Consider the following 72089-nt stretch of genomic DNA (forward strand, 5'->3'; position numbering starts at 1 on the left):
ATATTGTTTATTAATTAAATTTTCTACAACCATGCATGAACAACGTGGACAACATGGAATAACAATATCTACTTTAACAGAACCGTTTTCAAATATAAAAACTACAAAATGATTATATATTTAAAATATTAAAAAAGCATAATTACTTTTTACTAAATCAGCTAAGGTTGTTGTAGCAAAACTAAATATTTTTGTCGTCCAAACCAGGTGTACTATTCTGCGACTTCATTGGTTAAAACCTTTTTAAGAATGCGTCTTAGAAGTTCACTAAATGAAGATCCTCCAATAAGAGAAAGACTTTTTACCTAAACAAAAAATTAATACTATTATTAGATAAATTTAATAATAAAAGGTAATATTTAAATTAAGTAAATTTAGACATGACTATACCATTAATTATGTCCTAATTAATTAGTGGCCTGATGTAACAATGTGTAATTTAATGTAAGAAATTGTGCTAGTAGAAGAGTTTTAAAAAATATTCATGTCAAGCTCAGGGACAGTAATGAGAGATTTTGATTTCCCATAACCGTAACTTAATTAAAAGTTTGTAAGATACAAATGTATGATATATATTTACTTTTAATTTATATTTTAATCATAAAATTACTAACAACAAAATTCTATAACAATGAAAAAATTATGGAAATGTTAGATGACCAATGGATCTATAATCTATTATCTTTTTAAGAATATTATGATTATAACATCACATATATTTAAAACTCACTAGTGCATCATAAACATCAACTTGAGATAATTTTGGTTGCTTCAATTCATCATCTAATTTATTAAAATTTTCCAAAGAAGTGATTGGAAACTGTCTGTATATTATAATGTCTTCTTCTTTTGTTCTGTCTTTATCGATACCAACAATTTTAATTGATGAAGCATTAGCAGTGTTGACTATGGTTTGAATATTATCCAAGTACTTTAAGTATTCTATTTGGTGAATTCCCATAGTTATTAACAATCATGAAGTGTCTGACTGCCATTTCTTAATAACGAAAATTACATATATAGTTGTATAAACATAAAGAAACTCAAATGAAAAGTAATACTAAATATCCAACGAATGTGCAACGAATTAAATCTACTCGTGAAATAATTAACTCTTTTTTTATATAAAAACTTGATATAAAAAATGTAAAATAATTAATAGTTCTCATTTTTTTAAATTAGTTTTTACTACATTTACTTACTTGTATGCAGTTTAATTTGTTCAGTACGCAATTCTTCAAATTCTGCAAAAACAATATAAAATATTAGTTATTTAATATTTTATTAATAAATTAAAACAAATCAAGTTGTTCGCCCACAACATTTAATTTATTTTATAATTTGATTATACTATATTTTATTATTTTACTAATTAAATAAAAACATTTATATACTTTTGTAGTTCTTCCGGGGGTTCAATTGTACAAGTTGAATTATTAACTAACACTTCAGGAATAACAAGTGCTGGGCTCATAAAAAAATCATTTGGTGTTACATCTTCAGGTACAAGCAACATATCATCATCATTGGCACCATTATTGCTATTTATAAAATCGTCTAAAATAATATTACAAATTGAAAAATATTAATAACTTATATTAACTATTTAATAATAGGTACTTTACAACATAAAAAAAAAATATTAATATTATTGTATATTTATATAATTCTTACCAAATGTTGGTGGGAATGGTATCAACTTTGTTTGTTTATTAGGAGAACTGTATTTTTCATCACACATTGTGTCGTCATATTTTGTATTCCTTTTTTTAATTCGCTTTGTCGAATTATTTGTTGAAGATTCAGCTTCAGAAAGTTCTGATTCATATTGCGCTCTACAAGCTTTCTTCATGGTTGTTAGGTAGTCAAATATTTTTGGTTTTGACAATAATTTGCAGTTATAAAGCTTCCATGACTAAGACCTCATTTAGACGTATTGCTTCAGCTACTACTGTATCTTTATATGGAGGCCAATAGCAATGGTTTAGGTCCTTGGACCAATTGACAGGCACAGCCTCAACGGAATTTTCTTCTTGGAACTTAACTATGTACCAAGCCGTATTTTTCTCAATTTCCAGCTCCATTGTTAATAAAATAACAACTATTGACAAGAATATTTAAATTAGATTTAAACATTGTAAAATTAAAAACCTAATAATTTTTAATGTTTAAATTGCTGTTAATACAGTTTTACTATTCATATAATTTAAATATTTACACATTAAACATAATATAAAATATATGTTGTAATACTATGCTATATTTTAGCATAATATCTATTATAAGAATTCATGATGACTGTAACGAAGGAAATACTACAAATCCATGACCAAACGGTAACCTGACCAACTTGGTTAATATATTATCAATATTCCAATATTCATACTCTCCACACAAATTAGAATCAAAATGAACTCCAATTAAGGAAGAACGATCTGGTTTTTTATAAAAATCAGTTACGTTTAAGTATTTCTTCCCAATAGCAATAGGTTTTTTGGATTAAAATTGATAGGAAAAACTAAAAATGTCTATTATTATGTCAAATTTTAATTTACAACAATGGTTATTTTCTGATAGTGTCAATTTATACAACGGAAAAGTTAGCTCTTCATATTGTGGTCCATCACAATCTTGTGTTGTAATTTCATTTTGTTTAATTTTTTGCTAATTTATATTCTATTGTATCTAAACTTTCTTGGTTGTTATAATTGTATGTTTTATAGGAGAAGTTTTGTAATTCTAATAATCTACGAACAATTTGAGCTAAAATATCAGAGAGCTTTCTCAATCATTTTTTTAATTGACCAGGGTAGTTTTCAAAAGGAAAATTACTAAAATTATCCAATGGTCCAAATTTTCTAACATCATAGCGTAAATGTAAAAGATTATAAATATTATGAACCATAAACTCTTTACTATAAATTACACCACAAATTTCACAAAATGATTTAATCATCTTTCAGCTTATTAAAATAGATATGGCCAAATGTAAGGTTATAAAATGATCATATTTATCTGTATCTAATACACCTTTAATGATCCTAAATAAAGAAGAAATAATCTATATTCAATAGCTTTAAACCTTTAAGATTCTTTGAGAGATCGGGGCTTTCTAGAAAATTCCCTTGGTATAAATTGTCTAAATGATAGTAACTGTTCAGATATTTGGTTTACTAACTCTGAAGGCAATATATTGGGTGGTTTGCCATTGATGCCTATATGTATTTAGTCAAAGTGTACTGTTGATATTAAATCTAAACCAGTTATTTGAGTCGGTATAGTTTCTACTATACGATGGTTTTCATGAGTTTGATTTCTAAAATCTTAGTTTGTTCTTTTAATAAAATATGTTCAGGAAAACACATCCTACCATTGATATGTTCCCTTCAGCTGTATACTTAGATCAAGAGTAGTAACCAGCATGCCCTTTTATCTGCAACACACTTGCTTTAGCTACTGTATCAAATAATAACATACATATTTGAATATGAGTTAACAGCAATTCCAGCAACCATAATTTCTCTATCACATAAAATAACAGCTTCAGAAACAACTTCTTCAAGATAGTTATTAAAACATAGGCTTTCAACCTTTTTAACAATGTAACACACTTCATCTCCTACAAAATTTTCGCGGCACACCAATCCATATAATATGTGAAGCATATATTTGTATATATAATATATATATATATAGGTACACACACACAAATATATATATATGATATATTAATTAGGTATACTGTTTACAATCTACTCTATCAGTGCGTTAATACAATTCAAAATGTAAAATTATAACAAAACTTATTAATTAAATTAACGTTATTAAAACTATGACAAGGAATCGAACAAAGTTATATACCTTTGAACTTGTATTAAAACTTATTGCCGAGTACGCTTAAAAACATACAATACGTAACCTATATTTTTTATTTAAGAAATAATAAACAAAAATTAAGAACATCTAGATATAAATAATTAATTTTTCTTCTAATATTTAAATTTTTTTTTTATATTACTAGGTTAGGTCTTATACTTTAATTTTAATTTTAGTACATTACTACTGTGTGCAAATGTAGTTAGGTTAGGTGTAATGTTACTACCCCAATTATTAATTTTGCTTAGATTATTAAAACTATTACAACAATTAAGAATATATTTTGCATATCTAGTTATATCGTCACAATCATTGATTAACCTAAGATTATTAACTATGACAACAATTCAAGCATATTTATACATGTTTGAACTAGTCTTAAAATAAATACACACCAGACCTTTAATAATACAATTCATTAAATAAGCTATCCTACACATGAAGGAAATAAAAAACAAAAATTAAGAACTACTAAATACTAATAAATAATTGTTTTTTCATATAACTACATGTTTAAATTTTAGTACTTTACTACTGTACCCAAATATAATTTAATGATACCTCCTAAAATAGTTGAATAAAACTATGACAATGATTCAAGCATATTTATATGCGTTTAAACTAGTCTTAAAAGTAATATACACCAGAGCTCTATGAATACTATTCAGTATAATAAAATCTAACCAACACAATTAGAAAATAATACACAACAATTATGGAACATACCAGATGGGTAATAATATTATAATATTTACATTTTTATTTTATAGATTTTTATCTTTAAGATTTTTTTTTTATATAACTACGTTTTTAATTTTTAGTACTTTAGCTTTACTACTGTACGCAAATGTAATTTAACGAAACCTTTTACAGTCATCGATTAAAATAAATTGATATGTTAAAGTAGTTCATTAAATAGAATTGCTCATTGCAATCCCAAAACTACCAAACCTTTTTAGTGTTTTTTTAAATGTACTCTTTATCTTAATAATTTATAAAAATAAAAAATAGTGGTTTAATTTCTAATATTTTAATAAATAATCGTCTTCATCAACTACGTTCAGAGCATTGTATGGAGTTTCTTGATCAGCTTCTTCCCGTTAAAGTACGGTTGTATCTACTTCATCCTCTTATTTTTGTGTAGGCTCAGGTTTTATTTTCCATTTGGCATCAGTTTCTCTTTCCTAAAAATAAATTAAAATAATAAGGACATGAAGAGTTGTTCAAATATTTAATTTTTCATTTACTCTATTTGAGGTTGATGAATTATGGGTTTTATGAATGTGTTCACGGAGATTAATTCGATAATAGAATGATTTATCACATACTAGACATCTATAAAGCGGTATCTTCTTTTGCCGCACCTAAATAAAATTAAATATTGTTTAATTAATTTTATATAAATTAAGGGATCAAATCAAAATTGTGTATCATACTATTAACTGCATTCATAATAATAGTAAATAAGTTACATAATATTATATTATTGTAGAAAATTCTTTTAAATTAAGTCAATAAATTTTAATTTACTTCTCTTAAAGTTGATGGAGTTGACTGATTATGGTCTTTCCGAATGTGATCAAGCAATTTTATTTTAAAATGAAAGGATTTAGTACAAACTTGACATCTATAAAGGTGTTCCCTCGTTTTCAGCATCTAAATAAAATTAAATATTCTATATAATTGAATGTATATAAATTAAGGAATCAAATCAAAATTGTGTATCATACTATAAACTGCATTCATAATAATAGTAAATAAGTTACATAATATTATATTATTGTAGAAAATTCTTTTAAATTAAGTTAAAAAATTTTAATTTACTTCTCTTGAAGTTGATGGAGTTGACTGATTATGGTCTTTCCGAATGTGATCAAGCAATTTTATTTTAGAATGAAAGGATTTAGTACAAGCTTGACATCTATAAATGTGTTCTCTCGTTTGCAGCATCTAAATAAAATTAAATATTCTATATAATTGATGTATATAAATTAAGGGATCAAATCAAAATTGTGATTCTATTATCAACTGCGTTCATAATAATAGTAAATGAGTTGGGTACATTATATTATATTATTGTAAGAAATTCTTTTAAATGAAAATACAATATATAAAAACATCATTCCTATAATATATTTTTTTAAATTATGATATTATGGAACAAAATGATAAACAAATAAAATTAGTTGAGTGTAGTTAACTGAACATTACCATATATTATATTATTATTGAAAGTTATGAAGTGTAAAAGTAGTAATGAAAGTGTTTACTACTAAATTAGAATTTGAACTGAAAAAATATTGATTGGTCTTATACTAAATTAATAAAGTAAAAGATCATATTTTTTCTTATTCTTACCTGAGTTAATGCTTTAGTCGCTGGTTGTATAAGAATAGGTTTTTCAGGCTCCTTTTTGTTCACATGAGTGCGCATGTGAATACTAAAATTAAAATATTAATAATAACTTTAAAATAATATTAAATAATGTATATACCGAGTATGACCAAGCTCTTTCGATTGGAATGTACAATAGCCACACTTGTATATTTTTGTTTTGTTAGCGCTTTCTTGTTGTGTAACTGGTTGTTGTTGTTGATGATAGTGTTGTTTTTGTGGTTGGTGTTGTTGTTGTTGCTGCTGCTGCAGTTGTAATTTTAACAATTTTAATGGAGTTTGGACTGGAGTTATTACAACAGCAATAGTCAGTACACTGGGTACTATATGCTGATCTTTTTCTAGTTGTTTCTCTGCCTTTAAGTTTCCATTGACAATCTAAGTAAAAGTCAAAAGTAATTTTTTTTATATGACAACTTAACATCATGTACATTGCCTCTAATTAAGTTGTATCCTTACCTCAATACCCTTTACAATCTGATCAGAAGGCCATTTTCCATATTTCTTTTGTATATATGACAACAATGCATTTTTTATATGTTTCAGATCATTTTCCAACTTGTCCGTATGAATCAAAATTGAGGTACAGTTCTTGCACATTTGATCAGCAGGAGTTACATTAAGCACAACTTCATTTCCCACAAGCTCAGCAATTTTTTCTGGGTATGGTATTTTACTATGTGGTGTAATGGTTGTACACACCCGTGTACGTTTACCAAAAAATGTTGTACCACAAAGAAAACAGACACCCATCGTATCTAGAAAATAAAATAATGATGTTTCCAAAGTGATAAATGATAACTAACTTAACAATTATTAACAGAATATTAAGAATATTGTTAGACACATAATATACATTAAACATTTTACTTTATAAAACTATAATAGTTATTTACCGACAATGTAATACTATCTAACTGCAATTTAATGTGTAAGCACTTTGAGCATTTCTAAGTTACAGACATCTGATCCTATACTGTTGGGAGTTGTATCTTATTTTAGTTTATAACTTATATAGAAGATACTAATTTATCATAGTTAATATTTCAAATTTGTGAAACTTAAGAGGACGTTGTACTCGCACGTGTTGTGTCCGTTTTACACATGCATGACAGCAAATTTTTGTTTACTAATTTCAATAATGTACTGTTAATTTTTATATTAGACTTAATAGACATATTATCAAATGTTTAGGTAGGAACATTATCTGTGTTAGATCACTCTCGTTAGTTTTTACGATAATTTAATTTTTAAGCAAACGTTACACTGACATTGGTTGTCCCCGTGCTATGCTTAACATAACAAATTATACGCTCTGTAGAACACGTTTAGCTCTGTTCGTTTGAAAATTAGAGTGAATTTAATTGACCTATAATGCAATTTAAAGGTAATATTATTATCTAGGCAATCTCTTCAACTAAACCAGTATGTGTGAAAGATGGAGACAACAAATGCGGATACAATGTCTTCTTAATCAAACATAATTTCTAAAAGCCTGGTCTTTTACTAGGGTAAAAATGTAGTTGTGATGAATTATTGAAAATTGTCAAACGCCTTAGAATTTTGAGATATTCCATTTCAAATTTAGATGGACATTAATAACTAGGTACTTGAATCTACTACCGATTCAAACATTTAAAGCAAAATTAACTTTGATACTGTTGAAGTACACAGATATACAGAAGTTAAAGGTAAATAATAATAAGATCGGATATATATAATATAATAATAAGTATAATGATACGATGTACAATAGTGTTACGATGCGTAATATAAATCAACGACTAACTATGTATACCCAGCTACACTACATAAGACATATATGCTGTAGTATTATAAAAATGTATAGTCAGCGTCTGCTGAACTACAGTGTGAATATATTACTTATACACTACATGATATAGGGTGTTTTGTTTATAATTCTAACAGATACTATTTAAAAATAAAATTTAATTTATATTGTCATTTCTTATTAATAGAACATGCATTTTGTATGTACAGAAGAATATCGTAATATGTTTTAGATGCCTAGGTTTAATATGCAATTCGTGAAAAAATGAGGAAAAAATGTATACAACTACCTACATAGTTTATTTTAATAATAATATTAACACGTGAGGGAAGTAATCAAGTAATGAAACCCTTCAGAAGAATTGGTCTATTAAATCAATTAGTTTAGTAGGTCACCGCTTTTTGAGTCAGCATGGCAAGTTGTCAGGAAAAGTATGTGATGTTAGCTGGGAGACTAAAAGGTAAGAGAATAGTGTGGGATTCTGGAGTATAACTTATTATAATTGATTATGTAATTGGTTTAATGTTTTTTTTTTAAGGCTTTGTGTGGATTCATTTATGATGTACCAGGAGACTTGAGGCTAAAATAATTTATAAATATAAAATGTATGACAACATTTAGGGGGCTAGGATATTTGAAAATAAAATTCAAACTTAATTAGGTATTTTAATTATTTTGAATTTTGATTTCAAAAGTTTTAAACGAGGTTTTAAATAGGTAATTGATAATTGGTAATTATTACCTGCTATACCACAAGAAGTACATATATTACACCAATGGTTGTCAGCCCACAGCCCGTGTGTGGCCCTCATTATAAATATATGTAGCCGCCTGTAAATAATTTATAATTTGTATAAAAAAAATGAACTCAGGTAAGACATGGCCTGGATACCGCGGATTAAAATGTTATTTAAATGTAGATACCTTGATAAATTAATTACACAATATACTCTACATAAGTATTATTAAAATAATTTTAAACCATTAACAACATAATCTAATAACTAACCAGTTATAGGTATTCTACAATTATTAATGTTGATAAAAATATAGGTAGTTCAATATAATTTATATCTACATAAATACATAAGATAGTGTATTAACTTCAATGCTAATTTTAAATCAACTTAGTATGTTACATAATATAGGATGAAATAAAGTTGAAATTATTAAAAAAAAAAAACCATTTGCGATTGAAAGTGAAACGCTGTAACGGGTATGTTGTGTGTCATTTATGTGTTATTTTTCTAGTGACCCGTTATAGATCCATCCCTGCCAGCCTAAAAATTGATAAGCTTTCTATGGATTTAACTATATTTTTAAATAAACCACCCGATACTTCCAAGTCGTAATAAACAAAGTTTGAAATTCTCTTTCAAAGATTGTATGTACTACGCATAGATTATAATAATGGACTTAAAGTTATAAACAAACAGTATATTCGACTATGTAACATCCTAAATTATTTTTCATAATCTTGTTATTATATTGATTTCTGTGAAACTGTCAACTGTGTATCAACTGTGTATCAACTGTGTATCAATTATATTCTAATATATTTTAGTGTAGTGGGCCATTACGTTCAACAAAAACATAGGTACAAATAATTTAATTATTTTGTTGGACTTTATCATTGATAAAATTATATAAGTACCTACAGTTATTTATTTTAATACAAACATTTAATTTAAAATTAGAAGACATTTATCAAATTGCTGTGATAAATGTTAGATTTTAAAAAGGTAGGTATAATTTTTAATTTTATATGAAAAAAAAGTACCTAACTAATTTTTGACTAAATTAAGTTAGGTAAGTACTTTTATTTTATAATTAACTTGTAACTTATAGAGGTGAAAGAAAAAAATAAAGGTAATTCTTAACTTTAAACTTAATTTACATTTTTCTATTTTAACTTAGCTTAACAAGTTAAAAAAAATAGTTAACTTGCCCAACCTTGGATATTATACATATTATAGTTATAGAATATTAAACCTTCATAATTATATTATTTAAAGCTAGGTATATAGGTACTTGTATTACTATTTACCCATTTTAATATTATATTATAAAACATAATATAGAATATCCAAAACACATATAAATTTGTCTCGGTAATTAATGTGTAATTTTTATCTACTATTAATAAACTTGTATTTTTACTTAGTAAGTATAAAACAAGACAATATAAAATATGTTGAGTATATAAACGTTGTCCTGCATTTTTGGATTATTTAAATTTTGGGTTATTTCCACCATTGTACACTAATTAGGTACCTACTTACTCTTTATGAGTAGTGATTAGTTATTACAAAATCCATCTTACCTAGTTTCAACATAAGCGTCGAGACCATAAATCACAACTATATATAATAGATTAATTTGTTTTATTTAACATGTAAGTATCTGCTACATAATTTAATTTTAGTTCATATCCACAGTCTCTTAAATCCTAAATAATAAACAGCGTCAGAGCGCAGAGCGAGTGACATATGAAAGTGTATATGAAAAAACCATATAATATACATACTTGTACAAATTGTTTTTCCTTCAGTCTTATAATCGATGATATTTCAGTATTGGTAATGAGTGCAGTCTTGTCGGGTGGCCTATATTATGTGTACCAATTGAACTAGGTATTTCGTTTGGCAGCGGTCGGATACAGTCGTCAGTCGTGTTTACGACGAGTCTAAAAAACGTTCGTCAAAAACTACCCAGAAGTTCTGCGACCGGCTGACATTAATGACCGTGTACGACACGTCATAGATTATGGCGACATTACAATATACCCACTCGAACCTCAAAATATATTAAACGCAACGAAATCACATATGAGGCCAACATACGTCGAAGCGTGCTACCAAGCGAGATGGAAACAGCGTAGAAAAACGTAAAAAATATAGTTATTCAAGAGTATTAACACAGAACAATATAGAAGCGAAACTCGATCAGCTGATTGGGTTCTTGGTTAGGTATCTATGATCTGAAGTTTGAACCTATGAAAAACATGAAAACGGTTCCACGCACCAACATGATGTTAGACCCATGGTTACCAATATTATGAAAACGATTCCAAGACTATGGCGGGATACGTTACGCGGGGTCGGCTTGTTTACCATTCCCTATTTCACGTATGTCACGTCCCCCCGGAAACCATGTTCAAGGCCATAATCGCCCGTTCTGCCAATTCACGGAGTTTCATACCCCTGGTATTAAGTAAGTACTCGGTAATAACTACCTATTACAACAATATCACAATGTTTATCATGACTAAATCATCAGGCATGTCAGCTCGATAACACTGCGTATAAAATTGTGATAAATGTTCCTCAGACTTGGAATAAGCACTAAAATTTTGTACGCTTGAATAATAATCTACAATATAAATTGTAAATTATTCTTTCCATGTCTAGGAAACATGCGTGACGATAGCAAAAAGCACGAATTAAGAAGAATTTTATGTTTATCTTAATTCGTGGCGAAAAGCGGTATAAAAATATATATTATACGATCACAATTTAGGCGCGAACGAACGAAAAGTGACAACAAAATACGACGCTCCGACGCCATGAAAAATCTCTTCTCTTCTCTTCATTACATATATAACCCGTGGGCGCCTCCTATGTCGATTTTTCGTACTTTTTAGGGAACCCACCAACGAAAAAATCGCGTTTCTCGGATTGGCGGTCCCGTTCACACCTTATTCGCGTTCCCCGTACTTTTTTCCCGGCGAGTCCGCCACGGCGGAGAAGACGTACACAACGAGGTCTCGGTGACGCCGTGAGCTACTCATATCGGTTATTCATATATTTAATACACGATATAGTTACAGAAGGTACTGTAGGTACATGCATATTATAATAAATAAATGTCTAAATATTAAGAGTTGATACGGTGGTTAGGTGGTCGGGTTGATTAAATTATATAATAATATCCTAGCTCGAGTCGACGATGGATGTGACAGAAACGTTTGAATACTTAAACTCAGAATGTAATACAATATATTATTATAAATCGATTGGTCGATGACTATACTATTGGTAGGTATATTTTGTATGCTACACTAAATTTATGTTTACCAAATTCGACTCACCTAAAAACTGTAATATATTAAGTACCTAATACATAGTATAGTATATTATATATTTAATATCTAACCCAATAAATGTAGACAATAAAAGCAATAGCTGTGTATACCAATTATTTGTTATTTACCTTTTAATTACCTATTTATTAATTTGATTTTATGCTCATGATTAGATATACAATACCTATACTATGTAGTAGGTACATAATATATTACAGTTTTTAGGTGAGTCAAATTTAGTAATCATAGATTTAAAGTAGCATACAAAATATACTGCAACTGATTCTAAGTAATACAATATTAATACAATAACAAAATAGAACTTTATGTATTCAATTAAAGTCTAGCAAATAAATTGTATAATGATATGGCTATATACTATTTGAAATAACTTATTTAGGTGTGTTTAATTATGAGAATTATATGAAATAAATATTTAATAAATAATACTTATTTTTTTTGCAACGCACCCATATTATTTAACATGGGCTGGACTATATGGGAAAGTTCTTTTATACTTGAATTAGACAATAGTAATATAATTAACCTACATGTATGCTATGTAGGTAGTACTAAATATATTACAGTTGTTTGAGGTAATGTAATTTGGTAATTATAAATTTTATGTATGATACAAAACTGCTGCAGATACTATATTATACAATAATTATAAACTAATAGATCTTCATGTATTTAATTAAATTTTGGCAGTTGAATTGTATAATGATATGGCTATACTATTTGATATTTCTTATGTAGGTAGGTTTAGTTATGAGTATTAACTATTAAGTGATCAATTAAACTATTTAATAAATAATAAGCTACATTTATTGAGCATCGTTTGATAGGTTTAATCATTAGCATAAAATCAAATTAATAAATAACAAATATACACAGCTATTGCTTTTATTATCTACGTTTATAAAGCAACGCACCTACATCGTTTAACATGGGCTCGAATATGTGGTAAGATATTAAATATATAATATACTATGTAGTGGGTACTACAGTTTTTAGGTGAGTCTGAAAAGGTCCTAGATACCAGTAAAAATGTTCGAAAAACGTAATACATTTGGAGGATCTGATATTATCATACAAGTCGATGAATGTTTATTAAGAGGATCCAGAAAAATCATAAAGGTAATTCATATTTTATAATTGAATAAGAACAAAATACAATTTTTTTTTGAATATTAATTATCAAATATTTTAAATCATCATTATGTTGTTACAGGTCGATATCGAATTGCAGATTTGCCGAGTGAAAACATCGAAGACGAAAATGGAAAAAGAAATTATAGTAGATGAATTGACGGTTCTTGGGTGTTTGGATTATGCGACGATAGTGAGGTACGATATTTTGTTATCGAAAAGCGGGACAAGCAAACTTTGCATGACATTATTAAAAGAGAGGTTGTATTGGGTTCTATTATACACTCTGATGGGTGGCCAGCGTATAATGGGATCGCCCAATATGGTTATACGCATAATACAGTTAACCGCAGTGAAAATTTTGTTGATCCACTTACACAAGCGCACACTTAATGGATCGAAAGTTTATGGAGACCATTACGCTTAAAAGTAGTTAAAAATATGTGTGGTACAAGTCCTGATCTCCTTCCAAGGTAAAATTATTATAAATTATGTATAATAAATTTAATGTAATACATATGATATAATGATATATATTATTGCAGGTATCTCATGGAAACATGGTGGCGGGTAATAAATAAATCGGATTTATTTAATGCATTTTTGAGAGATATGGTAGACATTTTTGTATAACATATTATATTATATTTATTTATATTCATTGACAATAATTTTTTTGACAAACAAATTTTTAATTATAAATTTTTTACTAAATATTACTATTACAATACTTATACTATAATAATATTTTTAATTTATTTATTTTTGGCATACTATATTCGTAAATCGCCGATAAACCGCATACTATACTCGAAAATTCACCGGTAAACCGCATACTATATGACAGCCTTTGAAATTTTTTTCACGTAATTTATTACTTAATTTTGTATTTTCGGTGACAGTACTGAACGCTGTCCGCGATCCGACGCAGTTAGAAAATAGTAACCAGAGGGCCAAATACTCAGAATTAATATTTAAATACAGTAATCAAAACGTAGTACGTATTTCTGATTTTCTGAACAACTAATAAAAAAAAGCCTACAGAAGAAATATAATCATAATTATATGAATATGATATGATATATGGTTATTACTTATAACATATATACATAAATAATGCACAGTATCTAAATATTAACGGATGGCGTATAGCAATATATAGAAAATATGATAATGGGATACGATTCTTGGAATAACCAGGCGTGGGAATGTATCGATAATAAATTGAACAACGTCCTGTGAGGTCCATGGATATATCGATAGACTAGGGGGAAGTAGGAGAGCAGGAGGCCCTATAATACCAGACCCGAAACGGCCTGTAGATTAGACGTGATTTACCATCGTACATGCGAGCACCTTCGCGAGAGACAGTATAACGATTTTGTCAATTTGGACTTAGAGTATTTTATGAAGAAGAACTTTAAATATACAACTTAACTTTTCAACAAAGTTTAATTATTTTGTCAACCTACCTAAGAAATCATCTACCAACGGTCTTGCTACCTGCAACTTATAAGCTAAGCAATTAATCCAATTGTTGGTTTATAACACTGACGCAGTAGAGTACGGAGTCTATTGGAGTTCAAGGCGAGTCAAGCAGGCGAGTCAATCAAAATCAAACTAGGAAATTGATTTGGGAGACAGCGGTTTCATTCGACTTTACGAACTCCACGGAGGCAGTTCAATACGAATCATCGTTGGAGGGTAATTCACCTTTCAACAAATCCAAGACGAACATTTCAAGTCAGGCAAGCAGACCAAAGAATGAATCAAGCAGCAAGTACTGGTGTTATGTAAGTTGGATTAATTAAGTAATATTAAGTTGATTTTATTGAGTACGAAAATTGTAAGCTTAGGGAATCACGTCTCTGTTGGATTAAATAAATCCATCGATAAATACATTTTTTTTGTGTAGGTGCGTATATTATCTAACATAAGTTTATATAAGTTAGTTGAAAAATAATATACAATAAAAGAAATAAAATAATAAATTGTTAGAAAAAGAAATAAATAAATAGACAGCGGTGGACTGATCTAAATAAGTCATATATTAAATAAATATTTGAATTAGATAGAAATTAGAAAAAATTAAATAGTAGAAAATATTATATTAATTGTGAAAAATAAATAGAAAAAAATATATATTAATGCACGCGTAGCAATTGAGTAAATGAAATGAATTGATGAATAATTTTTATTAAAGTAATGAAATATTGAAATAAATTAATTGTTGAATAATTGAATAAATTTTTGAAAAATATGGGTATTGAATAGTTGAATTAAATAAAGTATAAAAGATTAGATGTTTTGTGAATAATATATAAAAGTAATTGAATTGAAGTATTGATGAATAAGTTTTTGTAATAATTGAATATTGAGTAATAATATATAAAAGAAAATTGAATTGAAATATTGTTGAATAAAGAAATATGAGGAATTAAAATGTTAAATTAAATAGTTGAATAATTGTTGAATAATAAAGAAAAAATAATTTGAGATATTATAATATGAAGAATAAGTTGAAATATTAGATAAAATTGTTGAATAATAAATAAATTGAGATATTATAGGAAATATAGAAAGATAAACATTTGTTGAATTATAAAGAGAAATAAGTTGAATATTGAATAAATTATAAATATAATTTTGTGTTTAAAAGGCAGTATATGACCTTATATTATATACAGGGTGTATTATATTAAATAAAAAAAATGAGTAATAAGTAAATTTTGGTATAGGCAAAGAATAAGTCTTTAGGTGTTGATTTAATAAATGTTATAAGGGATATATGAAAATAAAATATTTGAAGAAGGTAGAAGTTACACATAAAAGTTCGAGACGAAGACAGTTTGGAGAACGGGTTCTAGGTCTGATCCCGGCGTAGTACATATACAATTAGAAAAAATAATTATACTCTCCGAAGCCAACAAAATTGTTTCACCGAGTGGACATAAATAATAATTTATTTATATACACCTGTGGTGAACGTTTTTAGGGGATTCCAGCCTTGTCCGTTTCCACTAAAACAATATACCTAAACAATAGTGTTATTATGTAAATATAATTTTGTATTTTCGTTGTCCTAAGACCAATTTAGTCATGTACATTTTTCTTGCGCATTCCCAAATAACCACTTATTATTTCTTACTCATATTTAAATTTAAAACTATAAAACACTATTAATTGTTTGTCATTCTGGCTAAACATTGTTGTAAATTCCTTAAACTACTTCTACTGAGATCTAACACTAGTAAGGAGGTACTTAAGGAACCGATACTTAGTAAGTTGTGTTAAGAATTAAAAAGACATTTGGATTTACCTTACTAATTTTTACGCAAGACAACATTATTAATTAAAAGATATACGTAGGTAATAAGTAATAACACATAGGTATCTGGTATACTTGATTTAAGTATCTTGTCATTACTATACCTATATAATTTATGTTATCGTATCGATACATATATACAGTATATTATAGTAGGTATATAAAATAAATTGCCGCAATTTGTATAATGTATATCTCATAGGTTTTGTCACAGATAGTATAATATTAAATTTTTTTTTGCCACACTTTACATGTAGACTTTTAAAAAAATGTCAATTTTTCCGCAGCTTACTTACAACCAATCATGGTCGTTAGTCACCGGTGCATCCATTCTAAAAACTAGTTCAAACATTTAAAATCTAAAATTGCTATTATTAAATTTAAAATAACTTGTAAAATAAAAATAAATAAAAATAAATCGTTCAACGAGAACACGAGTGTTGGAAATCAACTAAAAGATTACTAACGATAGAAAATTGTATATTTACTATTATTTGGATCAGCTTTGGTTTAGATTATATTTTATCAATACGTAAGAGAGTATAATATTATCTTAATGTTTAGTCGTATTATAATCGTATCAAATATCAATGCAGAAAAGTCATAAATTACGATTTCGAAATTACAAACTTATTTTGATACACGATATTTGAAAATGTTTGAAACCACTTATGCGTAATTATTACCTACCCATTATGAGGCAACTAAGTAGCTAGTCGGGAGGCAACTGCAGAATATACACAGGTAGGTAGGCGGTATTGATACAGTGGAGGCGATAATAATATGATTCATAATATTCTAACTAGGTACCTATTTATTGTAAACTCTCTCACACACACACGCACACACGGACACGCACAATAAGCATATTATTATTATCTGTTTTTGAGATTTATTTTAGTTTTTATATCAATTATTAACGTATCTGTGTCCTTGTATAATATTCAAAGCTATTACGTCCATCCGTTATATTCCTAGTTTCATTGAAATAATTAATAAAGACGAGAAAATCGTGTTCGTCCGGGTCCGGCTTGTGGGTAATCGACGACTGTATAATAATACAACACAATAGATACAGTACAATAGATAATAATATATTTAAGTAGGACAATATATGGAAATATAGACAAAAAATAAAAAAAGTGGGTAATGCTCTGCTGTATTTTAGGTATCCAGAAGGGTCATTGTATGTATGTGTTAAATTTGAATTCTCAGTTTTAATATATAATTTCGTCCAGATTTGAACTTAAAATGTATGTAAAAAATAACTGTGTTTATATATTTTTTAGATTTTTTAGTTACTGTATAAAAAATGTAAATAAAATAAAAAAATTTCAAATTTTAAATGTAAATAAATAAATTAAAACGAGTCAAAATATTTTTAAATTATATAGAAAACGATAAAATAAAAATTTGATACAAATTTCAAGTACCTACGATTAATAGTTTTTGAATATCAACAAAATAATTAAATCGTTCCGTGAGAATTTGTTAATTTACGGGTACATATCCAATGTCTAACTTCAATAGAAAATTAATTTTTTTGTTTAATGGGAATTTTGTATTACATTAATTACAAATCTTAGATATACACACAGACAATTATTTTTTAAATTTCTAACTCAGAATAAATTGAACATTTTCGTGATTTTGTCGAATTTTGTCAATCTAACCAGTGTCACTACGCCTCTGTAGGTCTGAGGTGGAAATAATTTGAAAGCCCCCCTAGACAACAATAAATCATAAAACACTTTGTCCGTAACACAAACACAACTGATGAACGATATCTAACAAATATTACGGTATAGCAGTGGTGAACTATTGCCGGGAGAAGTTATGACGGTTGAGCTAAGTTTACAAATACCAATAATTTGGTATTCCCACATGCCGACATCGTCGAACAACTATCAACCAATATTGGTTATATGTTTTATTTGTTTAATTTATATTATAATTTGACTTCAAAAATCAGTCCATTATCTGTATGGACTTACTTATATAACTTCCTTACATAATATTGCTCGTACTCATCACCAGATCTAAGAAGGAATATTCGGGGAAAACTATTTTTCAACCCACTTCTTTATTTTGTACAAAATATTACAAATATTATATTTGATCAAGGGCAATTTATTGTATGATTATGGTATGACACAATAATAATATAATATAGCCTTTTACTTTGCCTTCTATTTTTTGTTCCGATTAAGGCTGAGAGGACGCAAGCGTTCGCTCCACATCGGCCACGCAGTCACACAGTCGGTAGTCATCCGGCCTCTACGACTGCCCCTGGCGGACTTCCGGCCACCTCGAGTGCCACGGATAGCTTTCCCACTGACGCGACTCTCATAGGTAGCCTTTCCACCACGGCGACCGGTGATTGCTAGCTTCTTAGCCCTTCGGCCGCCACGGGCCGTCTTCTGGCCACCGCGACTGCTACCAGCCGCCAGCTCGGCGGAGATCTCATCGTCGGCGATTTGAACATAGAAGTCACCGTCGTCGCTTCTGCTCCGACTACGACGGCTACGACGGCTTCGGCTCCGGCCACGTCGGCTGCGTCGGCCACGGCTTCGAGAGCGACGGGCGCGCCTATCCACATTCTCTTCTTCGACGTCACTAGCCGCCGTAGTCGGATCATCATCCGCTCCCGAACCCAGCCGAATGGCGGTAACTGTTGTGGCAGCCGTACTCACCGCTGGTGGCACTGCGTACTCCATGATCGGCTCCTGCTGCGGTTCCGGTTCTATTTCAACCTGTTCGTTGTTCATGGTTACATGATTCACAGTTTCAGGTTCTTCAAATTCCATCATTAATGGGATCGTCGAAAATTCAGTTGTCGCATCTTCCTCTACTACGATAATATCATTAGTACTTCCACCGTCCATGTCAAGGAAAAAAACAGTAGAAACGATAATAAATTGTTATACAAAAAAAATCGTCGATGCGCACGAAACGAGTAAAGTTAAAATTTGTTTGTAACAATATTAGTATCATATCATACCTGGCCAGATCACCAAGGCGATTACGGCGGTCGGTTTTTTTATTTTGATTTAGGCCAAATGGAAAATGGATAACGGGGGAGTGGTATACCTAAGGGTGAACATAATTTGAGAGCCCCCCCCCCCCCCAGACAACAATAAATCATAAAACACCATGTCCATTACAGAAACACAACTGATGAACGATATCTAACAAATACCACGGTATAGCAGTGGTGAACTATTGCCCGGAGAAGTTATGACGTTATGAGCTAAATTTACAAATGCCAATAATTCAGAATTCCCACATGCCGACATTGTTTTTAACTAATATTGTTTTTATGTTTTATTTGTGTAATTTATATTGTGTTATATTTATCATCAATAATTTCCATGGCGCTAATGCGTTCAATATAGGTACCGCATTCAACAGCGCTCATAAATTAATGCGATTTTATTTAAATGTAATATATTCATTGGTAGACAAAAAATGGCACCAAAAAAAAGCTAGTGGTTATCAAAATCGTAAAAGGAAACTAGAACAGCAATTACAAGTTGAAAAATGTCCAAAAATGTCATCATTTTTGAAATCGAATATGAACGTACAAAACCCTAATGTGACATTTGAGAGTGAATTTATTAGAAGACCGTTCTAATGAAATAAATGATTTTAATAATAGTTCTAGTAATGACGAAGAATGTAGTAGTAATATTCCTAATATACTCCCGAATGATCCAAAAAATATCGATGAATTTTTTGACGTAATAACTAGATCAAAAAATTTCAATGATATAGCATATTGGCCTGAACAATTAACATCTACTGATAAAGATTATTTGATAACAACAGGACCCAAAATGTCTATTGATTATATGAAAAATTTTAATTTTTCTAAAAACAATAATAACCGTAGTTTTTCATATTCGTTATTTTTTCGAACTATAAGGAACAGAGAAAAATATTTAAGAAAATGGATATTTAATCCTACGAGTCGATCTAATTTATCCAAAGATGGGTTAAAAGACTGGAAACATGTAAACGAGTATTTAAAAACGCACGAGAATTCACCTCATCATATCAAATGTGCTAGTATGTGGTTGGAAACTAATATAAGGCTTAAAGAAAACAAATCAATCGACGCAGGCTTACAAAAACAAATAGTTGCTGAAAGAGAACATTGGAAAAAAGTTTTAGAACGATTAATTGAAATAACAATTTTTCTTGGGAAAAATAATTTAGCATTTCGAGATAGCTGTCCATGGGCGCTGGGTTTTCCAATTTTCATGGAGTACCTAAAAGCCGGGTTTTCGTCATAGTCGTTCTTAAAAATGTTTTTAAACGCCGAAGAGCAGAAAAAGAACGCTCAGCTGTACATGATAAAACTGGTACGGTTACCATAATTTTAATTAATTTAGCCACTTCTGGAACTAAATCTTGTAAATAAGACTCTTGTTTAAAAAAAATGAATTGTATCTTGACACTGATGATATTTTAAATTGTTTTGCCTTAACAACATCTAACATTATATTACGATGTAATACTAATTTTGCCCCATCGAAATCGGAGCCATAGTATTCAGTTATAATGTCTGCATTTATTTTTTTTTGATCTACTATAAAGTTTTCTACGTTTTCGAGATGTTCAATGACTTTATTTTGGAATCTGTTTTGTAGAGCAGATAACGTGATATCCACGCATTCAAAAAATAGTGCTTTAAATTGATCTTTAGCCGACATGAAGTAATGTTCTTGATCCCCTTCAATGAAACGTTTTGGAGTTTTTCTCTGCATAGGTGTTTAACTTCGCCTAAACTCTTCGGATTTATAGATTATTTCTTCCTATAATTGGTCAAAACCTGATTTTAGTTTTTCTTCTATAGAAATTATTATAGCATGAATTAACCTTGCATCTTGGAAATGCAAAGATTTTTTTTGTAGTTCTGAATTCAAAACTTCTATTTTCTCAAAAATAAATATCATGATTTACAACACGAAATAAAAATCAAATATATAAAGTAGTTTCGAAAACCCATTAGCCTTAACACCTATTTCATTTTTTTCCGTGGTCAGCTCATCAAGAAATTTACGAAGTAAATTATAATTAGAATCAATTGATTTTAATGAAACAATTCTAACACACCATCTTGTAGGACAAAAAGGCCTTAATGAAACATTATTTGATGAACCAATTATACTTTGTTTAGCTTGTAAAGAATTAAATATTGCCTGACGTTTAGGCGAATCTTTAACGAATGATATCATTGAACGTAAAGGCTAAGAAATCTCGAATCTTCCTTATATTCTGCATTGTATCTTGCACAACAAGATTTAAGGTGTCGGCAGTACAATGAAGAAAAGTTGCTCTAGGTTCAACATCGATTATTCTTTTTTGTAAACCACTGATATGTTCACTGAAATTGGCTGCCCCATCATAGCATTGTCCGCGACATTTAGAAATATCAATGTCAAATTGTGATAAAACATTTATTACTAAATTAAATAATGTCTGTGCGTCAGTAAAAGGAGTTTCAGAAAATCCTAATAAATGTTCTGATATATTTAAATTCTTGTCAAAAAAAAAAAAAAAAGCGAAAGCACGCAGAAACTTGTTCTCTATTGGAAATGTCTCGTGTTTCATCAAATATTATTGAATAACAAAAAGCATCTTATATTTATGAAATAAGATTTAACTGTACTTCTTTAGATAAAATATTATCATGAGATAACCATTTAATAATTATAATTATGATAATTTATATTTTTATTTCTAAACATATGTATAATATTAAGGTATTTAATATTTATTTCATGGAGTGCTCGGGCACCCCAGCACCCCAATACTCGGCGCCCATGTAGCTGTCCATTGGAAATCTTAACATTTATTAATGATAACAAATTACAAGATACCTTACCAAACTTATGGGTCGCTTTAAGAATTATGATGACAATTACTGTAACTACTGCGAGCTGCGAGAGAAGTTTTAGCAAATTGAAGTTAAACGTACTTGAGATCAACAATGACAGAAGAACGTCTCAACAATTTAGCATTAATCAGTATAGAAAATGATATATTTTCTAAATTAGATCTAAACGAAGCAATACAAAATTTTGCTGATTTAAAATCTAGAAAAAAATGTATATTTAAAAAAAAATTATTATTGATAATATTTATTATATTGTATACGATTAAAGAAATAATCTAAATACATATTAACTATAAAAAATATATATATTATATAAATTATACAAAATAAATTGTATCCATATAAGTTTTTCAATCCTTTACCTATCCATTAATGTAAGAATTTTAAACAAAATATGTAGGTAAGTATAAAAAGTATAAAATGTATTATAGAGCATTTGATTAAGGGCGCCTTTCAAAAAATTGCCCGGGGCGTCAAAATACTTTGAGCCGGCCCTGGTTGGAGCTATCGATAATTATAATAAAAGCGTGGCTTGGCTGCTACCAGTCGCGCAATACGACTGAGAGTAAGTTACGTCCGCTGCTACTAGTTCCCGGATGAGTGACCACCCAGATACGTAGTAATAAAAACCTTGCTACACATACACGTGTTTCCATACCTATCGTAAAAACCGTAACAACACATATTACCCTTACCAACCTCAGTTCATAATCCCCTACACTGTTGTGCCACACTAATGGCCATAGTTTCCACTTGCCAGGCTAAAGTTCAATAAAAAAAAAAATAATAATAATAATAGTGTAGCAAAATAATTATCTGTTAATAATTTCATATTGTTGATTGCCATTACCTATTTAGTTTTTGTATTGTTGTATTGACAACATGGTTATTAAGCTTCAGTGATATTTTTGAAAAAAAGTAACTTCTATTGTAATTGAGTTACTTTTTAATCACAAAAGTAATGTAACTTAACCAAATAAAAAAAAGTAACTTAAAAATAATTTAGTTACAATTTTGATAAGGAATTAGTAATGTAATTTAACTACCAAAAATAAGTAACTTCCCCAACACTGGTAATAAGTACGTATACAATTATTGCTGCATTTGGTCAGTGGTTTTATATTTATATATTTTTGTAATCATTAGAACAAAGACTTTTATGCACTAAAAAAAAAAAATAAATACATAGCAAAATTTACATTTTTCTTTAAATATTTTTACTAATATAATATTATTTATTAAATTAGTACATTAGTTAAATATGTGCTAAAAATAAAATTACAGCTATTTTGTTAAATATTTTATTTATTTTAATTATTTTCCATAATTAAATGTTCTATGTACCTGGGTATTATGTATTTATATAACAATAATACAGCCAATAGATACAGATCTCATATTATTCATTCAAATTTAATTTAATTGTTGACCTTGATTCATGAAATATATTTACTAAAGTGCTTGATTTTCGATGAACTATCAAAATATGTACTAAAAACTTTGAGAATTTGATCACAGATGTTGTGAAATGTATTTTGTACTTACTAATGAGCGTACCTACGATAAAGTTAACCAGAAAAAATATGCAGATGCATGAAAGTCCTTGCTCCATTAATCAAGCTTCAGAGACTTACAGTAATATTTATAAATTAAATATTATGATCGTTGAGTTTTTTCTATGTACGACGAACTTTCATACCTACTTAAAAAAGTCGAACAACGTGAATGTAGTGAATGTACCTACCTACAATCAGCCTTAATTAGCGTGGCCCGGCAGGCGGGGATGGTTACGATAGCTTTCCAGATCACATCCGAGTTTACATGTAAACATAGGCGCACATTGGGTGTGAATTTAGGGTGTGCTAGAATAACTTATGTTACTCAGATCCGTGGGGAGCGTTTCCCCCACACTCCCCTAAATCCTAATACTATAATAAACTGCATTACATTAGATTTAATTTGTATACAATAATATGTAAATAGCAATTAATCAAATAGTCTGTATGATTGCAAAGAAGACGGCTAGGTACACCCAAATGTGTTTTCTCCGATTTACAAAAGATGTAAAACATAGTAAAAACTGTTTTGCACGGGTATAAGAACCACTCAGGTCTCAGGCTGTACTCTAAGCTAAGCAACTAAATTTCCCCCCTATAAAAATGAGAACATTAAATGTGCAACATTTTTTTTTTGTGTTTCCGATATCAGAACTAAAAAAAAAGTTATTTAAGTTGGAAAAACTCAAAAATAATTAATTTTTAAGCTAAAGTATCACTTTGCTAACTTACCCGCTAGTTGCACCACTGCTGAGTGGTTCTTATCTGCGCAAAACCGTTTTTACTATGTTTTACATTTGTAAAACGGAGACTACACAATATGCGGGTGTAGCATTCTCGTAGTAATATTTGTCATACCGAATTTATTCAATTCAGCGTAGTCCGCAGATTAAATAAATATATTAGTAAAAACCAAGTAATAACCATAGTTATAAATAGAACATTTCGTAACCAACCGTGAACAGTAAGGTAATATAATTGTCTATAATAATATGATGCTGCATATTGTTTAATGTTTTGACAAAAACTGAAACACTGAAACGTGCGTTCACACAATACTGTTTTAATTGTGAATTCGTGAACAGTAGTCAATAGACAATATTTATAATGGAAAAAAAAATTCTGAACCAATAAACCACAATACTTTATAAATAATTGGTGAAATACTGAATTAAATTGGGGGTGCTAAGCATATTGTGTGCCTATGTAAAGTACAGTTTACTGCAGTTGTTTACAAATCTAGAATAATAATTATAACGGCGTTTCCGAATTTGTGCAAAAATCGTAATATTATTTAGGTTGAATTGCGTGCGTGATTTTCGTCTCGACGAAGCTGAGTTGCGCACACTAAGAGTGACATATTATTATTTAATATTTAATACTAAATAGTCAAAAATAATTTTTAATTATTAAAAAAGGTGAGTAAGTGTATGTCACTCTGCTGTACAGTGGGTTACAAGGGGTTACTATATAATGGATGCTATTCAATTTGAATTCAATAATATAATATCATTGTATACGAAAAACGATTTTGAGCGGTGACGATTTATCAGTGTGGATATTTTATATTACATTTATATTGTAATTACTTATTAATAAACAATTATTATTTTACTGTTCTAAAAGGTGATGACAAGCACGTAAGAAAATTTTAAATTTAAAAGAAAACACACTTACATCATTGTTGAATCCATAAATTCATCGCTCAGTTCAGAATCTAAAAAACTATAAAAAGGGGGTCAAGTGGCTGTCGCTCTGCGTACAGTACGTTACAAGTGGGTCACTGAAATGGATAAATTTAATTGTTTTTAATTGTTTTAATTGTTAAATTTGATTTCAATGATACAATATAACTGATAAAAAAACGATTCTGAGCGATGACAGTCAGTCAGCCTATGATATTTACCTAAGTATATTTGATGATATTTTATAAATAATGTAAATAATATATTATAACCTATATACGTGGAATCTCGTTTTAAATGTTGAATCCTTATTGTTGAAATATACAATTAATATTAGTAGTCAACCTTGAAACGTGTGTATAATTTAGTATCTAGTTATACGAGTATACGACTCACTTTCTTTACGGATGTAACATGACCTCGGCTATGGATATATATAGTGCCTTTGAGTTATGTAATACTCACTTGCACAGGCACCGTCGTACAGTACGTATACGGTGTATGTGTACTGTCACAGTTAAATAGTCCAGTTGTACGTTATTATATATTATACTTATACATAATCATATTGTCGTGTTATTAATCATTTATACTAATACTAAAGTCATTAGTCCGTCAAGCGTCACTTTCAACACTTATAGCTAGAAAAGTAAAATATTTTATAAGTTTTTAACTACAAAATAATTATTAAACTTTAAATTTGATACATTTTGTCAAAGTTTGAACTTTAAATGCTTATAATATTTTATAACTGCTATTCCAACAATATATCAGGTTAGAGCCTTATATTCAATTTTCACGCATTTTCAATCTATGGAAATTCAAACATAGGCAAGAAGAGAGACCTCCGTGGTTTGATGGACTTTTGTGAATGATAAATTCAATAGATATGTTATATAACCAACTAAAACTACAAGCCTTCTTATAAATCGATTAATATCTGACGTTATTGATAATACTTTTCAGTTTTTAGACAAAGAGGAGGATACAATTGGTAAATATTTATATTTTTCAATAAATAATAATTTAGTTTTAATTTTTGTACTATGTAAGCTTTTCTGTTTTGGAAATCTAACAGCTCATGTGTTTCGGACTACATGTCGTATTAATGTTAAAATAAATCTATATTTTTGAACTGTGAAAAAGATGCTGATACTCATTTATTGAACAAAGATAACCGTAATGAAGCAGCCAAACATTATATTGAAGAATTTAATGAAAGTTCAGATAGCTCTTCGTCGGTATCGAGTGTATCATTGTCATTTACACCAATCACCGGATAAAGTGAAATTGGTTATACACCTAGCGTGACACTAGAACAATGTTCAAATACATATTTTTCAGGTTACTTGGGGGAAAAATGTGTAGAAAAATTGAAGTGTAGACTATGTAAAAATTGCATGTTAAAAGAAACCAATGATGAACAATTTAATGAAAAAGAATTTTTAATATTTTGTAAATATTATGATTCCCAAAGTTCAAATTTATTTTTAAGAAGACCCACTGATTTATTTTTAAAGTAATTATCAAATAATTATCAAAAAAATGGTTGAAAAAATGCATCACAAAAAAAAACTTCTAAATGTATTCACCAAAAAATTAAAATTGAGTAAATAGAAACTATAAGCTTTCTTACAAATAGCCTCATGTTAATTTTATTTTTGAACATTTAATTTTGTGTAGACTTTTAAGAGACTACTTGGAACTCTGAAAAAAAAAATGAGGACTGAAAAATCAAAACAGAAATTAAATATTTTAAGAAATGCATAGTTATTGGTCAATAGATAATAACATAACTAATATAAGGTCATATATTAATCATTATTATTTTACATTAGCTATATACATATGTATATAATAATACTATAATACTATGTATATAATAGCTTATCTATATGCTTACTGTTTATTAATTCTTATGTATTATTGTATTAATTTTGGAAATTAGAAAGTGATAACATTTTATTTGTTTGATTAAAAACAATATGACAAATAGACAAAATATGTATTTGTTTAATAAATTCTACTAAATTATATTTATCATTTAGAGAGCAAAAAAATATAAACAAATGTGTGTACCTAACATTATATAAATATGTTTTTATAAAAATGTTTCAACTTTGAATAATAGTATGTCGTACTATTTGTGATATGGCTATGTAACATTTTATTTAACTGTTAATTATTGTTCTTAAAATTAAAATGTATGAAATTTAGGAACTGACAATTATTCAAGACACGGTGTGTTGTTTTACTAAAAAAAAAAATTGAATATTTGAAAATATAAATTATAATATTGAAAAATGAAATAAGATTTTAGATTACCTTATAAAATCAAATAAAAATGTTTATGATAGTCTGGTCGTCCGTCGGTTGGCGCCTTGCGAAAGCGCAGTGTTTTAATCATAGACCTATAAACAAATGGACAGCGTTTAGAGAGAGAGGTCAGGGGTACGATAAGAGTAAAAGAGAAAAAAGAACGTGGGGGAGATATAGTATTAGTTTCATGCGTCAATATAATTACCTCCTTTATGTTCTTTCTCTCTTTTCTCTCTTCGTTCTTTCTTCTTTCTTTCTCTTATATGATTCCCGAGCATTGAAGGCAGGGCGGAGTGGAATGCGCGCAGTCCATTAGTTTATTGGTCTATGGTTTTAATAAACTGTTGCACTATCTATGGCCACGACGCTGTACTATTTCATCGATTTTCATAATATTATTGTGCATTGACATGAGCTATCTAATTTTCTGTATATTTAATCAATAATATTAATATTTTTATAAACATTGTAATATTGTTGTAATAGTTATTACTGGGTAGGTACTTATTCTCGAATAACACTATTTTTTAAACGTTTTTCTACGCTGTTGGCATCTCGCTTGGATTGAATTCGGTCGGTAGCACGGTTTAAGATATACTGGTTACACAACTCCTATATTAAATTGCTTATAACACCGTTCAATATGTTTTACGATAAGACACAGAACAATGTAATAAGGCTCCCCGTAGAACTAGATTGTAGTGAACTCTAGCGACCAACTGTTTTACAGACTATGGTTAATATGGTTAATGTTTCAAAAATATCACACAAGGAGCGCTCATTAGTTCTTCATTATATGATAATGCAATTATGAGAGGGTCCATTTATTTGAGAGAGAGAGAGAGTTGTGCAACCAGTATAATATCTACAACCGTGGTCGGTAGCACGCTTCGGCGCATAGATAATAGAAGAATCTATTATCTTCTATTATCTATGATTTGGCGTGTTCTGGCCTCGTACCTATGTGATTACGTCGCGTTTAATACATTTTGAGGTTTGAGTGGTTCGATTCTAATGTCGCTATAATCTGTGACGTGTAGTACACGGTCAGAAATGTCGGCCGATCGCAGAACTTCTGGGTAGTTTTCCGACGAACATTTCTTAGACTCGTCGTAAACACGACTGACGACTGTGTCCGACAGCTGCCAAACGAAATACCTATAGTCCAATAATTGGTGCACATTATATGTGTCACCCGATAAGACTGCACCCACTACCAATACTGAAACATCATCGATTTTAAGACTGACGGAAAAACAATTTGTACAAGTATGTATAGTTCATAGTTTTTTTATATAGCGTGGTCACTAGCTCTCCGCTCTCTATCAGAAAACATCCTTTGACGACACTTGACGCTGTTTATTATTTAGGATTTAAGCGACTGTGGATATGAACTAAAATTATATAGGCAGGTACCTACATGTTAAATAAAACAAATTAATCAATTGTAAATAGTTGTCGCTTGTGTTGAAACTAGGTACAATGTATTTTGTAATAACTAATCACTACTCATAAAAAGTAGGTAGGTACCTAATTATAAGTGTACAATGGTGGAAATAACCCCATACAAAAAATAATCAATAAATGTAGGACAACGTTTATACACTCAACATATATTATACAGAAGTAAAAATACAAGTTTTTAATATTAGATAAAAATATATGTAAATATATTATAATATAACATTAAAATGAGTAAATGGTAATACAAGTACATACCTAGTTTTAAATAATATAATTATGTAGGTTTAATATTCTATAAATATATGTATAATATCCAAGGCTGGGCAAGTTAACTATTTTTTTTTAACTTATTAAGTTAAGTTAAAGTAGAAAAATGTAAGTTAAGCTTAAAGTTAAAAGTGACCTTTATTTTTTTTTTTCACGTCTAAAAGTTACAAGTTAATTAAACAAAAAAAGTACCTAACTAAATTTAGTTAAAAATTAGTTACTTTTTTTCATATAAAACTAAAAATTATACCTACCTTTTTAAAAGCTAACATTTAACATAGTAATTTGATAAATGTCTTATAATTTTAAATTAAGAGGACGTGATACCCGCATTTGTTGTCTCCGTCTTACAAGTGTGTAACATAGCAAATTCTACGCTCAGCAGAACACGTGTAGCTTAAAAATTAAAGTGAATTGACCTCTTATAAAATCTAAAGGTAAGATTATTATCTAGACAACCTCTTGGGCTTTTTAATATATTTTAATTTTAAAGCGAGTTATGATTATTTTAAAATTATAATTGTTTGTACATCTTAAAGTACTCATAACTCACTTCAAAATTAAAATATACTAAAAAGCCCATGAGGTTGTCTAGATAATAATCTTACCTTTAGGTTTTATAAGAGGTCAATTTACTCTAATATAATTAACTGAGCTACACGTGTTTTGTTAAGCGTAAAATGTCCTATATTATGCACTTATAAGACGGAGACAACACATGCGGGTATCACGTTTAATGTTCGTATTAAAATTAATAACTGTAGGTACTTATATACTTTTATCACTAGTAAAATCCAACAAAATAATTAAATTATTTGTATGTCTTAGTTGACGTAATGGTCCACTATACTAAAATATATTAGAATAATCAAATGAATTATTACAATATAATTAATTGGTTACACAGCTGACAGCTTCACAGACAGCAATATAAAAACAAGATTGTGAAAAATAATTTGGTCGTTACACAGTTGACAAACTATTTGTTCTTAACTATATGTCCATTGTTAAAATCTATATGTAGTACATACAGTCTTTGCAAGCGAATTTCAAACTTTTGTTTATTCTAGGACGGAAGCATCGGGTGGTTTATTTGAAAATATAATTTAACGCATAGAAAGCTTATCAATTTTCAGACCGGCGGGGATGGATCTGTAACAGGCTACTGGAAAAATAACATATAAATGACATATAATATACCCGTTACAGCGTATCACTTTTAATCAGCAATAGTCTTTGTTTTAAGAATTTCAACTGTAATTCAATCTAAATTATGTAAAATACTAAGTTGATTTAACATGAGCATTAAGGTTAATGAACTATCTTAGGAATTTATGTAGTTATAAATTATATTGAACTACCTATATTTTTATCAACATTAATAATTATAGAATACCTATAACTAGTTAGTTATTATATAATGTTGACAATGGTTTAAAATTATTTAAATAATACATATTATGTATAGTTTATTGGGTTAATTAATTTATCAAGGTATCTACATTTAAATAACGTTTTAATCCGCAGTTTCCAGGCTTCATACTACCGGAGTTCATGAATTTTATACAAATTATAAATTTTATACACGCCGGTTACATACATTTAATATTTATAATGAGAACCATGTGCGGGCCGTGGGTTGCCGACCCTTGGTATAATATATGTACTACTTGTGGTATAGCAGGTAATAATTACTAATTATCAATTACCTATTTAAAACCTAGTTTAAAACTTTTGAAATCAAAAATTAAAATAATAAAAATACCTAATTGAATTTGAACTCCAGAATCCCATACCATTCTCTTACATTTTAGTCTCTCAGATATCATCCCATAATTTTCCCTACTAAACTAATTGATTTAATAGACCAATTCTTCTGAAGGGTTTCATCATTTGATTACTTATTATTATTTATTATGTATATTTATATAAACTAATACTTATAAAATAAGCTATGTAGGTAATTGTGTACTTTTTTTCATCATATTATCATGTTTGCATATTAAGGTAGCATCCAAAACATATTGTGATGCACTTCTGTACATACAAATTTGTGCTCTATTAATAAAAAATGACAATAAAAATTAAATTTTATATTAAAAAGTATCAAACTTAATTTTGCTTAAAATGTTTGAATCATTAGTAGATTCAAGCACCTAGTTATTAATTTCCATCTAAATTTGAACTGGAATTTCTCACAATTCTAAGGCAGTGACAATTTTTAATAATTCATCACTTACAAATTTTTACCCTAGAGTGCTAAGACTGGGCTTTTAGAATTTTGTTTGATTAAGAGGACATTGTACCCGCATGTGTTATCTCCATCTTACACAGATCCATCCAGGATTTTTATTATATTTTAATTTTAAAGCGAGTTATGAGTATTTTAAAATTGTAAATTGTTTGTACATATTAAATTACTCATAATTCGCTTTTAAATTTAAATATAATAAAAAGCCGATGAGATTGTCTAGACAATAATATAACCTATCGAGAGTGATCTAACACAGAAAATTTTCTTACCTAAACATTTGATAATAGGTCTATTCACTCTAATATCAAAACTAACAGCACACTATTGAAATGATTGAACGGAAATTTGCATGCTATCTTGGGTTAATATTTTATTCATTTTAGATTTAGATTTTCTATTTGTAATACAACCTTTCATATACTTAAGTAGGTATCTAATTGATTTTTGCCAGGCTATATCATTTTGATTTGTTGTACATTACTATGATGATTGATTTAGAACATGGATGGCCAACCCAAATGATCTTGCGGGCCACTTTGTAAATACATCACAACCTGCGGGCCACATATAGGGTTGCCAAAAAAAAAAAAAAAGGTCATCAGCCCAAAATATTAATATAAGTAATCACATATTTTATTCAAAATAAAATTAGGCCACATATAAAAATATGAAAGTATTTAAAAGCTATAAGCTGGTGTCTACTCGTATATATACTTTTATCAGATTAGATTAGAATTATTACTTTTGTTGCTATTACGTACGTTGTTAATAATACAGATACCGCGTTGCACGGGCATTCCAGAATATTCTATCGGCGCAAAAATATTTTTTTTTGTAAAAATTTGATAAATGTCGCGGGCCGCAAAACTTTCCAAGGCGGGCCACATGCGGCCCGCGGGGTGGCCATCCCTGATTTAGAAAGTATTACATTGTCGGTAATTAACTATTAGAGTATTATAAAGTAAAATGTTTAATGTATATTATATGTCTAATAATATTCTTAATATTCTGTTAATTATTGTTAAGTTAGTTATCATATATAACTTAGAAAATGACATTATTTTTTTTCTAGATAAGATGCTTGTCTGTTTTCTTTGTGATTTGTACATTGAACGTACACGGGTGTGTTTAAACATTACACCACGTCATAGTAACTTACCATACCCGGAAAATTTGTTGAGTTTATGGGAGATGAATTTGTGGTTATTGTGAACTCCGCGGATTACATGTGCAAGAAACGTACCTCACTTTTGACTTATATGGACAAGTTGGAAAATGATCTGAAACTTGTTAAAATGCAATGTTGTCATATATACAAAAGAAATATGGAATATTGCCTCCTGATTGAGCTGTTAACGGTGTTGAGGTAAGGATAGAACCTAATTAGAAACAAGCTACATAATATTAGGTTGTTTTATAAAAAAAATAGTTTAGCGTAAAGTACCTAGTGGTCTGATAGTAGGAGTTTCCCCTACTGTGATTAAGGCTGCTGTAGTTACTCCGGTCCAGACTCCATTAAAATTGTTATAAACACAACAGTAGCAGCAGCAACAACAACCACAACCAACGCAACAAGAAAGCGTTAAAAAAATGAAAATATACAAGTGGGGTTCTTGAACATTCCAATCGAAAGAGCTTGGTCATGTTTGGTATGTACATTATATAATATTATTTAAAGTTATTGTTTATATTTTAATTTTAGATTCCACATGCGCATTTATACAAACATAAAGGAGCCTGACAAACTTATTTTTAATCAATCAGCGGTTAAAGCATTAACTCGGGTAAGAAGGAGAAAAAAAATATGATTATCTACTCTATTAATTTAGTATAAGACCAATTAATATTTTTGCAGTACATATTTTAATTTAGTTGACACTTTCATTACTACTTTTTCACTTCACAATTTTCAATTATAATATAATATGTTAATGCTGTTAATTACACTAAATTGTATTTTGAATCATTGAACCTTGTTACTGTGTTACAAAGACAAATTTTCATTATAAATATCCTATTTTGTTTCATAAGATCATAATTTAAAAATATATATTATTGTACTAATGTTTTTATTTGTTGACTTTTAAGAGAATGTCGGCGTATTTTTTTTTCTCCCTGATACACCCGCAATATAACAAATTTTATGATCAATATAATGATCTTAATCATATTAATTTTTATAGTTAGAGCGAAATGACCTCATATAATATTTGAAAGTAAGATTTATCTCTAGGGCATCTTATTGGCTTTTTAATAAATTTAAATTTTAAAACGAGCTATGAGTATTTTAAAATTGTAAATTGTTTGTAGAACTTAAAATATTCATAACATTCTTTAAAATTAAAAAATAATTAAAGGTCTACGAGGGGTCCTAAATATTAATCTTACCTTCAATTTTTTTATGTGGTAATGTCAATCTTATTTTAGAGAATAATATAATAAAGATCATTATTGTAAATGTAAAATTTGCCATGTTGCTTGTGGGTGAGGGAGAAAACAAAATGCAATGACATCCTGTTAATTGTAAAAAAATATATTTCAATATTAATTTTTTGTAACTCATTTACTATTATTATAAATGTAACGTTTATACAAAATGAACTTACATTTCATATGTAATATAATCAATAATAATTATATAAAAATATATATAATAACAGCGGCTAGAATTATTAATATTTGTTTCTCAGTCTTAAAAGTATTTATTCATTTATTTTTAGTTAAAATTATTAATTTAATACTAATGTTATGGTTATGAGTAGAAATAATGTAATAACTTTTAAAATAGGTGTCAACTATTGATAAGACATTACAATATAAATTATATTTTATATTTAAATAGTATCAAACTTAAATTTGCTTTAAACGTTTGAACCATTAGTATATTTGAGTACCTGGTTGTTAATTTCCACCTACATTTGAACTGGAATTTCTCAAAATTCTAAGGCATATGACAATTTAAAAAAATTCATCACTACTAAATTTCTACCCTAGAATGCACGCTTAATGGTCTAAAAGGCTGGGCTTTTAGAATTTTATTTGATTAAGAGGACATTGTATCCGCATATGTTGTCTTCATCTTACACGCATATGGGATTTTTATTATATTTTAATTTTAAAGCGAGTTATGAGTATTATAAATTGTAAATTGTTTGTACATCTTAAATTACTCATAACTCAATTTAAAATTAAAATATAATTAAAAGCCAATGAGATTGTCTAGATAATAATATGACCTAACGAAAGTGATTTAACTCAGATAATGTTCCTACCTAAACATTGATATTAGGTCTATTCACTCTAGTATCAAAACTAATAGCACACTATTGAAATTAGTGAACAAAAATTTGATGTTGTACGTGTGTAAAACAGACACGAAACATGTGAGTACGACATCCTCTTAAGTTTCACAAATTCATAATATTTACTATGATAAATTACTATTTTCTATATATTATTTAAGAAACTAAAATAAGAATACAACTCTCCACTGTATAGGATCAGATGTCTGTATCTTAGAAATGTTCAAAGTGCATTTCCAATAAAATTAATTTAAAAGACTTAAGCTAACTGTGACATTTATAAACTATTTAATATTATGATATCTCAAATATAAATTATTTTTTAACTTATTATTGTGAGTGGTGACTTGTGAGATTATTGCTTTGATACCGGTGAACCGTACAGTTTAATTTACGGTCATAAACACTGCATGCATGTATTCTTGAGAATATTTTTGGCGCATGCTATCTTGGGTTAATATTTTATTCATTTTAGATTTCGATTTTCTATTTGTAATACAACCATTCTTATACTTAAGTAGGTATCTAATTAATTTTTTCTAGGCCATATCATTTTGGTTTGTTGTACATTACAATGATGAATGATTTAGAAAGTATTACATTGTTGGTAAATAATTATTAGAGTATTATAAAGTAAAATAGTAATAATTATTAGAGTATTATAAAGTAAAATGTTTAATGTATATTATATATCTAATAATATTCTTAATATTCTGTTAATTATTGTTAAGTTAGTTATCATATATAACTTAGAAAATGACATTATTTTTTTTCTAGATAAGATGCTTGTCTGTTTTCTTTGTGATTTGTACATTGAACGTACACGGGTGTGTTTAAACATTACACCACGTCATAGTAACTTACCATACCCGGAAAATTTGTTGAGTTTATGGGAGATGAATTTGTGGTTATTGTGAACTCCGCGGATTACATGTGCAAGAAACGTACCTCACTTTTGACTTATATGGACAAGTTGGAAAATGATCTGAAACTTGTTAAAATGCAATGTTGTCATACATACAAAAGAAATATAGAATATTGCCTCCTGATTGAGCTTTTAAGGGTGTTGATGTAAGTATAGAACATAATTAAAAACAAGCTACATAATATTAGGTTGTTATATAAAAAAATACCATAGAATCTATGGCATAGATGGACATTTGTATACTAGGTTTATTCTAAATTTCTAGAAGTAATATAATATTTTGATTTTATAATAATGTGGTATTATATAAATGTGTGAGTACTCTTTTGACAAACAGTGATCTAAAAGTTTTGCTAATTCTATTGTTTGAAAATGATACAAATTTTACAATTTTTAAGTTTCCCAGTTACATTAAATGTATTAAGGTTAATTATTTGCATAGTCATAAAAAAAATAAATTGTCTTGACATTTTAACTTTGCATCAAATATCTATTCTACATACCTAATGTACTTATTCCTACAAGAACTAGGTATTACTAATATTAGTCATTCTGCCTACTTAAGTTTTAAAAACCCCTATAAAAAGTAAAAACATAGTACATTTGCATACATACATAAGTACATACCTATTTGATATATTTATTATTATATTATTTTATATTTCAGCGCTTATGAATGATAAAAAGTTTAATTGGTCTAATGTTCTAGGCAGGTCCATCGTTTTAAGCATTACCTAATACCTATGTTGTATGCGCGTGTAAACTCAATTGACTTTGAAAACTGGTTGAAACAAGGTAATTTAGTTTGGGGGGTACAAAGACGTGTTCCACTAAAATTGAAGGACAACAAAGACTCATCCTTAGCGCGTACCCCGTGTTCTAACGGTGTTGGAAGCACCGTACATAACTCCATTAGCCAAAGCTTTCATCTCGGCTGATAATAGTAGGTAGGTACTACTGAACCCCTACCCCTCCCCACTTATCACCAAACCCTTGTGGAGATAATCAATATTTCATATTGTATATCTGCAGATATTGTTGATGTTCCAAGATCTCGCCAAACTACTTCACGGCTAGACAGGGCGTGGACACGCTGGTGAGGGGCATCAAGTTTGTGTTGGAAATGGCCCAGAACGCGTCTCTCCGCGAGTTCGACGCATCTGCACGACGCACCGTTCCCCAGTTGTCAGACCTTGCCGTGGCACTCACACGCCTACTGGGTATGTATAGTCTGGCACTACACCGTGACCACTACCACCCGGTCGGTACCGCCAAGATGAGTCCCAAATGGGATAAGACCGCCGTGGTGGACACTGAACCCAATGCTCCAGGTGTACGGCGTCTACAAGCTCCAGGTGGAAGACTCGTCCATCATGCCCACGCCGATGGCCACCTAGACCAACGCGTCATAATGATCGCTGAGAAGACCGCAGACATGATCAAGGACACATGGCGTGACGCGTTACCGCGATATAGCTATAATAATAAGATCGAACTGTACTCGAGGATATACCACAGAATATATTAATGATAATACAATTATTAATTTAATTTTTTTTTTTTTTAATCGCATATATTTTTATAATACTATTTAAGATTATGTCAGCCAACTATTTGTTATCTCTCTTTAGCCCATACAGAAATACGAAATTAGACATATTTACTCACTTATTTTTTTTTATGTTTTTGAGTGATCATAGAGTAAAATTCCCCATAACAAAAATAATTTCTAGTAATATTATATGTAGGTATTGGCATTAAGTCAAAATGAATAGGACCTCACATCTAATAACTTATGGTCTTATATAGTTGATCTTACTAGGGCAGTGGTCTCAAACTTAAATTACCAGCAGGCCATATATTTATATATCAAAGATTTGCGGGCAAAACATTGTCGTCAACCTTTTTTTTTTTACTTGTGTCTATAAAATTTTATAATTTATATAGATATAACGATCTGCGAGTTATGTACACGGTACACAGACGAAGTTCACCTAAACTTAATACTAATTATGACAAATCACAAAATAAAATTGTTTTTTAGTGCGTTGCGATAACTAGGAATGATAAAAATTATCTTATTGACAAGATATTAATTGTATCGTATTTTTTAAAAATAATAAACATTATTGTTTATAACAGCAAAAATAAAATTATTTTTAAGTTATATTCAAAAAAATTCAAATAGATAAAGAGAGAACAACTTCTGTACCTAGGTTAATGTTTGAAATATGTTGAAGTAAAAGAGTCCGAATATTTTTTATCCAAAAAAAACATTAAAAAATACCATAGGTAAATAATAAAATCATATAAATTCAAGTTATTTATTGTAAATACCTACTAGAAGAACAGACACTAGGTACATAGACATACATAACATACGTACTACTCAAAAATATATGACAAATATTGAACCTTATAAATTTAAATTTAAAAAATATATTTTTAATATTGAGGTATAATACAATTTTTATATGAAAATGCATTTCCTATACTTCGATCTATAATCAAAATTCTAAGTTTAAGTTTAATTTATTTCAATGTTTTGTACGTTATGTAAAAAAATATTGTATTGCATTCTAGTACAACCCTAACATTTTAAATTTAACTTTTGGAGACCCAAAAAAATACAAAAAATCATAATTGCAAACTCAACATTCATTTATTTATTATTATCATCAAATTGGTAGAGATGTATATTTACTATATTTATTTATTTATCTATTTGTTCTGAAATACTTTAATAAAATGTATTATATTAATTGTATTATAAAAATGAATTTATTAATTGTTTCAAATGTAACATGGAATTAATTTATTAATTTATATTTAATCTTAATGACTTCCTTGATGCTGAACACTTTCCACAAGTTCGACACGATATGCGATGTTCATCAAGTTTAAATGGGTTTTATTATTAGAATATTTCAGGAATTTTTTTTTTCGAAAATATAATAATATGTAAATTGTAAGTAATAATTTTGCGACCCACGATAAAAACTTTGGCGACCCTAATTTAAGTCGCAACCCGTGGTTGGGAATCGCTGATATAGGTGTATAGGTGATAGGAACATAAATATCATTGGTAATTTATTACAATATAATAACAATATATTACAGACTAAATGGATTCTTCTTACTGATTAATGTGTAGGTATACAAGACTTTCCAATAATAAAATACTTTCTTGTATTAATTATGATGTTTCTAAAATGTAATAGTAACCTTATAGATAATACTGAAACCGGTATTCTCAAAATTACTCTCTTATGTCCTGGGATGACTGTATCTTTTTACAGAGTGATTTTGATCGGTTCACTCAGTGGTTTTATTTACTAGAGTTATCTTTTAATGTTTCTAAATGTAAGACCATGACTTTTGCCAGGATTCAGTCCACTGTCAAATATGTTTATCATCTCAGACCTACTTCTATTTCTTGTTCTAATGACTGTGTAACTGATCTAGGATTTATTTTTAGTAGTGATCTTGATCCTAGATCCCACATTGAGCATATTTGTTGTAAGGTTTCTAAAACTCTGGGGTTTGTATTCAGATTATGTAGGGACTTTCGGTTAGGTCTATCATACAAGGTGCTTTATTGTGCACTTGTTCGCCCTATTGTTGAGTATGGTGCCGTTATTTGGAATCCTCACGACCTCAATGACTCTCTTAGGCTTTAAAGTGTTCAGCGTAAATTTATGAGATATTCTAGTTTTAGATTGAATATCCCCTGTGAACCCCATAACTATGGACCAGTTGCTTCTCAACTAGGGCTAGTTTCACTGGCTGAGCGTAGACGAATCTCGGGAATTGAGTTCCTGAATAGTTTGTTACAAGGTAATATCGACTCTCCCTATTTGCTTTCCTTAATTTGTTTTAGAGTTCCTCAACGTCATTCCCGATCTATTGCTCCTTTTTATGTTCCTTTCGCCTCCACTAATTACCTTAAAAAAGAGCCTATTACACGTAAGATATCTAATGCCAATGTTCACCCTTCGTTTCTTCTATGCCTATAATTTACTGTATATCTATTAATTTATTATTATATCATTATTCGTACAATTAATGTGTAACTATATAATGTATAATGTGTATATAAGTTCAATGGGTTTATCCCGTATATTTAATAAATTTTTTTTTTTTTTTTTAATAGAATTCATTTATTACATATAAAATAAAATAAAACGGCTTCAATTTTCTTCAACAATGCCTCGTTTGATGGGAAAGTGAATCTAGTCGGTGGAGCTCAAAATTAAATAGTTTTCTAAAGCGCTGGGGAAAACAACATAAAAATTAAGGAAAAACGGGAATTTTTTTCAAATTCAATTTATGACAAAATCGTTTAGTGTCATTCTAAAAAAAAATGAATTTATATACATGAAATTTTCACTGAATGTTTATATTCGCAATTTCTATACACGATAAAATTTTCAAAATATATTGATTTGGTTTGACCTATCTACGAATATTTTCAGATTTCAATTTTTTCAATTTTTTTTTTATAATTATTGTCAATAAAATATAATTTGTTGGGTAAAAAAGCTTGACAATTTAAAACAAGGCTTCTATGATATTGCTACAATAACATTTGAAATACATATATTAAAAATTCTTAGTAACAGTTTTTTTGAGTGAAGAATTCATAAAAATGTTTCCTTTTAAATCTGAGATTTAAAAATGTAATATAAGATTCCTCATATTTACAAGTAAATCAAATTACATTTTTATGATTGTTTGAAGTTGATATTTTTACAATATTGGATATTTACTCGATTTCTCATGTAGCGGTTTTGCTATTATGTTGTAATTCAAAAACGAATATCTGTAAATACATAAAAATGTCACCGATGTTTATATTTTCATTTTCTATACACAATAAAATTTTCAAAGTACTTTGATATGTTTTGAACTGTCTACGGACATTGTCAGATATCAATTTTTAGTTTTTTTTTTTATAATTGTCGATAAAATTTTATTGATCGGGTAAAAAGGCGTGATAATTTAATTCAAAGCTCCCGATATATTTTTACAATAGTAGTTGAAAAATATTAAAAATACATATGCACAATTATTTTTTATAAGCATTTAAAGTTCGAATTTCGACAACATTAATCAAATTGAAAATTCAATAATTATTATGTAGTTAAAAATTATAAAATGTTCAACTTTTATAGCTAATGATTGATAATTTAAAAAACAATGTTTCACGTAAAAAGGTCTTACATAAATTGCTTTATTCACAATAATATCATCAAAATATATAATTAGTAATATCATATCACTGTACAGCAGAGCGTCACCCACTTACCCACCTTTTTATTTTTCATTAAATATTATATAATTATTATAAATAAATGAAAAAAAAAATGAAAAAAAATACTTCACAAAAATAATTTGTTTGCATTTGTGGTTCAAATTGCCCGCCATTATATCTACTACAATTATAAACAGAAACGCTAACGTTACGACGGTTGAGAGAAACTTACGGTATGGTGTGGCCCCACTGTCTGTTGCCGTTGACTCGTCTTTTTTATGGCATCGCCGCGTAGTGTTTTGTTGTCACAGTTCGTTCGTTCGCATTTCTAAATTGTGATTGTGTAATATTTATATTGTTGTAAAAGTTGTTACTGAGTACTTACTTAATAATCTAGAATAACACTAAATATTTTTTTACGTTTTTCTACGCTGTTCGCAGCTCGCTTGGATTGAATTCGCTCGGTAGCATGCTTCGCGGTTCGCGCATAGATAACAGAAAATAATAGATTCATTATCTTCTATTATTTATGCTTCGGCGTGTGCAGCTGCTGGCTGCGTATATGATTACGTTGCGTTTAATATATTTTGAGGTTAGAGTAGTTCGATTCTAATGTCGCTATAATCTGTGAGTTGTGACGTGTAGTTCATGGTCAGTTCTGTCGGTAGGTCGCAGAACATCTGGAAAGTTTTCCGACGAACATTTCTTAGTCTAGTCGTAAACACGACTGACGAGTAGGTCCGACAGCTGCGAAAACGAAATACCTATAGTTCAATTGGTGCACGTAATACGGGCCACCCGATAAATTGTTAAAAACACAACAGCAGCAGCAACAACAACAACCACCAACACAATAAGAAAGCGCTAACAAAATGAAAATATTCAAGTGTGGCTCTTGTACATTCCAATTGAATGTGCAAGGTCGTTTTCGGTATGTACCTTATTTAATATTTTTTTTTAAGTTATTGATAATATTTTAACTTTAGATTTCACGTGAGCTATCATACGAACAAAAAGGAGCCTGAAAAACCTATGAATAATCAACCAGTGGCTAAAGCATTACATCCGGTAAGAATCAGATAAAAATATGATATTTTACTATATTAAACTTTAATGAAATTTTACTATATCTTTTACTAAATTAATTACTAAAATTAGAGCGAAATGACCTCTTATAATATTTGAATTTAAGATTATTATCTAGGGCATCTCATAGGCTTTTTATTATATTTTAATTTTACAATGAGCTATGAGTATTTTAAAATTGTAAATTTTTTGTACAACTGTAACGAACCCAATAATACACATAATATATTATTGTGATCGTTTCGCCATCGGCTACATTTAGCAACATAAAGACTAGATAAACAATAGCACATAGAAATTCGGCTAAATAAATCAAAGTCATACATCCTTTAGAAAACCTATGAGAATATAATGAGAGGGCAATGCGATATTGAAACCGCATTTCAATAGGTCCTACAACGTCACTTGAATCATAAATGTATGAATATAATATTTAGATATTGTTCTAGGATATACATATATACATATATATAATGCATAGTATCTAAATAGTGACGGATGCCATATCATATATTGCAAAACACGATAACAGGTCACGATCCGTGGAATAACCAGGCGTGGGAATGTATTAATGATTAATTAAACAACGTCCTGCGAAATCCACAGATAAGTCGATAGACTAGGGGGAAGTAGGAGAGCAGGAGGCCCTATAAAACCAGACCCGAAACGGCCTGTAGATTAGACGTGTGACACCACAGTATAGACGAGCACCTTCGCGAAAGACAACATATCAACTTAGTCGAATTAGACTTAGAATATTTTATGCAGAAGAATTCAATAAACAACTTAAACTTTCAACCAGTCTAATTATTTCGTCAACTCTACCTAAGAAATCCTCTACCAACAGTCTTGCTACCTGCAAATTATTAATTAAGCAGTTATCCTAATTGCTAGTTTATAACACAACCTTCAATATTTATAACTTGCTTTAAAATTAAAATATAATAAAAAGCCTAAATGATAATCTTATGTTCAAATTTTAGATTCTGAGTGAAGCGATGAATGTATTGATTTTATAATGTGTGTTTTTTTTCATATTATTTTATTTTTGTGTCTGTCGACTGTCATCACCTTTTAGGACAGTAAAAACGCTTGGATTTTCTTCAACAGTAACTTTTCTGATAGGAAAGTGAATCTAGTTGGTACATTGGGGGGGGGGGGGGGGGGGTCAAAAGTAAACATTTCCTAGTAGTTTTCGAAAGTGACATGAAAAACAAAAGAAAAAAACGGGATATTTTACGCAAAATCTGTTTTCGAGAAAATCGATTTTGGTTTTTTTTGGTTTTTGGTGCAATTCTAAAACAAAAGACCTTAGGTAGCATGCAATTTTGACTGAATGTTTATATTAGTATTTTCTATACACCATAACATTTTCCAAATATTTTGACTTAGTTTGAGCTGTTTATGGAAATTTTAAGTTTTTTTCTATAAATATCAATAAAATTTTATTTGTTGGTTAAAAAAGCTTGGAAATTTAATAGAAGGCTCCTAGAATATTGTTTCAAAGGCAGGCAGATGAAAAAAATTAAAAATCCATTCACAATTTTTTTATAAGCATTTAAAGTTCAGATATTGACAAAATACGTAAAAATGACGAAAATTTGTAAATTATTTTGAGTTAGAAATTCATAAAAAATTTTCTTTTTAAATCTAATATTTGAAAATATAATACAAGATTCCTCATAAGTTTGTCTACCTTTATCAAAAAATAAATTTGTTTTCAAAAAAGTCAAATTAAATTTTTATGAGCGTTTGAAATTTAAATTTTTGCAATATTTGATATTAACTCGATTTCTCATGTAATGATTTTCTTATTTTGTTGTAATTAAAAAACGAATGACTGTAGATACTTGGAAATTTCACAGAATGTTTATATTAGCATTTCTATACACGATAAATTTTGAAAATAATTTGACTCATTTTGAACTGTTAACGGATATTGTCAGTTTTCAATATTTTTAGTTTTTTTTTCTATAAATATCAATAAAATTTTATTTTTTGGGTAATGAAGCGTGAAAAATTAATGCAAGGCTCCTGATATAATGTTACAATAGCAGTTGAATAATATTAAAAATACATAGGCAAAGTTTTTTTTAAAAGCATTTAAAGTTTGAATTTTGACAAAATTTAATAATTATTTTGTAGCTGGAAATTTATAAAATGTTCAACTTTTATTGCTAAGGATTGTAAATTTAAAACAAAGTTCCACGTAAATAAGTTATATATAAATTACTTTACTCACAATAATATCATCAAATATACTTTGTAATATCATAGGCTGACTGGCCGTTTTCACTCAGAATCGTTTTTCTTATACAATGATATTATATCATTGAATTCAAATTTAACACTATCCATTAAAGTGACCCACTTGTCACCTACTGTACGGCAGAGTGACATACACTTTTTTATGTTGTAATTTCACTCTAATTCTAGAAATTAATATGATAATGATTATTATTTTAAACGTAAAATCTGCTATGTTGTTTATGGGTGAGGGACAAAAAAAATGCGCTGACATCCTCTTAATTGTAAAAGAATTACTTTCAATATTAATTTTATGTAACTCATTTACTATTATTATAAATGCAGTTAATTATATGAGACACAATTTCGATTTTATCTCTTAATTTATATAAATTTAACTATATTAAATATTTAATTTAAATTAGGTACCGCAACTGATGATACAAATTTACAGATGTGAGGTATGTTCTAAATTCTTCGATAGTCGAATTTATTACCTTCAAAAACACTTAACTCAGCCAAAAGCTCCCATCAAGAAATTCCAGATAGTGTTGAGAAAGAAGTTGATGAAGACAATGCAAATGTGGAAAACAAAATGGGAGACTTGGACACAGACATCTAATAACAGTGGGAATACACAAAGCAAAGATTAAGATTTATACAACTTATTTAATAGTTAGTAATCAATTTTATATGTATAAGCTCCCGTTTCATAATTTAAAAATTATTATTCCAATAAGGTTTTTTTTCTAATATTTTGTTTTAATAACTTTTACGTGGCAAAAATTAGGAGACTGTATTATTTATTAAAATATTAGTAATTAAGCCACTATTTTTTTTTTTTACAAATTATCAAGGTAAGGAGTACATTTAGAAACGACATAAAAAAAAATTTATAGACTTTGAAATACAAAAAAACAATTATATTAAATAAATTACTTAAATTATACAATTAATGATGGTCAATTTAAATCAAATAAACATAATGCAATGTAGTTAAAATGAATTGCCTAACAGTAGTTAGTATTTACACACATAGAAGTAATTTATTGTTTGATACTTATGATTTAAGCTATTACATCTGTAAAGTAAATATTTAATACTAATAATTATTTCATGATAATCAGATAATATTCCGATAGTAAAACTTATATTTGTAACAATACATAAAAAATTATATATTATGTCTAGTAGTTTTTGTTTATTGTTTTCAAAATGTGTAGGTTGGATTAGCATACTGAATAGTATTCTCAATGTTATTATGTTTGTTAATTATTTATAAGCTTTCAGCTTCATCCTTGATATTTAGGTAAATATTTATTAGTATTCATGAAGGTATAATATAGTCTTTCCTTAAGGTATTTATTAGGACACGATCAGAGGCATAAAACATGAATGAATCTTTGTAATAGTTTTAATAATCTTAGCTTAATCAATACATTTTGTAGGTTACATTATATTACATTAACGTAAAGTACTAAACTTAAAAATCAATCACTTAGTTATATATATAAAAAAAAAATTTTAATTTAAACCCAAAAAAAATATTGATTTATTCTTTTCTAGCATAGTTATTTACTTTAGATTAGCTTAAAATACTGAAAAGTATTCTTGAACATTGTTTGCCTATTACTTTTAAGACAAATTCAAACGCATTTATATATGCTTGGATCATTGTCATAGTTTAAATTATCTTAGGTTAGTTAATGATTGTCCTATTATAACTGCATTTGCATATATTTAATATGATTAAATATGTAGGTAACGTATAAAAAAATTGAAAAATATAAAATTTTAATAAAACATATTTTAGTTTTTTGAATTTATGCCATTGGTTTATTATTAGTATGCTATTACATCCCGAAAGTAAATATTTTATACTAATAAATATTTCATGATTGTGTGAGAATGTTCTGATTATTTTTAAGACAAATTTCTGAGGCACAAAATATGCATGAATATTTGTCATAGTTTTTATAATCTCAGCTTAATCAATAAATTTCCCAAAAAACATTAAATTACATTAGTGTAAAGTATTAAAGTAGGTACTAAATATTAAATTCATAGTTATATAAAAAAAATTTAATAATAAAAAAAAAGTATTTATTTGTATCTAGTTTAGTTCTTACATCCTTGATATTTAAGTAAATATTTATTAGTATAAATGAATTAATTAGTATTCATGAAAGCGGAAGTGCATTATAATATTTTTAAAGACAAGTTCATTGGCATAAAATATGCTTGAATCACTGTCATAGTTTTCTAGAGTATTCTCAAAGTTATAATGTTTGTTCATTCTTTGTAAGCTTTTAGGTACTTCCTTGATATTTAAGATATTTATTAGTTTTAAATGAAAAGGTTGTATAAATTGTATCTATTAATTATTAAGACAAGTTCAGAGGCATAAAATATGCATGAATCTTTGTCATAGTTTTAATAATCTTAGCTTATTCAATAATTTTATTAAAAAACATTAAATTACATTAGTGTACAGTACTAAGGTACTAAAAATAATTACATAGAAATATAAAAAAAAATTAAAAAATTAAAATCCAAAAAAAAATTACTTATTAGTATCTAGTTAAGTTCTTAATTTTTTATTATTATTTTCAAAATGTATAGGTTAGCTTAGTATATTGAATAGTATTCTCAATGTTTTAATATCTGTTCATTATTTGTAAGCTTTTAGCTTCATCCTAGATATTTAAGTAAATATTTATTAGTATTAAATGAATGAATTAATATTCATGCAGGTTGTATACATAGCCATTATATTATTTATTAAGACAAGTTCAGAAGCACAAAATATGCATGAATCCTTGTCATAGTTTTAATTATCTTAGCTTAATCATTAATTCTATTAGGTAACATTAAATTACATAAGTGTACAGTACTAAAGTACTAAAAAATGAATACATAGTAAAATAAAAAAAATTTAAAAATAAAAAAAAAGTATTTATTAGTATCTAGTTTATTTCTTACGTCCTTGATGTTTTAGTAAATAATTAGTAGTATTAACTATTAAATGAATTCATTAGTATTCATGAAGGTTGGAAAAATTGTATCTATTAATGATTAAGACAAGTTCAGAGGCATAAAATATGCATGAATCTTTGTCATAGTTTTAATAATCTTAGCTTAATCAATAATTTTATTAGAAAACATTAAATAACATTAGTGTACAGTACTAAAGTACTAATAATAATTACATAAAAATATAAAAAAAAATTAAAAAATTAAAATCCAAAAAATAATTTACTTATTAGTATCTAGTTTAGTTCTTAATTTTTATTATTATTTTCAAAATTTATAGGTTAGCTTAGTATATTGAATAGTATTCTCAATGTTATAATGTCTGTTCATTATTTGTAAGCTTTTAGTTTCATCCTAGATATTTAAGTAAATATTTATTAGTATTAAATTAATTAATTAATATTCATGCAGGTTGTATACATGGCCATTCTATTATTTATTAAGACAAGTAGTATATTAATTTTATTAGGTAACATTAAATTACATTAAAGTACCAAAAATTAAAAATGTGGTTATATAAAAATTAAAATATAAAAAAAATGTATCTATTAGTATCTAATATAGTTCTTACATCCTTGATATTTAAGTAAATAATAATTAGTATTAAATGAATTCATTAGTATTCATGAGGAGTAGATAAATTTGATCTGTTAATTTTAAGACAAGTTCAGAGGCATAAAATATGCACAAATCTTTGTCATAGTTTTAATTATCTTAGATTGATCAATTATTGTTGTAACATAACTATATTTACATATATACAGTGAAGTTATACAATTAAATGTGTAGGTACTATAAAAAAAAATTATAAAAATATAAAATTTAAAAAAATTTATATTTTAGGTTGTCGCATTTATGATGTTTGTTCATTATTTGTAAGCTTTTAGGTACTTCCTTGATATTTAAAATGTTTATTATAAAAAAAAAGTATTCATGAAGGTTGTATACATGTTCATACTATTATATATTAAGACAAGTTCAGCGGCATAATTTATGAATGAATCTTTGTCATAGTTGTAATAATCTTAGCTTAATCAATAATTTTATTATTTAACATTAAATTACATTAGTTTGCAGTACTAAAATACTAAAATTTAAATATGTAGTAATTAAAAAAAATCATTTAAAAATCAAACCCCAAAAAAATGTACTTATTAGTTCTTAATTTTGATTATTTTTTTCAAAATGTTTATGTTAGCTTAGTAATTAATTATTTTTGTTCATTATTTTTAATTTATTATATGCTTAATGTTTAAGTTAATATTTTATAATTATCACAATTTTGATTTAAAATACTGTTATTTATTAATATTTTTGGAAATGTGTGGACTTTCATCTGAATATGCATAAGTCTTTGTCATAGTTCATAATTAATTTAACCTTTATTAATTATTATGTAATTGTGGTAACTTAAATAGGTTTTTACGTACATAACATATATATCCGTGTCTTGGTCATAGCTTTTATATGATTTCTTTAGTTAGTAAAATAAAAAATATATTTTTACAATTCAAACCATAACCTTTACCGTTGATTTATAGATTCCAAAATATATTGCAAAATATTTTTATTATAACTTTACATTTTGTATTTTATAAGTTTATTGTACCTGCATCAATAATATTCGGAATTTGATTTATATAACATAAAAACAATTGCATATTTTTTCAATTTTTGCACTATAAAGAAAACATTATTTGACGTAAAACAAATTTAAAAATTTATTTTAAGCGATCTAGTTTAAGAGTTGTAAACAAATAATAATATTTGGTGATTTGTAATATTATATTATTCTTTTTATATATCTTAATCAAATTTCTTAAATAAACTTCACTTTAATAATTTGAAATAACTTGTTGTTTGTTATATTATAATATTGTATTTGTATTCTATATAAAAATAATATAATCAATAAATTACTAGTCTTGATGGTCGGTACCCATCTAGATGATTCGTAATCATAATTGTGGGGTGTCAATGCAAAACGTATTGTATTTTTGTCAAAATGGAGTTATATTTTGAAACATATATTTGAAATGGTGGCGGGTCGATCATCAGATTAGATAAAAACGTACTATTTCACATTCGAAAACCGATTTTTAAATAGTCAATTGAAGCAAAACGTACTATTAGCACAATATAAATTTTGTCAAAATGAACTATTTACTGTTTGAAGATGAACATACTATTTGTAATAGATTCCGTAATAAAAATTTAAAAACTGTTGTCAGAACGTGATAATTAGGTACATCAAATTTTTCCAAAATGTACTATTTCCATCCATTTGTTGATGTAAAACATAATATTTTCAAAAACTATTGTTTCTTAAAACTGTTTTATTTTGCAACATTTTATAAAAATTGATAGTTTTGATATGTGATAAAGGTTTTTTGTTAAACATATTATCGACTAACCAACCTAAATTACAAAAAAAAAAAAATATTACTTTATAACTTTGAAACATTAATTATTATGCGTGCCAAAACTTGGTTGTTATGTTGAAACAATGAAATTTTGATTACATACCTATATTTTATTTTTGGTGTACTTGCCGTATTCTTGCTATTTGCTATTATACTAAAATTGTATTTTATACATAACATTTACTATGTCAAAAATAATCAAATTGATGATGGACAAGGCGAAAAACAAGGTAAGCATGGTACCTAAACACCTACAGGCTACAGCTAGAAACACTGTATATTATACTACTTGAAAAATAACATAGTTAAATGTCAGAACATTTAATCTTTTGTATACCACCAATCCTTTAATAATTTTTATTGTTTTTTTCATAAAACCTGATCGGCAATTTGAACACAACCAAATTGTTGTTGTAGTAATTTACTACTGCTACTCTGTAAACTCACTTGGCTCTGCCAGCAACTGCCTGGAAATCTATTGCTGCTCGACAGTGGCAAATTACGATAATTTTTTTTCCAATATTGAATATAACAAAATATTTTTCATGGCACGCTCAAGCAAAAAAAAAAAAAGTTTATTTTTGGCACGTAGTGTTCAAAAGGTTTGTCACTACTGATATATAGACTAGCTGTAGTGTGTGTCATACACTCCTACTTGCACGTATCACATGCACAAAGGATTGTATTTCGAAGACAAGTTGGTGGAGTAAACTGTGAAAGGTTCCGAGCCTGCAAAAATATGTAATCGTTACTTACTTGAGTTATTTAGGACCGTTGAGCCATGGTGTTTTAGTAATCGAGGGAGAAGACATTTGTTTTTAAATTTCACAACTGTGGACTGTTCAAAGATTATTCTAAAAATAAGTGATATCATAAAACAAAATACGAATACAAAATATTTAAAATCTTTAAAATGTGTTATATTGTTACATTATAGATAGGTATATGCTGCTGTTATAAACCCATTTCATTAGTTATATAAGTATTTGTAATATAAGCATTTCTTTGACATATATATTATGTAACCATGTATTCGCCGTAGAAACAAGCCTGGCCGGCGTATGGCATTCTGCTGCATGGGCACTTTTGAGCCACAACGGGCTCGCCCGACCGCGCTCGTCCCCAAGGCGAGTCAGTCATTGTCAGTCCAACAGAGCCTCCACAAATCCGTGTATTTTTGTATTAACATAGTGTTCAAATAAAGTATAGTGGTTAACTACCTCACTGCGTGTTTCATTTATTTAGTTGTGTAGACGTACATAACACTGCCGTAATCGCATATTTGAGAATTCCGTAGGATGTCACACGACATGAGTATATATCACGGGATAATATAGCGTCCTGGAAGCTTATGTTGGGACAACGGGACATACTTTTGGAATACGGTACTTTTCCGTATAATACGGAACATCTGGCCACCCTAATTATAGCCAAATATATTAAAACTGCCTAAATGTTTGCATAGGTTAATAAATTGTACAATTTATTATATTACTAAATTTTTAAACAAATGCATATGATGTTGACATTGTATATAACCACACAAGTCTCTTTTCAATCTGACCCTGCTGTTGCCACAGATATCTATATAGTACTAGATAGCGAATTCCCACCGTGAATTTAAGCATCAAAGTCGGGGGGCAATCGCATGGCATTTCATATAACAAATATAAGATTAATTACGATTTATTTTGTATTTTATTTTATTATTTCTAAACCTTTAGTTTTAAAAACCAAAAAATATTTTATATAAGTCTTTTTACATTTACTATTTTATTTTACCATTAAAAACGATGTTGTTCCTAATACATTTTGTATAATGAATGAAATGTTTTCCCCCCGAGAAAATGGCGGTTGTCGATAGCTGAGCTTCTCTTGATAACAATGTAAATTATATAGGAGTACCTTATCTAGTTAGTGTATAGATATCTGTGGCTGTTGCTGCTGATTGCGTTGTATTTTACAATAATGTTTAACTTTAATCTCACAAAAAACAATACATTAAAATAAAACTTTTCGTTTGTATACCGATGTATTAAACAAATGTTTAGTATATTGGTTTCTACTTTTTACCTATAGTATATTGAACACAGATAAGACAAAAGAGATTCTATTTTTTAAGCGAGTTTTTATCAAAACATTAAATTGAAGGTTTTATTCTATTCATTAAATATCTTTCATAAATTCATCAAAACCTTCAAGTTTTATTCTATTCATTAGACGTATGCGGAAATAAATATAATTTTTGTAGCCCGGTGCGATTTTTTTGAAGCTCATAATACTAAGAAGTATATCAAGATCGTTTCAAGTCACCTCGATTGATGGTACCTATTAAAACGATATTGATTATTTCGTGTTGTTTTGCCATTTGGGTTCACGCCGTTCACGGCCATTGTTAACGGCCTATATAAAACGTCGTCCGATATCCACCTCAAAATTCGTGTGTTGGTGACTACATATTTTGTGCTTCGTCCGTTTACATGGGTACCCTATCTACCCTACCCTACCTACTATAAATGCAACTATGCAAAGTGTCCATTTGCTTACTTGCGCAAATGCGTAATTATATGTTTATGACGTTGGTTTTCATGCTATATGGCATATTATGTATAGCTATTGACAAATTGAAACCGTCGCCGTCATTCTTATTATTATTGTCAACAAAGCCTATTATAGTCTTGTTGGTAGTAATAACATACACCTATATTTAATAACTTACGATAAAACATATATTAATTCAATCAATTTTAAATACAGATACTTTCAAAAAAGTATTCAAATACTGAGCCCGAGTAGTTTTTTCAAATGTATTTGAGTACTTACAAAGTAAAAATAGTATTTTTTACTCAAATACTTTTACTCGACTTTTGAGTACTAGTCAAAAGTTTCTTAATATAATAGTAATGTCAACATATAGTAAAACTAACCATTGTAACTATTTACTAAAATAATTTTCTTAAAAACAAAATGATATATTTACAAATTTGAACCAATTTGAAATCTTAAAAAATAAATATAAATGTTCCAAACTTTCTTATTTAATAACAATTACACAATTATACAGCAAACGTAAATACAAATAAAAATTTGCGCCTTATTAATAAATGTTTTTTTTTTGTAAAAAATATCCAGTGACATAAGAGAATAAGACATTTATATTTTAACAGATAAACCTATACATATATATTAATGTATACCTATAATATATTAATAATATCTATTCCTTTAAATCATACTATCTTGACTAATAAATATATTATACATATATATTACAGATGATGTATTTCTGTCACCGCTATAACAACAGATACTAAAAATCCGCCAGAATATATAATAGATAATATGGTACGGAACCATTCGTGCGTTTATAATTATCTGTTCCTTTTAGTATAATTAGAGTTTTTCGATGAAAAATAAAAATAAAATGTTTATTATATCTAAAAGTTTATAGTTGTCAAATTCCAAGTGAACATTTTTAAAAGTTTGTTAGTTGTATAAAACAAAGAAAATATGTAACATATTTACATATAATTTATAAGTTGTTTAACAAATCTATAATATAACAAATTTAAACATTGCCTTTTAACTCTTAAGTTACAAACTCATAAACCAACTCAACATCATAACATATTGTTGAGAGCCGTGGCTCTGCGAATACATATTATACTACATTATAATTATATGAATTATATTCACAATGTATATAGACATAAACCACTCTTATAATAGTCGTATACAAAATATGATCTAAGTATTAAATAAAAGAGTCCAGAGCACCTTCACATAATCACATCACTCAGTCACATACACACACATATACGACTTTTGTACACTTAATAATTACTGAAAATATACACTATTATTTCATTTACTGGTTGAAATTGACTTCAACTTTATTTTAATAGCATTTGGAGTTTCTAGTGAATATAAAAAATGTATAGCTCACTGCTATTTTTATCTGCTTTATCATAGGTATTAGCAAATGCTATATAATCTGAGCTATGCTCATAAGTTTTTCAAAATTTGTTCAACTCGTCAATAATCGTTTTTACCACGTTTAATCGTCGCGGATCCGTCCTTTTTTTCTCGCCCGAGTCACTACTCTCGCCGCCCACACAACTGGCAACCAGTGTTTAGAGTGTCTGGAAAATTTGTCGGTTTTTCGATTTCCAACAATAAACCTATATATACAACAAACAATATCGCGCTATATAGACTATGAATATTATAAAACATATACAAAATGGTAGCTACATATTATTATTATATAGGTATCTGTCGTAACTAAAATCTGTTCGGGAAATGGTACATTATACTATGGTAATAACTAACAAGTCTAGGAAAGCGCTTTTTCACTCTAAAACTGATATTAGATAATACTATGGTCAGACCCAAACAGACGTACTGCATGATCGTTCGTGTCATCAATCTTCCTCTTTCGTCTTACGGTTTTACAACGAATATTGGCTTAAGTCCAGCACTCCAGCATACCGGCATTTAGATAGCTGTAGTTATAAGTTAGCTGTAGCTGTAAGTTATAATTTTCGAGTTATAACTTCAAAGTAAATTTAGAAATAAGGAATACAAAACAAATTTACTTTTCAAAATTGAAATCGAGCTACTGGAAGTATGTTTAATTTTCTTTCGCTTATTGAGCTAAATGTATGCAAAATATGGTTGCTCCAGCCCCCTTAATAAATTAACAATTATTCCCAAATATATCGCCAAAATAAAATATTTTGATAAATTAAAATTTTAAATTGACAAATTAATGATCCTCCAATATACAAAGCAAGAAGATTCTTCAGACAGTTGCGCATCAGGCAGTGAAAAAATGAATATGAACATAAGTTTTTCATGTGAAACGTCTGTTAAAAATTCCATGTTTTTAAATCTGATATACATTATAAAAGTGTATGTATATAGTTAACAACTTCAGTTATGGTTGTAGAGAATAATCAAAACAAATTACATTTTGGCTATTGAGAATCGAGATGTACTTACTTTACTCCTACCTACCTCCTTTTTGTAGAATTAAAACAATTAAATAGAATTAAAAACAATGAATAAAATGTGAATATAATATGAGCACAGAGATGTTTAAGATTTTAAAATTGGTTTCATTATTTGACACAATATTTATTATTTTTTTATTTATTGCAGTAAATAACTTTCGACAAAATTGATTTTGGTTTTTGGTGTAACTCTAAAACAAATGAACATATATACATGGCATTTTCACTGGTTGTTTATATTTATATTTTATATACATATAGGATACAATATTCAATATATTTTGATATTGTGTTGATAACTGTTAGGGAAATTTTCATTACCTATCCAATTTTATTGGTTTTTTTTTCTATGAATATCAATAAAACTTTATTTGTTGGGTAAAAAAGCTTGATAATTTAATACAAGGCTACTGTTATAATAACATTTGAAAAATATTAAAAATCCAGTCACAGTTTTTTTTATAAACATTTAAAGATCAAATTTTTACAAAATACGGAAAAATCACGAAAATTAGCTTATTAATTTATTTTGGATTAACAATTCATAAAAAAGTTTATTTGTGAATCTAAGATTTTAAAATGTAATACAAGATTCCTCGTAAGTTTTCCTACTAAAAAATGTCTACAAACAAATCAAATTAAATTTGGATGAGCGTTTGAAGTTTATATTTTTACAATATTGGATTTTATACTCAATTTCTCATGTAGCGATTTTCTTATTTTGTTGTAATTCAAAAACGAATAACTGTATACACATGAACATTTCACTGAATATTATATTTTCATTTCTATGCACCATAACATTTTGAAAATGTTTCGATTCTTTTTGAGCTGTTTACGGACATGGTCAGTTTTGAATTTGTTTTGTTTATTTTTCTATAATTAGCAATAAAATGTTATTTCTTGGGTAAAAAAGCGTGAAAATTTGATACAAGAATCTTGATATATTGTTACAGTAGCAGTTGAAAAATATTAAAAATACATAGTAATCAATAGGTAGATAGCAAAATCTGCCCGGAAATTTAAGATAGTAAAAAAGGTCGGTTGTATACTCGGCCAGATAATTTTGACGCACAAAATATAATAAGCACGACCTAATTTGATTTGCAAATATATTTTACTTATATTTTTTAATACTGAAACATATTACTTACATTTTTACACAATTTTACATATATATACCTAACAAATTTCACACTATGAATAATAATATGAAAATGAAAATAATTTAATAATTTTTGGTGGTTTATGAGAATCCCCTCCTCATGGTTCCCTCTGGGTAATGATAAATGGTTCTCAAAAATATTATATGTTAATTTTTATTTGGGCCGAGTTTACACGTTAATCATTTTTACGTGGTAAATTTACTTACATTTTACCAAGGCTGGCTAACGAGTTAATAAGTTAGAAGTTAAGTTAAAAGTTAACCAAATTTAACTTACTAGTTTGGTACTTTACTTAACTTAACTTTAACTTAACTCATTTGCCTCTACATTAACTTAAAATCAACTCATATTTTTCTTTATTTTCCCAATTAAGTTAATTTTGAATATTCCTATTGGCTTTTATCCAGAAAAAAATTTTGTTTATTACGAATTTTTGGTTTATTATAATTATTATAAGTTCGCAGAATATAGAAAATATTATCATAAAAAAAATAAGATAAATTTACAAGGAACTTTGTATTTATGTTTAAAGATAAAAATTAATATACTGCATTAATAAGTTACTTATAAGTAGGGCCCGGATTTTCATGCAAATGCATATTCTTCTACATTTAACTTATAATAATTCTGATTAAATATCTTGACGTTTCGTAATACGTAGATTAAGCTATCAAATTTTTTTTTTGCATATTTTTGCATATTTGAATGAAAATGCATATTAATTGCATAAAAGTTGCATTTTTTAATAGTTGATGAATTTTTTTTTTTTGCAAAGCAAGGCGAGTGTGCATAAAAGTTATTTTAAGCATTGATTGGGAAATTGCCGTCGCCGATTTTTATCGACAGTCTGCGTATTTGTCTCAGATAACTTATCTGCACTTTAGGTATAGGTACGCACACGGCTTGTGTATTTCAATTAGTTAGTGACGGTAATTTGTAGGTGTAGTTTGTCCACCGCAGTTTTTGTGTTCGTATAAAATAATATTTTGTCTACTTTAGTGTCAAATTTTTATTTTTCTCTAAGAAAATGCCAAAAGTAAAGAAAGCTCATTGTTACGTGAGAGATTACCCAGGTGTCTTTCGTACAGATGGAGCTATATTATTTTGTACTTTTTGTGAAACCAACGTATCGTGTGATAGAAAATCACAGATTACTCAACATTTAGGAACTTCTAAACACATTGAAAATAGTAAGTTGAAATCAAACAAAGACCAGGTTAGTCAACAGTTTATAAAAAATTCACTTGATCAAACTAGAACAAATAATCAAAATCTGAATGAGTTTAGTAAAGATATTTGTACCTTAATGGTGGCAAATGATATTCCACTTTGGAAACTACAAAACCCAGAATTCAAATGTTTTTTCGAAAATATATTAAATTAAAATTACCTAACGAATCGACACTACGAAAAAACTATGCTCCGTTGTGTCATTACGTAAAATCCGAAAAGAAATAGGGGATAGTTCCATCTGGGTATCAATAATTGACGAAACTACGGATGTCGAAGGGCGTTACGTTGCATGTGTAACGATTGGTTCCCTATCGTCAGAAAATTCTACAAAACCAATAGTTTTAACAATTGAAAACTTAGAAAAGGCTAACTTTCAAACGATTTCAAAATTGTTCAATGACTCAATGAGTTTATTGTGGCCTGAAAAAGTATTACATAATAAAGTATTACTTTATGTCACAGACGCTGCACCATACATGATAAAATCTGGAAAAGCGTTAAAAGTGTTTTATCCTAAACTAACTCACATTACATGTATGGCCCATGGCCTTCATAGGTATTCGGAAGCTATAAGGGATAAGTACCCAAAAGTTGACATGTTAATTTCTAACACAAAAAAAATATTTTTAAAAGCACCTTCTCGTGTTAATACTTTTAAAGAAATGTGCCCAAATTTAAGTTTACCACCACAGCCCGTTATTACTCGTTGGGGTACGTGGCTTAATGCAGCTTTTTACTATGGTAAGAACTTTGATAAGGTCAAAGAAGTTATCAATAAATTTAATGAAAACGATGCAATATCTATTCAAAAAGTTCAAGATTTATTTAAAGACAATTCAATAAAAAATGAACTTTCAGTAATATTAGCCAATTTTCAATGCATCACAGAAACAATCTTACAAATAGAAAAATCTGGCGCCAACCTACGAGAAACCATCTCGTTGGTTAAAAATGTTGAAATTAGGTTAAGTGAAGGAGGAATAGGCATAGAATTTGCTAAACTTAAACTAATGCAAGTATTAACGAAGAATCCAGGGTATTCTCAAATTATAAAAATTTGTGGAATATTAAGCGGAGAAATAAGCAATGACAATGAAGGCATTGAAGAGTTGACACCTGAAGACATTTCTTGTTTTAAGTATGCACCTATCGTGTCTTGCGACGTAGAAAGAAGTTTTTCAAAATACAAATCTATGCTACGTGACAATCGTAGAAATTTCTAATTTGAAAATATAAAATCACATTTCGTAACTTCATGTTGGTACTCGTTCCAAAATTAATATTACATTTTTTATTATTATTTTATTAATTTTGCATTTATTTAGTTAAGCAATAGATATAAATGTATAGTTTGTACACATTTGTGAGCAGAATTATATTGATATTAAAATTGTATTTTTTTCTCATACCTAATATATTTTGTAATTGTTTTAAGATGTTCATTTTTGTTTTTAATACACAATAAAAAATTTTTTTTTGCATATTTTTTTGCATATTTTTTGCATATTTTAGAATTTTTGAGTGCATAAATATGTGCATATTTAGCAATAATTTTTGCATAAAAATCCGGGCCCTAATTATTATCATTGATAATTTACTCATCTGCTTATACGCGATTATATATTTCATTTTTTAAATATTGTACGGTGTATACGTAAACCGTCAACATTATCGGGTTTCTTCCACTTGTACATATGACTGTCACAAGTCACGACTGAGTGTTCAGTATTCACAAACACAAATTACATTGTCTCTCTTCCTTCAAAAAGGCAATTAATTAAGAAAAATGAGTGGTGAAACAATGGAGTATTGTGAACAATTTGACGACAATTTTTAAAATTATGCAAAAAGCTTTGCTTGAAAATGCCAAAATGGATATAGAAACAAAAATAATCATCGGATCATTGTGTGCATAGTATATAATATAGGTATATAACTATAATCTAACACCAAACACTAATATAACTAATAACTATTATAAATAGACAAACTAATATAAATATAGCTAACAGGTATATATATAATTTAGGTATCAGGTAACGCTAACCGACTGATAACAGATTTTGACTGGCAAAATTCGACAGATCGGCCTGTTAACTTTTAACGGACATTATAAGAACGGCCCTTAGACTAAACTATGGACAGTGTACCCACTAGTTAAAACTTAAAAGCATCAAGTATCAATACGTTATTTGTATCGTGCTGGTTTAATTATTTTTTTTTTAATATTTAAAACTTAAAAGTGCTTGAATCAAAAATTGATTCAGTTTACTAATGATTCAATTTATCTATTAGGCCAAGGTAAAAAGGTAACATATTAAAAAAAAAATAAAGTATTTGAAAGAATCTGCAAATACTTTTGAAAATAAGTATTTGTATACTTGAATATTTGTTTAAAGTATCTTTAACAAGACTGGCTGTAGATCTTAAACAATGACGAACAAAATAAAAAAAAAAAAAATGCATTGAAAATCAAAAAAAATTTTGGTGTGAGGCAGAATTGTGGTTAGGTGGTCGTTAAGACTGCTCCGGTGCGCGGTCGGTGACCGACCACGTAGTGCACAGTGGAGCAATTAAGGGTTATAATGAATTATACAGATATACGATATGCAAGCAAGGTAAGAAGAACACTAATCCGGCTTGTAGCCAGAGGTCTGCTGCTGGTCTGACGCCGCCTACTACGAGCGCCTCACATTCTTCGATGCGAGTTCGGTTGTATATATAGTGGCGTACAGTCACCGCTCGCCTTCTCGACTGAACATCACACACACCTCAGTAGAGCGGATTGCCCTTACCGTGGAAATAAAAAAGACTTGATATCAGGCTCTGTACCTGCATTAACCAGAACCCCTAAAAACCCTTAAAACACCTGAAACCCATACAACCCGAATAATTCTGTTTTCAAAACACTCGAATTTACCAAATCCTGAGTATGGATTTCTTGTGTTGAGTTTGATTCTGTAGTTAGATGGAATGTTATTGGCGATATATAAAGGTGAAATATGATATAAAATCGCATGGAGCCACTAATTTGCTGGAAAGGCAGCTTAAAGAAGAATGGTGGCGCTCCATAAACACAACAAATACGTTCGAAACATTTTTTATTGATATGAAAAATACTTTTCAACTTTAATTAAGAACATTCATTGACAATCTTCATTTATTTATGAAGTGCTCTGGTTTAAAACGAAGTAAGATTTTTTATATAATAATACGACATAATTTATATGTAAATAGCAATGTGTAGATAACATTCAGTGCGTAGATAGCATACGACATAATTTATACGTAAATAGCAATGTGTAGATAACATTCAGTGCGTAGATAGCATACGACACCGCTACCGTTGTTTTATAATGATAATAATAAATTAACAGGGACCATTTTACAATAAATCATAGGTAGATTCAATAATTATTTTTTTGAAAATAAAATCCAATAAAATCATTAATTAATTCTGATTAAACCAAATCCACAAAAATTAAATTATTTCTTATACCTAATATTTATATAGATAGATATAACTTACTAATTTATTAGCATATAAAATAAAACAAAATATTGCCAATATAAAATAAAATATAGACATGGTATCAACAAAATTGAAAAACGTATTGACACTTGTTGACAGTTGTGACCAAAATACTAAATACTAATAACAGTTATAACTAATAAGTATTAATACTTATAATTAATACCTATATATAGTATAATTTGCCAACCAACTTCCCAAGCGGTATTATTATAATTTAGTAACGAATATCGTAATTCGTGGCTATATTTACCAATTTTCCGAAAATCGCAAAATCATTATTAATATTTTATTTTATTTCTCTGCGGCTCAACGCCCCTATGGCACCCACCTCTATAGGTCACTTGGCAAGGGGAAATTAAAGATAATTTGAAAGTAAATAGGTACTTGAGGTAAATGTAACTGTTATGTAAGCAATGACAATCTTGCTACTATTTGTTGAGATATTATAAAAAAAAAATGTTGGTAAATAATTACAAGTATGTGTATAATAAATATTAAATTTTTTATTCTTTGGTTATAAATAGTAATTTTGTTATATAATATATATAATATGAACAGATGTAGATAGAAGGAGGAGCTATGGGGTTTGACACCCCCACCCCCTTGGGCCATATGTAGTTTAAATATTTAATTTTATCCAACGTAATTACATAACATAGGCAATATGTAATAAAAGGTTATTTTGTTATTAAAGTTTGTTATTATTATATTATTTTATAATATCCACGTATAGGTACTTATGATAAATATTTTATTCACTATAAAAATTAAAATTTAATGCCTACGATTTAAAATGAAGTTGCTTATGTGTTGTGAATTTGTGATCACGTAGACCGTTTTTTTTCTTGATACACAGCTTACTGAATCTTCTCCATTTTACTGTGCACTACTATTTAAGTATACATATTAAAGTATAAAGCAAAGTATTGTTGAGAAAAAAACTATTATCTACCGTTATGAATAAATAACCTACTGAATATATACTGTATGTATTTAACTTGAATGCAATAGTTGATTTAAATTATACGAAAGACTTTTTATTGAACAAACACAAAAAGGATTGTTGAGATTTGTTAACTGTTTTTGGTGAAAATATAAATAACCAGTGCAAATTGTATAAATATACGTTCACTTGTTTTAGAGTTACACCAAAAACTGATTTTGCGTAAAAATTCCCGTTTTTATGTTGTTTTTCCCGGTGCTTTTGAAAACTATTGGGAATTTTAATTTATATTTCACCATTAGTTTCTTTAAATATAATGTAATACTCGAGACAATTCATTTTTAATGTATTAAAAAATTTGATTAATTAATTTAATAAAAAAATACTATCATAAAAATAAAAAAAATATTAACTACTTGTAAAGTTGTAAGCCTTTGATTGATCGATATGTACACTTTCCGTGACATCTGAAACATCAGTGTTTAAATTCAAATCAGAAGATTCCAAAATTTAGTGGTATACTGGGTGTTTCATTAAGCTTAAGACACTCATTATCTCAAAAAGTATTTGTTTTTTTAAAAAATTTTTTATAATTTTTATTTTTTATTTTTAGCACCCACGACACACCATGGCCCGATCGGTAGCCCGGAGTTATAATTTATAAGTATACTTTCGATGTTGTAACTTGTAGTAGATAATAATAATACATTAATATTCAATAACAGATATACATATATATATTACGTTGAGTACTTTGCTTCACATAAGGTAACCCTGATCCCTAGAAATAATATCACACACCGAGGTCGAGTCTCCGAGACCTCGTTAATATAAACAGAACGACACATGATTGGGAAAGAGCTCAGGTGAAGAGGAGACGTTACACAACAAAACTGTTATTTTTTTTTTCTTCGTGTTCTCTAATTTTGTGTAATTAGTAATCGTCAAATTGAAGAGCGGCCGCCAATATTTTTGCTACTTCCTACAGAATTATAAAAAAAAATCTATTCTGTGAATGCAAAAATGTTTATAATGATTTCAAAAATGTATATAATATGTTAAGAGAATGTGGATCTTATTATTTTAAACTTTTAAGGCATATAGCCATTAGGTGTTAAATTGTAGTGCTTAAATAATTTGGTATGAATAAAAAAGGATAATTGTATGTATACTATATTATATTATTACTTTTATATAAGTATTAACTACTTGTAACCTTCGATTGATCGCTATGTACACTTTCCATGACATAAGAAACATCAGTAATTGAATTTAAATCAGAAGATTCCAAAGTATAGTTGTATAATATATCTAGTCCGTTTGCCTCCCCAAGTGGCATCTTGATCGTCGTTCAAATCTATCATCAGAATCATAAAAAAAGTTACAATTATACAACCCAATAACTAAACCAATATTTACATACCATTACTAGTGTTCCTATCGTCCAATTTTCTTATTAAAGAATGGGTCATATCATTATTAATTATCAGACATTCTATATCTTTCAACACTAAAGTAACAATTTTTCTTTCTTTTGGAAATTGTGTTTGGTAAGGCCTTATATCATTGTACTTAAATACAAGTTCATTGCAACGAAACTGGACTATGGAAAAATTATGGTCACGTCATCTTCTGCAACTGACACAACGATCCCAGCCACATATAGTTTTAGTAATACAATATGTTTTGTTCAAATTCGCATTGAAATTCACATTGAAATTCGCATTGAAAATGTCTAAAACTCTGAAGGTACGACGTCTCCACCGCATTTCAATTTGCCGTTTTCGGATACGTAAAATATAATTACAATGACCGATGATAATAATATTGATATTCCACTGTCTGAATCTAGTAGGTACGGTACCTACATATTTTTTTTATCCGCGGTAATTGCATGCGAAGACAAAAAAAGAGACGCGACGGCAGTAACCATGGATATTTGGTGTTTTAATACTATTTAAAAATAAAACTAATACAATTAGATGTTGTACGTTTGTTTATTAATTTAATACACAATTCTAAGACCATTCTCCGAGTACTATTTTTTTAAAAATATTTTTTCGGAAAACTCTTGGTTGCGGCCGATGTCGAGACGAATAGGACATCGGTTTTTCCATTCGGAGCCCGGACGAGAAGACGCAGAACGGTCAATAGGTAACTGATGTTACACGGCTCTCTATCCAACCGGAAACCAGTTTGACGACACGATGGTGCTCGGTGAGGTAAGCTTTCGCTCGCAGTGTCGGGAACCGAACCACGTCGGTCAAGTGGCTCGTAGGCCTGGTTGAGCTGAGCGCCGAGGTCCTGTTGGCTGTTGGCGGCGTCCGGATGTCTGAACACTTTGCGAACGTAACGTACATTACATTTACATAATATTATACAATACTAGCTGATCCCGCGCACTTCTTTGCCCGTAAAAAATTACACAGCTTAAAAAAATTGTGATTGTTCAACTATTTTTGTGTGTAACTTGTTGCAGTAAGTGCAACTCAGACACCCTGGTAGGCAATCAATAAAATAATAAATACTAATTTCTACTATTTATTTCTCATATAACCAATAACAACCATTTATAAACAAAAATGTCCAATGTAAATCTCAAAATTCCGGTTTGAGCACCTCCTCGGGTTGGACTTATCGGGTCAAATTATGAATCTAAACCATCCAGGGACCCACTCAAACACTCACAAAAAATGTCATCATCATCGACCCAACTGTTCTCGATTGATCAATTGCTATACATATTTCACACCATTTTTATGTATATATAGAGATAGATTATATAAAAAATGATATATTATAATACGATACAAATTCTAAAGCTACTTAATAAATTATATTATTTCCACTTAACCATACCATGGACTTTCAACCAAATTAAATACTTAGAATATCTACCTTCAATAGTTCAATATGTTGTACCTAATACCTATACGTTAAGTAAACAAAATTCGAATATATATTTTTGACTTAACGCTAAACAGGTAACAGTTATTATAATATAATGTGTTTATGTTTACAAATCATTATTAATTTATCATTATCAGAAACTTATATAATGTGTTATTAAAACTAAGACATTTAAGTAGGTAACGAAAAAAAAAATATAAGCCATAAGCGTATATATTGTAGTGGTTCACTTATTAGTTATTATAATGTGTAATGATAAGTAAGTTAATAGTATAGATGTTAGAAGATAAGGCACTTTCGAGTGATATTACTCTTTTCTGCAAATAGCACAAAAAGAGATGCAATATTATATTTCAAAAATGTTATATTACATAGAAATTACTAATATAACAATCAGTGGAAATTTCATCTATATTCTGTTATTTTTTTTTTTAGTTACACTAAGAAAATCTAGTTTTTCAAAAACGGGTTTTGCGTAATAATCTCAATGTGTCCTTAATTGTTTGGTTGTTTATTCTGATGCTTCTGAAAACTTTTGGGAATTTTTTACTCTTGACCCCCCCCCCCCCCCCCAAAGTACTAGATTTAAGCTGAAAAAAAATTAAGTATGATAATATAATGTATTTAATTTGATAGATTTTTTATCAACATTTGAAGTAGGTATACGCGGTTATTCATTATTTTTAAGTTGCAACAAAAACGTTTATGTCGAATACTGTTATTGCCGTTTTTTCCGTAAAATCTTTTTAAAAACCTATAGCACTTCGTCCTTATCTTATTTTATCGAATACATTATTATTATTGTGAGTGACAAAATACTCGCATCGCAACGAGGCGTATTCATCGGAATGACAAGTGCGTATATTTGGCTACGTGTTCCAGCTATAATATTATTATTTAGTCGGCAGAAAAATGATGTATTAATTATCGGGATGACAAGTGCGTATATTCGGCTACGTGTTCCAGCTTTAATAATAATAATATTTTTATTATTATTATAATTAACATAATATGTGAACGTCTCGTTGTGTCTTGCCAATAGCCTTTTATTTAATTATTATTATTGTTACCATTGAACAGAATATTACGACTGAGTAATAAAAACAATAATTTATAGTCTATAACTAACTATAGTTTTCTATGTTCAGGACTCAGGAGGCGTTATAAATAATAGATAACCCAAAAACCATACTATGTGCAAACGACAACCGGCGTTTTTTGGTGTAACTCTAAAACAAATTATCGTAGATACCTACTTGACATTTTTAATTTTTACTTAAAACGTACTTTTAATTTTTGTTTTATATATTAAACCAATGATACTTAATTTTAGATTCTGAGCGGAGCGAGGAAGCTAGTGGTTTTACAATGATGTTTATTTTTTTTTTATATAATATTATATCCTGTATACGAAATTTCTACCAGAAGGAGTGCTTCGATTTCAACATTAGTACCTTATCTTTTAGCATATTGGATCAAGATGCTACTTTAAAGAGGTAATTTTTTGATTGTTTCAATATTTATTTAATGCCACAGGAAAAACTACTAACTAATTACGAAAAAACGCTTAAAATGGAATTTTAATTTCTTACGTTTTGTTTATCACCGTAGCAACGAATAAAAAATTATAATATTATAATATTAATTTAGCTTAAAGGCTATAATAAATAATAAAAATTTTAAAAAATCCAGACCGATAAACCGTCTCCGCTCAGAATCGTTTTTCTTATACAATGATAATATATCATTGAATTCAAGTTTAACACAATCCATTATACATTGACTCACTGTACAGCAGCGTGACATCCACTTTTCCGCTTTTTTATTATTAAATATGCACTTAAAATTGAAGTTAAAACATTTTATTTAAAATTATGTAAAAAATAAGTATTAATTAATGAAGTAGTAAAAAAGGTATAAAAAGTTTTAAAAGTATAAAAAAGTATTTCGTATCATCTTTATTAAGTTTTTCGCCATTTAACATTCTTTACCTTCAGTCTATAAAATATTAGCCCTGATCGGCTTCCGTCGAACCCTTGAACTCTATTATATGAACAACGAATTTATCTAAATTAATATAATAATAATATATATATATGTCGTCTTATTTTTTGATATTAGAATGAATTTATTTATTTCATAAAACTTTTAGGTAAGAACATAATCTGTGCTTAAGCTTGTCGATTTTTAGATATTTTTTTGTAACAAGCAAGATAATATGGGTATGTGAAATAACACAAATTAAAAATGCTAATATCTCGCTTGAAAATCCACAGAACCTGGTGTAGTGATGGTGGTTTTATTTTTTCTTTCTGATTCAATATGCTATTATCAATAAATTATCTTCGATTATCGTTAAAATTATAACTCATAAGTCATATTAAATATAAGCTGGAGTATTGTCCACAAATGCTTTGTAAGCAGCAACATCATAATACATAATACATAATACATAATACATAATACATAATACATAATACATAATACATACAGCTGATTACAAAAAAAAAACGCTTGCCAAGTCGGCATGTAAACTTTCTTGATTTTTAGTTTTTAGAAATTTATTAACTGATATCACACCCAAGCGGTATAATAATTTGAATCCAGAAAAATGTCGGTGTGAAAACAGCACCACAAAAAATCATTTTCATTTTCATTTAATGAGATAGATCTCCGAAACCAGAGAGCGGATTTCGTTGTTTGAGGTCTTGTTAGATTTACATTGGTTAGGAGAACTGCAGTGAAGATTTTCAGAACTTTATCTTTAATAGTAAATTCACTACAGAACATTAAAAAAAAATAAAACAAATTTTATTGGGCGTTTTTTTTATGTTTTTTAGATTTACAGCTTTGTAACGAATTAAAGATTGGAGATAAAGTTCTGAAAATCTTCACTGCACTTCTCCTAGCCAATGTGAATCTAACAAGACCCTAAACAACAAAATCCGTTCTCCAGTTTCGGAAATCTATCTCGCTAAATGAAAATTTAGCAAAAAATAACTCTTTTTTTAAACTCTATTTTTAACCTATTTTTTAAACTCTCATTTCAACAATTTAACAATTTAATTACTTAAACACTTTTTAAAAGTATTTTTTACAATACTGACAAGGAGTTATAATTGATTGCATTTAAAGAACGAAATTAATAATATATCATTACATACCTATTGGCAATTGGCTATGAGTAATGACTTAGATATTTTATTACACTTCATTCGTATTTGTTGCAACAATTTTTAAAACTCATAACATAATAAAAAAATGTTCCTAACTATTTGTTTTATTAAGTTAATAGTACTACATTTTTATTTACGCTACTGGTATCGGCTGAAGGTCTCATTTGTTTGGTTTTGGAGTCGAGCATTTTCACATTCGCTAGCGCAAGGAAATCTCAGGGGTGCTGAGGGTGCTTAGCACCCTGCATTTTCATGCTTGCGCCCTGAATCTCGTGATAATAATAATTTAAAATATTGAACACATGCCACTATTATAGGTCAAGATAAACTACCGGACATATCAATTATCCACATAAAAAGAGATATGGGTAGTCTTAATTTCTTAATAAGTATCTACTTTAATTTCATATTTCTAGTATTGTTACAGTGAAACGTCCATAATATGACGAATTTCCAATTAACAAAATGATTAACTAAATATTCTTGAAAACTAAAATATGTAATATGTATTTTGTTTTATTTTACTAAATTTACTATACCTGATACAAATTTTTTTTGCGACGATGACTACCTATATTATATATTATTATAATATAATAATAATAATTATTATTATTATATATTACATTATAACTTTAAAAACATATAAATTGTAATGATTATGGATGTGAATTTAATGTAGTGATAAACCTAATACTTATGCATTTTAAATCTCAATAAATTCACTTTCAAATGCAATATAGGCACTATTTAAAATTCCATATGAAGAAAAAGAAATTAACATATTCTTAAATTTATAAATAATTTAGTTTAGGTATATTCCTTATTAACATATTTACTAAAATTTCTTTTCATAATATATAATATTATATTAGAACATTCCAAATTCTTTTCATCCTTTATAAATCCTTTGAAATAGCTTTTATTGTTGCATTTGTTTTAAATGATTACTTATATTATTTATTTACAGTACAATTTTATTCTTATTCTAGTTGCATGTTATGTTGTTCACAGTTATTTTATCATAAGTATCATTTATTGAAATGATTCCAAGTGCCAAATACAAAGAGAATCTAGTGTTTTAAGAAATTAAATTTTTTTTACCATATCTTTATTATACTGTTATACTCATTATTGTATTGTGTGCTCAATGTGTGCCCTTTTAATTATAATTTTTAGAATCGACGAGGATCAGTTAATAATGATAGTAACATGAAACGTTCTAAATCTGTTTCTCAACAATTTAATACTGTGTAAGCAATAATTAAATAATACATTCATTTTTATATTTGTGAACTACAATAATACAATTATACATGTTTTAGAAAAACAAGTAATGAACTAATAGGACTGAATTTGTTTCAACCCAGCGACCCCACTCCTATCCCAGTTCAGCAGAGTATTTCAACAAATAGTCCTATATTTTCATCAACTAATAAATCCATTTCTAAATTAAATTTTTTTTTTCATCAGTGATTTTATTTTTCTTATTGTGGTATCATTACAATGTCGTAGAACTGTAACTATAATTTCATCCATGAATTAATTCTTTACCAATTACAAAGGCAGAAATAAGCATAGGACCAAGGTACATACGGTCCAAGGTACAACACTCTCCCTACCTTATAGTTTTTTAGTTTATATTAATTAATCACTAATTTTAATTTAAATAATGAATTTTTCAACTATAATTTTTTCTGTTTTTTTTTTTTACAATAATATTTTAATAAGAATCATACTAATTACTAACACTATATTATTAAACAATTATTATAAATTTTGTACACAATATATTTATAAAAAATAAAATAAATAAATTGTATGAATAAACATTTTAAAAAAATCAGTTTAAAAGATATTTTAACCAAATACATTTTTGTCATAAGATATTTTCACAGAAGATATTATTTCGAAGATATTATGTCATGGAACCATACAATATACACAACATGACCGGATTTTGAGCAACTGTTCACCTATTGCCCAAGGCCGTTTTAAATATGCCACTCAATTCGTCTCAAATTTCAAAATGTATTCCTCCTTCTCTTTTTTCATCTACAGTTAATTTTCTTTTTCTTTTGTGTATTTTTCGATGTGTTTTGTCTCCAAATTTGTTAATTGCTCTCTCTTCATAGATATCAAACATACTCCTTATTAAATCTAATACATATCGAATTAACGATTCGTATAAGCTTACAACTGTTTCTAAATCAATCTCAACTGATTGCAATTGTTTAATAGTTTTGTTGAATCTTTGTAGTATATCACCCCATAACGTGGTCATTATAGCTGTTTCAAGACAGTCTAATTTTAATATTATTTTATTATACAATTTTCGTGATAATGATGTAATATAACTATTTTACGATTTTCTATTATTCTACCATTCTGACGCCTGGCCCCAGGGCGCTCTCTCAAAATTTGGCACCCGGAGCCCAAGCTTCCCCTAAATACGTCTCTGTGTGTATGTAAGTAATATATGTGTATGCCTATATGTGGCTGGTGACTTATTTATGTGTATATATGAATGTTCATTTGTATATATATATTATATATTGTTTGTAATCTATATAATATGTTTAGATGTTTGTTTTGACGAATATAATATGTATAATATTATGTATAAGAAAAAACCATTTATAACATTAGTTCAATTTTAAAATTGTATTTATTTCTCATTTTCTTTAGAATTATTTGTACATTTTTCTTTGTTTTCTTCAGTCACTTCGTTCAAGTATAGGCGTAGTGTTATCAACATGAATAATAGCATAATTATTCCATAGTTATCCGGTGGATCTAGCTTGATATTGTATATATTATTGTTTTTGACTTCAAAATCTGTAAAAATCACATGTCAAAAAATCCATTTGAATATGTTCAAGTTTAAATTTTGAATTATAAATTATAAAATGTTCGTGATAATGATGTAATATAACTACTTTACGATTTTCTAAGATTCTACTAATCTGACGCCTGGCCCTGGCACCCTCTCAAAATTTGGAAGTTTGGATTATGTGATTCCATTTCACTAGCTGTTGCTTTTCATGAAATAATCCATGCATATTTCAAAGGATCAAATGAATCAAGGTATTATTTTAAATGTTTTACAACATCAAAAACCCTCTATAATGTTTCATATAAAAAAAAAGAAATGGGTTGATTATAAATGAAATCTTTTATCGCTATAAAGTTGTGTTATATCATACATTATTGTGTTAAGTAAACCAAGAATATCAGGTACCCAATACTGTTAATTATTTACTTCATAAGAACATTTTTACAGAGATAGAGAATTGTAACCTAATATATTAATAAATATCTATATCTATATCTATTCTATTATATAAAGAGGAGTTGTTAGTAACCGTTGTTGAAGGTAATCTCTGGATTTCGATTTCGAAAATTCTTTCACCAATAGAAAGCCACATTCTTTGTGAGTGTCATAGGCTAAATTAAAAAGGGAATTGATCACCCCCCGTAGGTGCTCTATCAGGGATTTTGAGATTTACGATAGAAATTTTTGTTTATTTATGGTTTCTATTGGTTATAAGAGTTGATAATAATATTTATTTATTATTGTTTTTTTTTTTTAATTTGAATATTAATTAAGTGTCTCAATCTCATTTGTTTCAATTAGTTGAAGTTAAGATCAGACGAAAACATTCACTTGCGTGACGCCATCGCTACTAAAGAAGACGCGGCCAACATTGGTCGTTTGACCATTCTCTCAGCTACTAATATTAGAGCCCACACATGATGCATTAAATC

At 28.2% G+C, this 72089-nt stretch overlaps 4 protein-coding genes and 1 pseudogene across 7 annotated transcripts; 3 read left to right on the forward strand and 2 right to left on the reverse strand.

The window, feature by feature from the left end:
• Positions 1–4524: 4524 nt before the first annotated feature.
• On the reverse strand, positions 4525–28611 carry LOC132936493 (zinc finger protein 728-like). 2 transcript variants are annotated; one of them, XM_061003227.1, is made up of 10 exons: positions 28294–28611; positions 28095–28180; positions 8805–8893; positions 6730–7028; positions 6371–6648; positions 6235–6316; positions 5701–5826; positions 5407–5532; positions 5124–5240; positions 4525–5060 (listed from the first exon to the last, which is right to left on the reverse strand). In XM_061003227.1, exons 3-10 carry the CDS (start codon positions 8872–8874, stop codon positions 5007–5009), a joined length of 1152 nt encoding a protein of 383 aa, XP_060859210.1. In that variant the 5' UTR covers positions 8875–8893; positions 28095–28180; positions 28294–28611; the 3' UTR covers positions 4525–5006. The 2 variants fall into 2 exon arrangements, with proteins under 2 accessions (XP_060859210.1, XP_060859211.1); XM_061003228.1 differs by lacking the exons at positions 8805–8893; positions 28095–28180; positions 28294–28611 and adding an exon at positions 10590–10914.
• On the reverse strand, positions 18832–19787 carry LOC132937358 (uncharacterized; annotated as a pseudogene).
• Positions 20167–20921, forward strand: LOC132937367 (zinc finger MYM-type protein 5-like). The gene is made up of 2 exons (XM_061004185.1): positions 20167–20206; positions 20248–20921. Exons 1-2 carry the CDS (start codon positions 20167–20169, stop codon positions 20919–20921), a joined length of 714 nt encoding a protein of 237 aa, XP_060860168.1.
• A 323-nt stretch (positions 28612–28934) lies between the features above and the next one.
• On the forward strand, positions 28935–36395 carry LOC132934824 (uncharacterized). Of its 3 annotated transcripts, none has more exons than XR_009663088.1 (5): positions 28935–29357; positions 33146–33439; positions 33503–33722; positions 33776–33857; positions 36153–36395. XR_009663088.1 is itself a non-coding variant. In XM_061001203.1 (4 exons), exons 2-4 carry the CDS (start codon positions 33258–33260, stop codon positions 36210–36212), a joined length of 324 nt encoding a protein of 107 aa, XP_060857186.1. In that variant the 5' UTR covers positions 28935–29357; positions 33146–33257; the 3' UTR covers positions 36213–36395. The 3 variants fall into 3 exon arrangements, 1 of the variants encoding a protein (XP_060857186.1); XR_009663089.1 differs by having other exon boundaries at positions 33536–33722; XM_061001203.1 differs by lacking the exon at positions 33503–33722.
• A 5493-nt stretch (positions 36396–41888) lies between these two features.
• LOC132934823 (uncharacterized) lies at positions 41889–46026 on the forward strand. The gene is made up of 3 exons (XM_061001202.1): positions 41889–42485; positions 42541–42622; positions 45313–46026. Exons 1-3 carry the CDS (start codon positions 42427–42429, stop codon positions 45538–45540), a joined length of 369 nt encoding a protein of 122 aa, XP_060857185.1. The 5' UTR covers positions 41889–42426; the 3' UTR covers positions 45541–46026.
• Positions 46027–72089: the final 26063 nt, after the last annotated feature.

This window comes from Metopolophium dirhodum, chromosome 1 (genome assembly GCF_019925205.1).
Source record: "Metopolophium dirhodum isolate CAU chromosome 1, ASM1992520v1, whole genome shotgun sequence".
NCBI lineage: Eukaryota > Metazoa > Arthropoda > Insecta > Hemiptera > Aphididae > Metopolophium > Metopolophium dirhodum.

Excerpts from the sequence above, each read along its gene's own strand:
- LOC132934823 (XM_061001202.1), top strand. The coding sequence starts at position 42,427 with ATGAAAATATTCAAGTGTGGCTCTTGTACATTCCAATTGAATGTGCAA. Across the intron at positions 42,486-42,540 it reads AATGTGCAAGGTCGTTTTCG|ATTTCACGTGAGCTATCATA; the intron begins GTATGTACCTTA and ends TTTTAACTTTAG. Across the intron at positions 42,623-45,312 it reads TGGCTAAAGCATTACATCCG|GTACCGCAACTGATGATACA; the intron begins GTAAGAATCAGA and ends AATTTAAATTAG.
- LOC132934824 (XM_061001203.1), top strand. The coding sequence starts at position 33,258 with ATGGGAGATGAATTTGTGGTTATTGTGAACTCCGCGGATTACATGTGC. Across the intron at positions 33,440-33,775 it reads GAGCTGTTAACGGTGTTGAG|ATTCCACATGCGCATTTATA; the intron begins GTAAGGATAGAA and ends TTTTAATTTTAG. Across the intron at positions 33,858-36,152 it reads CGGTTAAAGCATTAACTCGG|ATAAGATGCTTGTCTGTTTT; the intron begins GTAAGAAGGAGA and ends TTTTTTTTCTAG.
- LOC132937367 (XM_061004185.1), top strand. The coding sequence starts at position 20,167 with ATGTCCAAAAATGTCATCATTTTTGAAATCGAATATGAAC. Across the intron at positions 20,207-20,247 it reads TTTTGAAATCGAATATGAAC|AAGACCGTTCTAATGAAATA; the intron begins GTACAAAACCCT and ends TGAATTTATTAG.
- LOC132936493 (XM_061003227.1), bottom strand. The coding sequence starts at position 8,874 with ATGAGGGCCACACACGGGCTGTGGGCTGACAACCATTGGTGTAATATA. Across the intron at positions 6,317-6,370 it reads AAAGAGCTTGGTCATACTCG|TATTCACATGCGCACTCATG; the intron begins GTATATACATTA and ends TTTTAATTTTAG. Across the intron at positions 5,061-5,123 it reads ATTCATCAACCTCAAATAGA|GAAAGAGAAACTGATGCCAA; the intron begins GTAAATGAAAAA and ends ATTTATTTTTAG.